Source organism: Apteryx rowi, unplaced genomic scaffold, assembly GCF_003343035.1.
Source record: "Apteryx rowi isolate R43461 unplaced genomic scaffold, aptRow1 scaffold_503, whole genome shotgun sequence".
In the NCBI taxonomy this organism is placed as follows: Eukaryota; Metazoa; Chordata; class Aves; order Apterygiformes; family Apterygidae; genus Apteryx; species Apteryx rowi.
In genome coordinates, this window is record NW_020450765.1 from 4,198 (window position 1) to 75,012 (window position 70,815).

General features: G+C 49.0%; 1 protein-coding gene across 1 annotated transcript; it reads left to right on the top strand.

The window, feature by feature from the left end:
• The first annotated feature begins 2,057 nt into the window (after positions 1–2,057).
• On the top strand, positions 2,058–24,548 carry PLPP3 (phospholipid phosphatase 3). Its single transcript, XM_026079912.1, has 6 exons — positions 2,058–2,104; positions 3,170–3,368; positions 10,273–10,556; positions 11,384–11,441; positions 18,858–19,034; positions 24,373–24,548. Exons 1-6 carry the CDS (start codon positions 2,058–2,060, stop codon positions 24,496–24,498), a joined length of 891 nt encoding a protein of 296 aa, XP_025935697.1. The 3' UTR covers positions 24,499–24,548.
• The last annotated feature ends 46,267 nt before the right edge of the window (positions 24,549–70,815 follow it).

Consider the following 70,815-nt stretch of genomic DNA (forward strand, 5'->3'; position numbering starts at 1 on the left):
GTACAGCGCGGCGGCGTCCTGCGGTGCCTCGCCGAGTTCATTAGTCCCCACACCTGCTCCGTGCACGGGCTCGAGCCACCCTCCGCGCGCGACYGATGGCCAAGCTCCTGGGGGTTGGATGGGACAGCATTGGCCCCCGGCGGGCTGCCATCGCGCTCACGCTTTGGAGCCCCGTTTGATCTCCTACAGCATATTTAGATGAAAACACGTGGTTGAGATTGCCTGGTTCTGTTATTATAGCAAAAAATCCCCCTTTATGGAGGGGGGAAAAACCCATCCTTCACAAGGTGAAGGATGTTGCACTGAGAAAGGTGCTGTCAGCTCCATTTACCTTCTTGAAAGGCAAATCGCTTTGTTGTCCTCTGCTTTGGTTTCCCCCATCTGTGAAATGGGTATAATAGCGGGTTCGCTAGTTAGAGGAGTCGCGTGTTAATAAGCTAGTGTGTTAGGGTATGGGCCATAGGCTGCAGCGTAACATCTCAGCATGGAAATATCAGTGTTAAGGAGGATTAAAACAAATCACTGCAGCCAGGGGTGCATAACCTGACTTGCCTATTAAAGGACCATGTTGGAGGGTTAGACTGTGGCACAAAAAGTGATGAGGGCAAATTTTATCCTCGTGGTGCAACCCTAYGCTGCTCACCCTCTCTTTGCAAGGGTGTGTAGGCTATAGCCCCACTTTGGGATGCCTTTGCCTCTGGCAAATATACCAGTGTAAATAACGTCTCCGCGGTGTTTTGCCAAAGGATCCCAAAGGCATGTCTCTCCGCATTTAATTTTCCGTGTTCCTCCAGACTTCCCTCTGAAGCGTTTTCTGCAAAACCCATTCTCCGGATGCCTTTTGGCACCAACGCAGCCTTCTCTGTGCTGGAGCCCCGTTGCCAAAAAAATGTGGGTGGTGACCTAGTCACTTAGACAACCTGTGCTCCAAGAAATAATCCCTTGGAAGAAGAGGCATCTCTAGCACAATTTACGGTTCGGTGTGGACCGGGGCCCTCTGTCGCGTGGGTAATTGCAGCTGGAAGAGCAGCCTCTCACCCAGGCCTCGGAATCGGGGGCATGTTATGTCTTCTAAGTAATATCCGTTCAGCTATGGAGAGTATGTTTATGTTTCTCATGTTTAAAAAAGGGAGAGGGAAGGAAAAAAAAAAAAAAAAGGGAATCTGAGGTTACTGTTTTGCTGGAAAAATGTCAAGACTCGATTGGCAATATCCCACTAAACCACAAGTTTGTAGGAGAGAAAACAAAACCATTGGATTTTCTAAACGATGCCTATGTGCACTTTAAGAAAAAATGCCATATAGGTCAGTCGCACTCTTATTATAGCTGTGGCAATCGTACATATAATTGAAACGCGGAAATACTACCCCATGCTGTTCAATGAACGAAGGGAAAACAAATCTTTATTATTCCTGCGTTCGCATAATATATAGGAACACTATTGTCTTTTTTTCTTTTTTTCTTTTTCAAGCCAGTTTTAGCTTTCAGATGTATTTTATTGTCTGTGGGAACATGTGTTTTACAGACCTGTCATGTGAAAGCTATTAACAAGAGGAACTGGAGAAATAACAATAAGCCACGTAACCGTGGCATGTCTACTCCCCAAGTTCAACCGTTACGCTGCCGCTTCAAGTGGATGTGAAATTGGATCGCACCGAGCAGCGTTAGCTTTTCTACTGCAATTTTTCACTGGGAAGCTAAGGATTTTTTAAGTGGCCTATTAATATCATATTGCTGGCATAAGAGGTACTTTTCAGGGCCAAACTGGCTACGTATCAAAACGGTTAAATAGTGGAACGAAGATCAACTGGATTCACAYGAGATGTCTGATTTTGTTTGCAAAATCTGAGCGGAGCAGGCAGCTCTGCAACCTTTATTCGGCTTCGCGCGTGCGTTGTGAACCGAACCGCCCCTCCGAGCAGCGCAGGCTTCAGTGCTTGTAATTAACCCGTTGCCAGAGTCGTTACASAAATATCTCCAGCAGATCAGGTACCAACCGAGGGGAGAGTTCACATCTGCGTGGGATATGTCTGCTCGTGTGGAGGGGGAGATGGATAATGGGGACTGTCCTTTTTGTAAAGACCGACAACAACGAAAAACCCTAGTAATCCTGGATTAGAGAATCCTATTAGAAGTGCAACAAAAGGTGCCAAAATGGTTTGCACGAAGTAAAATGCAAAACCTTGTTTGCATGCAGACGGGGAATATTGTTTTGATGACACTCAGGTTTTTAACTCTCGGGATGATACCTTTGCTAATTACCTATAGCTGATCATGATCACTAAAAATACACCGTGGCAAGTTCACAAAACCTAACAGCGYTTCCCTTGTAATTTTAAAAGAGAAAAGCTCTGATCTCGTAGCGCTTCAGGTGTGTAAACAAAACCACCAATGCTTAAGCAAGTCAGCAGCCAACAAATATTCCCTAGCGCTTTTTGTAAAATCTGGGTGTGAGACCTGTTGTTTTGGCCAAATGACAGCATGAACCGCTCTGCTTTGCCTGCCTAAATGAGATGCATCTTCCAGCCAACGTGGCTTATGTTTTTTGTGTTTCGTTTGGTGTGCTTATTTCCCCTTATGTGGGTTTCCTTGCGTGAGTGGGAGGAGAGTTTCCTCTAAGTCGTGGCTTGTGAGTGGGTTTCAGAGAGTTTTTTGGGATTGTTTTGGTGGGGACATACTGCTCCTCTTGGTGATGAGCCTGGCAGCAAAGATGGATGGGGAAACTGAGGCACAGAGCATGCGTGTGCTCAGCCCAAGGGAACATCGGGCAGGAAAATACTCCAGTGCTGCTCTTCTAAGCTGGAGGCAATGCTGTATTTCTCCAAAATAAAGAGTCCGCTGGACTCGGAGCATCAAGCCCTCTGTGGAGAAAAGTGCCACATTCGTTTTCATGGCTTTTTGCAGAGGGACTGCTTTTGGTGTCCGTTCCTGTAAGTTAATATTTGCAACGCACAAGGCTTAACTCAAACGAGGCAGTGCAGGCATATGATAACCATAACAGAAGAGATCCTTTTTCTCCTGCAAGAGAAACTTGGAAAAACAAATCCCAAAGCTGTTCGCTTTGGAAAGATATCAATATGAAAAGAAAAGCATGAGGAATGGTGCTGCCTTGTTTGCGAGGGTTTTTCTAGTTAGTTTTTTTTTTCCGCTGGAGAGTGTTCGTATTTAGCTGTGTCACTGATCTGTTTTGTTCTTGTCTCCCCTTCTTTCTAGCCGGATTGCCCTTCCTGATCATTGAAACAAGCACAATCCAACCCTATCAGCGGGGCTTTTACTGCGACGATGACAGTATCAAGTACCCTCTGAAAATGGAGACGATCAACGATGCAGTGCTGTGTGCTGCGGGCATCCTCATCACCATCCTCGCCGTAAGTACTGCCTCCGAATCCACCTCTCTTGGGCACCCCCAATGTCTTTTTGTCAGCTCCATAAGCCGCTAGCACCAACGTGGGCTTTCCCAGATCACCGAAACGCAGACAGCTTGGCGACCCGTACCAAAGCACTGCATTTGAAATGTTCTTCTCCAACGTGCATTTGTAAGGATCTGTTAGGACTATGCTTCGAACAACTGAAAAACCCCGTATCAACCCCAGGAAGGGATGACTTAGGGGTCAATCCTAAGACACAAAGCTTTCCGCCTTTAGCTTAGTTGATCAGGTCACCAGCCAGAGGTGATCCCAAAGCCCTTTGATCCCTGTGAGATGAACTGATGATGAGAAACTCATTGCAGTGCAGGGTGGCCGAGATCGCTGCGGGAGACTTCCCTAGCTTGGAGGCCACAGTAGAGCTGGGTACGGTCCCATACCTGGGTAGTCAAAAGAGAAATGCTAAAAGGCCTGCATGGCATTAAGCTCCTCTTCAAGTCAAGGTTTTCACTGGCCTTAATGCAAAGTAGAGTGGGACGGTGGAGCGATCTGCTCTCCATCCAAGTGTTGGCATTGGGAGTTTAACCGTCTTGCTGATGTGTCCGCCCGGTCTTCGGAGGTGTACGTCCGCTGTGCCATTATCTGACTTCCGCCTAAGCCCAAAGCTGTAAACATTTGCCGATGAAAGCTTGTGATGGGAGGAATGAGATTACTGTTGCAGCGCACAAACAGGCCCAAAGCTGTTTGGGCAAGTCTGGGAGCTCCACAATACGGGAGCCTTTTCACCCTCCAGTAGTAACTCAGCACAGAAGCAGAAAGGCTTGAGCGTCAGTAAGGACTTGGCATGGTTTGTCCCTATTCAAATAACTCCTGGTATTTGCCTATTTTATAAGACTTAAAAAAAAAAGATGCATCTTTTCAGCTAACCAATGCCTGGAAAAGTTTCACGGGTTGGTATTAGATTTTCAGACATAGTATATCACAGCTATATTTATAAAGGCAGTTCAAAGCTACTGGGGGGAGCTTATTCCCATGGCCCTAACCGTAAAAAGAAGTAGTTAATATGCCACCTTCCCAGTGTCTTCTCATTTCTTTTCTCCTGCCAGGACTCCCAGAGCTGTGCTGGGAAATGATTGCATGGTGAGAGCTTTATATTTCAGCCAAAAAGATGAATTCAGTCAGTGGCCCTGCGAAGCCATTTCCTAATGTTCTCTCTTTATGAAAACGCGCAGACGGACAGCCACAGCACCCACTGGTCGGGTACCTGAGCGTGGGTGGAGATAGCTGGATAGGGCTCTGTGCCACTGTCAGCAAATGCTGAAATGAAATCAGGAGGTGAAGCTCAGTCTGCTGTTGAGAAATAAGTCCAATAACCCTCCTGAACGTGGCAGACCCATCACTGCCCGGGTACTGAGAGTGCAGCAGCCCTTCTGGGGACACCCGTGGGGAGGCCGGTCTCGGACGATACGTCCCTGGCTCTGCGCCGCCGCTTGAGTCCTCTGCACAGCTGTAGACTTTTGCACGCCGCTGCTGGCCGGCCTGACTTAACTGATGGGTGCTCTGATCTGTGGTGGGTGAAAGACCCAGACCCTCCGCCCCGCTTGGGTTTTAAAAAGGTGGCTTTGCGCTAGCATGCGTCCCGTTCTCAGGCAGCGTGAAAGACCTGTCTTTTGAGCGTTGTTGAAACACTTCCATTGAAACGTGAAATTCCCCAGGATTGCTTCATGAAAAGTACCTACATTCCCTTCCCGCCTGCTGCCAGCGCAGCTCAGGTGTTTTCCGAAAGACGCTGTCCAAGCTGCCTTCCTCTTGTTCCTTCTGGAAACGTGGCAGTCAGAAGCACTTCTTTTCCCCTCTTGGCTTTCATCCTTTCTTGCAGGAGCAATGCCATGGCCAGTAGCTACCTTAGCACGACACGGTGTCTGCGCTGGCAATACCCTCTACACCCGCGTTGCTGACTCGAGCCATAAATATCCCAGGTGCCTTCCCCTCGCTGCGCCTTCGGGCCCGTGCAGCAGCCACGTCTCCGCTTGCTGCGCGGTTTCGGGTGCCGTGGGCAGACGTCGCCCTGCCCGTGGGAAGCCCGAGCGCTGGGGTGGCGCAGGATGCAGGTGGCCGGCGTGCGTGGGAGCGTGGACGGAGGCTGACGGTGTTTTCCGGGGAGCCCAGCGCGTCTCTGCAGTGTGTGAGCGCTTTGGTCTACCGAACCCAGGTGCTGATCCCTGCTCTGCCTTTTTGGGCTTTGTCCTTTTTATTTCCGTGGAAATGGTCTGTGGGTTTGCAGTTGTCACCTTGCATCGATCTCCACGCCGTTTCCTTGCCCGATATATCCACTTAGCAAAAGCGGTCCCCGACACCGCGTTGTTCTTATTCCCCTCCCTCCTCCGAACAAACCCCGACAGGCGACAAAACCCCCAAATCTATAAACAGAAGAATTTTTACCCTGCAGGTGAATTACCCCTGCGTGTGGAAAAGCCATAAAAGTAAAATGAAAAAGCCTCTCATTTTCGCATTACTGCCTGACCTGTCGTCATTGCGGCTCCATGCAGAGKGGGCTTCTGATCAGTAACGAGGCAGTGGCAAATACAGGAGTTGGAACCGAAGCTGGAAACATAATCAGCTGCCTCTTGGATCCATCAGCTTTCTACCATGAAATAGCAGGTCAATTAAAAGGAAAAGAAAATCCCCCAAAGAATTAGATGTTTCTGCACTGGTTTCGCTGTGCCCACAACAAATGTAACTTAATAAGATAAATTCAAAAGCTCAGTTATTTGCTGTTGAGTGATACAAATAGCTAACGAGGAATTGAAGGAACAGATTTCTTTGCTATGGCAGGATATATGGAAAATTCAAGTCAGTCTGACCTCTTTTTCAGATGTAACCCTGATACCAGAATTATTGTAGCATAATAGGAATTCCTTCCAAATCCACAAAGTACTGATTCCTCTCCTTTCACTCAAAACATTTGCCTTTCAAAGCCAAGACAGCAGTATGAGGACTTTCAGGGAGATGGGATTTTGGTCAGTGAAGCCAAAATTTCACACTCGTGCTTTAAATGGCGTCATTGGCAGTCTAGGCCAGAGCAAAAGGTCCAGGTCATGTTTTAAATGGCTCGAAGACACCCAGAGTTCTTGTTAAGTAAACATCAGAGGCTAAGACCTTTGCTTCTACCAGGGCATAAGAGGATATGCATTTGTTTTTAAAACCTACATATTTACTGATTTAAGGCAAACTTCCCTCTTTGCAATTATGCATGCAGATGACCCTTGAGAGGCTCCTGCCCCTGGGCTTTGTGCTCTCCGATCTCTCCTAAATGCTTTTGCTGTTGGGAGATGTTTAATGTGACCGTCTGGGGCACGGAGGAGTGTTGACTGTCCCCAGGATGGCCATGCTGTGGACCATTGGCTTTTGCACGCTCGCCAACTCGTAAGCTTGTGGTGGAGAGCCAACGGGCCAGTTGCTGGCCTGGCTGTGCAGAGGGGCGGTCGTTGCCTCCAATGCACCCTCCGTGGAGGACCACAGCTTAGCCTCCGTGCAGATCCCTGAAGAGCTTTCTGCCATCCTGCTGCCTTGCACCCTCTGATCTGAAGCCCCCGCAGATATATTTGCTCACGGGCTGCTGAACAGCCTTGAGATGGTGATGACTGCCCGGGTTTTCCAGCTAGGACTTGGGTCTGGACCCGTGACCTCAGGGCAGAAGGTGCTCTTCTCCACTTTGTGAGCCTCTTCATCCATATTGCTGCTGCTCAGCCCCAGGTCTGTGTCTTTGACAGATCGTGAAAGCGTACAGAAAAATACCCAAGAAAATTAATTTCCTGGACGATCAAAGTTACATAACTGGATTAGCTGAATGTTTTACAGTTAAAGGCGATACGCTTCWATGTGATTAGACACACCGAACAATACACCAGAGACCTAACTGATTAGAAAGATTCAAAAAGCAATTACAGGCTAATTGGATCACTGATGATGACTTAGGACAATGATGGAATAGGCCTGAGAAGCACAAATCTGCAAAAGGCATTCGTCAACAGAGAAAAGTTTGGTGTTGGCTTCCCACTAATGACCATCTTTAAGTGTTTCTGACAATTCCCTCTGGGAATTACGCACTTCATATAGGCACTACATACATCCCAGGCAAATGACTTGCCAGAGACACAAGGCAGAAGAAGAGCTTAATGTCTCTTAAGACTTGCTTTTTCAGGATGCATTTTTAGTTTGTGCCCATCTGTGCTGCATTAGTTTTTCCCTGCCATGTTTTATCAGGGACAGCATTGCCAAAAACCAAATTCACCCAATTTTAGCTTCTCATTAAGGTTGAGCCATGGTTATAACTAAGTGGGGAGGGCTCATGGTTGCCCAGCGTCGTGTTAGTGAGGGAATGAAGTCTCCGATTTACAATCTGCTACATGTGTGCAATTACCAAGACCACCAACGGGGAGAGAAGAATATTAATCCCCAGACTTTTGTCGGTCCCTGTTTAAAATGGTCACGTCTTTCACCAGCCAAGAGCCTTGGGTTTAAGAGCATCTGTTTGGGAACTCTGAATAACATGGGCAGGTTTCAGATGCCATCCTCGATTCAGTTCATTTTTTCCCTCTGCAAAAGCCACACATTTTGAGCCGTGCAGCTCTTCTCCATGTGAATTTAGGCGCCCGAGCTCTTGGGAGGCTGTGGTGGGCGACCATGCACCTTTCTTGGTGCACGTGGTGGCAGCCCACAGGGATGCTCGAGCTGTGCCGGATACACCAGCCAGCCCCACGAGACACGGGAACGGCAGCCAGGCGGGAGGACCGGCCTCTCTCCTGCAAATATATTTCCTGGCTGCCAGCTTGTATTTGAAGATAGTCCAAAATGGAGATGAACCATCATCTACACAGTCTTTGGCACTTGCAAGGGTTAAAAAGACTCTGGATCAGGATAGCTGCAGGTCCCTGGACAACGCTTGGTCCGGACCAGACTCCCAAGAGCAGATCTTAGCTGTGACTTGCAAACCTGGGGTGGCAGCGCAGCCACCCAGCACATTTCTGTGCAAAACATGCTAGTGGAAGCTCTGACCTGGTCTTTATTTTTTATTATCATAGTTGTGTCTCCCTCTGATAAAGCCTGCCTCGCTGTAATTGCAGCTGCTTTGGGTCAACCTTTGTTTTCCAAGCCGCGGTACTAGAGAGTTCAAACAATGATACGGTTTCATCTCCTCTTAGGCTAATTGCCGTGCTTTTCCAGTTTATGGCTTTCCAAATGTTGTGCCAAGCTTTTAAAAAGGTAGGCAGGGGAGCCGTGTCTCCTGCCTGCAGCTGGCGGGCTGCCACGCGGGGAGGGATAGTGCTGGCTGTTTCAGCAAGGGCTGAACGTGAAGGCTTTTTTCCTGACAGTTAAATTTCGTATCGCAGTCCTTTCGACTGGAGCAGCCAAGGGGGCAGGGGGCGGCAGGAAAAAAAAAAAAAACACGCCTTCTTTTACTGCTCAGGTATAAAAACATTTAAAGTAATGAATGAAATCCTAAAGCTGTAAATCGGGAGCTCAAAAAGTAGGTGTGTAACGCGACCGAGAACAATTTAAGCCTTTGCCTCTTTCGGAGAGGTGAGACATTTGGACTTCATTTCACAGCCTGATTTTCATTAAACGGCCTTTTAAGAGTTAGGATTACAAGAAGCCGGGCCCTCTGGTTCATAACGGAGATTTATGGCACCGTTGTCAGGACCCAACACCCCCGTAAGGGGCACGAGAAATACATAATTCGCTGCTGAGCAACTGCGAGACCCCTTGGAATTCCCAGAAATACCTGGTGTTTATGAAGGCTTTGCACTGTTCAAATTGGGCCTGGTGGCTGCAAATTTGGGGCCAGAATCTGAAAACCTTGGGGGTTTCTGAGCCTTCGCCTGTTGTCGTTTTCAGAGAGGAAGATAATAAGGCTCTGAAGTCATTTGATTTTTTTTTCCCCCAAAAACAATTTGCCTCAATGGCTCTGGCCCCTCCTGCCCAAACAAACACCGATTCTTTATCTGTTTTAGGGTAAATTTGTGTTTCCATTACACCCCCATAGATCTGGGGCACCGCTGCAGTTCTTTTGTGCAAAATAGGACATTGCTGGGGGTCCTGTTGCTTCCCCTGCTGCTGGGAACGGGCAGCTGGCTTCATGCAGCGACCGGTTGGGAAAGGAGAGTGTTCTTCTGTCCCACCATCGTGCATGCACGCARAAAGGATGCTTGGACGCGGCGGTGGTTTAGTGCTAGGAAGAGCAGCGGTGTCCGAGGTCTCTCGCAGGCCGACCTTGCTGGGAGCACTTCTTCGATGGTCTTCTCCATCTGAAGAGGTCAGCTGAGGTGCAGCGTCCATGTGGCAGCCATCCAGTTGCAGGGATGCCCGTTTTTCTGTGCCCTGGTGAGGTGGTTCACGTGGGCTGCATTGACTCTGCGGACAGAAAGCGTGAAGGTGGTTTCTCTAGGCACCTGTTTGGGAAAGCAGGGCAGGGGCACGGGCAGAGAGGTGCCTGGGGAAGACCTGCTGGTGCAGAGCTCCCTGCTCGTGCAGAAGCATGTTTGTCTGTTTTAGCCAGGGTTGCGCCTGAGATGCTATCGCCAGCCTGAGGGCTGATGACATCTCGTAGCTCCTTTACAGGCAAATCGTACTTACTTCGTCTGAGCTGGCTTTCAGGAAGGGATTTATGGATAAATATGTATTGTTCAGAAAGTTACTTGCCTTCTGCATGAGACACGATTCTGGCTTTCGGCCGACAAGTCGTTAACCAGCCTGTTTAAGCCTGAGTTCGGGATCTCGCCGCTTGCTTAGTGGCAGATGTTTGTCTCGCTGCCTCAGCTGGGCACGTGTCCCCCGTGAGCGGCTGCGCGCAGCATCTTTCCTGCTTTCTAACCGTATGCCCCTCTCTCCGGTGTTTCCCCGCCAGATTATAACGGGAGAGCTCTACCGGATCCACTACCTGAAGGAGAAGTCGCGATCCTTCATCCAGAACCCGTACGTGGCGGCGCTGTACAAGCAAGTGGGCTGCTTCGTTTTCGGCTGTGCCATCAGCCAGTCCTTCACAGACATTGCCAAAGTGTCCGTCGGGCGCTTGCGACCCCATTTCCTGGACGTTTGCGATCTCGATTTCTCGACGATCAACTGCGCTAAGGGAGTTTACATTCAGAACTACACGTGTCGGGGAAACGACAGCAAGGTCCAGGAAGCCAGGTGAGAGCCCTTGGTGGTTGGTGGGGGGTTTTTTTGCCCTAAGAAGCAAATAAATAAATAAATAAATAAATAAATAAAAGATTTGCTGCTGCTGCCAAAATGGCGTATCGCACAAAATATTTCTCAGGGCTTCTCCGCCAGCAGTAGATCGCTTGAATGCTTCTTTCTCTGGGAAGGCCGTAACTTCATCCACCAGCACCAGGCAGCCTCCCTCCGGAGCTGCCGAGCTCTGCTGAATAATCCTCCTTTTCCTCTCTGTTTACTCCTACGCTATTGTTCCACAAGCTGTTGCTCAATGCGGGAATTCACCGGGAGAGCTGAGCTAACGGCGAGCGGCTTGGACTTCCGCACGGAGCAGCGCGGCGAGGGTTTCTTGCGCGCGGAGCGCCGCCGAGGAGGAGCCGCCAGCCCGATGCCCCCGAGCCCTTTAGCCGCTTCGTCGGATGCTTCATTCCGACGTTTCCAGGGGGCCGCTTCGCGGGCTGCGGGCAAGCGACCGCAGGAGGGCTGCCTTTTGGATTTCTTTACGATTTCCTGGTTGTTTGAGGCTGGCCGATGAGTTATCGGGCTGTGCTGGAAGCAGCGGCGCTGTCCCACGGCTGCGCCAGGAAGGCAGGAACAATGCACACATCCTGCCCGTCCGCTCCCGTTCTGCCCCCGGGAGCGAGCAGGGCGAGCAACAGGGGTTGCCCGGCTCCGGCRGCCGGGGGGTTGCGGTGGCCCCCGTCCCCTTGCCTTCGGCCCCCTCTCCGTAGCAGCAGGCGAGCAGCTGCSTCGCGTCTAGCGTTGCAGCGTTGTAATATAGCGGCGGCTTCTTTGTTTTGCAGGAAGTCCTTCTTCTCGGGGCACGCGTCGTTCTCCCTCTACACCATGCTTTATTTGGTGGTAAGTAACCTCAGCCTTATTTGAGACCCAGCTGCTTCTCCCTCCCTCCGACGCATCCCCCGCATCCTTAGCAAAGAGGGGGAAAAAAGCCAGAAGCTGGCCGGCTCGGGCGAGCAGGTGAAGCAGCCCGCCGGCTGGATGCGAGAGCGCCCGGGGCCGGGCCTCGCTTCCCTCCGTCGGTGACGAGAAAGGGCTCTGCCCTTCCTGCGCTCGGGCCGCGGAYAGCGCGGCGTGCCAAGGTGCTTCCTGCGCCGAGCTGCTGCAGCCGCGCCGCGCCGCGCCGGCCGCGCTTCTCCGGGCGCCTCCGGCAAGCTCTTCTGCAGAGGCGATTTGGGTGGCGATTCGTGCAAAAAAAAAAAAGAAAGAAAAATGAGAAAAAAGGTTTCGGGTTCTTTTAAAGATTCGTGGCCCCCCCCGTATCTCCCGCAACCTCAGCCTGGAAAGCAAAGAAACGGCACTGCACTTAGAAAAACATTAAATGTGAACTTCTATTTATCTACGCCCAGGACTGCCCCCCCCCCACGCCTTTACTTTGCCCTCTGGAAAGATAAATTACCGCTGCTCCCTCCTGCTTGTTAATCCCTGGATTTCTCCCGCCCTGGGCGGGAAGCAGTTTCTGTAATTTAATTACAAAGCTTTGCAGGCTGTTTCRGGGTGGAGGGGGGGTTGTTTTTTCTCCACCAACAAAAATCACTGCTTCCACCAAATCGCCTTCTGGCCCGAGCCCTGCTCGCCCGCCCGCGTGCGCACACGCAGCGGCCGCGCCGGCAGCCGGGGGCGAGAGGTCCCCTCGCAGCCGGGAGACGCGCCGGCCGCCGTGCCAAAGCCGCCGCCGCCGTGGTGCTTCGCAGAAGTCGCAGCCGCGGGGTTTTGCGAAACTTTCCGAGCCGAGTTTGGTTGTGGGGGGATCGTTCATTTATTTCCAGGGAGCTCTGCAGCCCGGCGGCAGAGGCAGCCCTGCTTCCTGGGCTGCTTTTGAGCCTGCCGTCGGGAAGCAGCAAGGGCTGCCGGTGACATTCGGGTTATCCTTTGGGGCGCGATGTCCCCGGGGTGTCTTTTAAGCGATGCTGCTCCCGGCCCTTTTTGGGAAGCCGAGCGGGATGCCTGGCTGTGCGCGGGGACCTGCTCTGCTGGCTCCTTCGGGGCGGGGGACAAATCTTCCGGGCTTCCTTGAGGGAAAACCCTCCGGGGCTGTGCCGGCGCTGAGCAATGGAAAAAAAATTAGCGTATTGTTTTCTGACGCTGGTTTGCACCGATGCCTGCTGCCAGGCTTCCTCTTAGGTTTGCACCATGCTTYGAAAGTGGCTTTTCGCCGCTGCCTGGGGCTGGGGGTTGTCGCCCCAGGCTCGTCATCCGCCCGCTCGAGCCCTCGGATGGGCGACCCCTCGCCTGGCTCCGCGCCTTAAAAAGTGRCGGAAAAGTTACGCTAGCTGTTGGGTCGTAAATCGGAGGGGAGGAAATGAGCCCTTCGGCTTGTCCCGCGGCGCCCTGCTCTCCRTCACTCCGGGGCGTCCCAGCTCTCGGCGCCGGAGCTGACCCCGGCCCCGGCCCCGCTGCTGTCCTGCCGCCGGAGATGGGCCGAGACCTTGCGTGGCAAGAACAAGCTTTTCCGCTGGACAGGCTGGTGATAGCAAAAAAAAAAAAAGAGGCTCCGTTAGCCTGGCGGGTTTTCTTTCCCCTTGCCCAGCCGGTCGCATGAGCAGATTTTTTTGGCGACTTGCTTGAAACAGCAAAGTTGCAGCGCTGTCCTGTTCCGCCAGGCAGATGCCGCGAGGAGATCRCGTCCGTCGGCTTAATCGGGGGGATCAGCTCAATCTGAACAAAGCGTTTGCTCCCCGGTGCCCGAGAAGCTGCTGCAGGCTGCCGCCGTGCCCGAGGAGCTGGCGGGGACCGCTGGAAAAGGGGAGCCGCCGCGTTTCCCGGGAGTCTCTTGCAGGCTGGGGGCATTGGCCGTGACGACCGTCGCGCCCCCAAAGAAAGGACTTTCGGGGGCATTTGCGGGACCGCGTGATTACTGCAGAAATGTAACGGGTTAGTAAGTGCAGTGTCTTCCTAAACTCCGTATTAAACAATACCTCATTTTTAGAGGCGAAGTCACTTCCTCGTTTTCCTGGTGTTCCCTAGCATTAATCTTACAGCACATTTGGGATTATGACTCTTTTAAAGCTTGCAGGCCCACCTGACCAAAGGTCGCGTGGGCCAGAAAGCTTCGGTTTGTCGAGGGAAAGCCGCCACCTCTCCCCGCGCTTCAAGTCGAGCCCCATTTCGAACGCCGAGTGTCAGGACAGGGGCAGGAGGAGGTTTTTCTTGGGAGTGCGCTTGCGTGCGCTCTCGTAGGCGTCAGCGCGGTGTGCAAAACCTTCTGTGCAGCCACGCGTTTAGGTTGCCTCCGCTGCGCGCTGCAGCGGTGGAGCGGCCGGTAGGGAGAAGTGGTTTAGCCACCGGCTCCCGTTGGGGAAATGCGAATGCACGCCAAGCGCCAGAGGGCTTTAGGGGAAAAGTTGCACAGAAAGGCACTTACAACCCGGTAAAAAACTCCTGGGATTTACTTATAAACACTGAGCCTTCAGGACTGCAATTTTTCTGCAGTCTTCTTGTCACCAGCAATGCCYAATTAACATCAGGCCTTTTGTATAAAAATTTAAAAGGGGAAATTACACTTGGGTAATCCTCTTGGTCTTAAATTTCCTTGCTTTGTTGCTCCTTGGCTGAGCGAACCCGTAAYGCATATTTATAGCAGGCTGTGGAAGGAGGAGGCAGGCAAGCGCGCCCGCCTTGCGCGCAGCCCTCTGGACCTGGCCCACACCGCACAGTTTTGTTTCGCAGCATCGCCTGCCTGTAAACGGGGAGTCTTCAGCATGCCCTGGTGGGTGTCCTTCACTCCAGCCAAGCCCACGAAACCCTAATACTGATTTTTTTACAGCACTCAGTTCCCTGAAATCATAGATAACTGCACAGAGGATGCATCGTCCTGAAAGGCTCATCCATGCCCTTACCAACGTTGGTGAATTCGGGATAAAATGGGAGTGAAGCAGGGCAGCTTCTGGATTTAGTGTGGGTTGCTGGGTGAAGTTGAAGACTTCAGATCAGACTAGGTTTTAGTGTGTTCTTCTGGTTTATATAAAAAATGACAGATGTTGCTGGGTTTTGTGTCTTCTGGTGAACGTGAGGTTTTGTGTCGGGGTTTCCTACTGAAGTCAAGGTATAGGGGTGAACTTCTGAAGAGCAGGTAAGGTCCTAATAATGTTGAATTATGCCTGCTCAAAGGAAACTCTTTGGTGTTCGTGGACTGGGATGACCTCAGTTAGTGAATAAAATGGAATTACATCGGGGCCGGGGCAGAGCTGTGCTGCCAAGTTGGTCATAATATTCCCACGGCAGGTGGGAGGATGCTGCTGCAGCTGCTACCTGGGAGCCATGGGTTTAGCTGGGGGTGTTGATGCTCCTTGTGTCTGGTTCACAGAGTGGGTTTTGCTTTCTGTGCCTTGTGTGCCAAGTGAGCTGAGATTTCCCCAAACGTCCTTACCCTGTCCCACCCATGGCCCCGCGCTGGCCCCACGTGTGAGCAGCCATCATGAGTGCTTCTTCGTGGGGCAGGTTCAAGCCGGGCTCCACTGAGAAGGCTGGGATTTAGGTGGGACGCAGGCTGAACTGCTGGCCCCTGGTTAAACACTAGTCRTTCGGTTTGAGATGATCCGGTCAGCAAAGGGAAGGGATGGGCAAACAGTGTATCCTTGCGTCGCGAGGAGGTCTTTGCTCTTCTCTTGTCCTTGCCAGCCCACCGCCACGATGCTGAAAGCATCTTGCTGATTTTGCCCAGCCAAGCCAGGGTCTTGCACCAGGGGTGAGTTTGGGTTGGAGGGATTTTGCCCTGGTAGTGCTCCTGGGTACCACTCCACTTGCAAATGGGGGTGGAGAAGGAGGAAACTTCAGGTCAAGTCCAAATATTACAGTCAGAGAAACACGCTAAGGCCAACCATTTCCGAGAAGCAGATCTTAGCAGTGAGTAAAGGACGTGGTTGTGGGAGGTCAGCCTTGTGGTGGGCAGGGTGTGAAGTAGGGTGGGATCTGCGGGCGGCAGAAAACCCCTTGGAGACTAACGGTGATCTGAGGCCATGGAAGTCCCCTGGCAGAGGAAGGGCCATGTAATGTCCCTCAAGCCATCTGTTGTGTGGTAGCACACTCCTGCCAGAAGCCGGCCAGAGGATGGGAGCTCCAGACGGCTCCTCCTGCACATTGTCGCAATTCGTTTCATCCACGTGTTCAGCAGGCTTGTGCCGTCCAGCGTTCCTGACTTTTTGTGGCTGTGTGTTGTTCTGCAGTGGGAACAACGCGGGTTGTGGTCGTGCTCGTCCTGCCGCCCYGGGGGAGGACTCTGTCCATCCCATGTTCCCGTGAAAACCTGGCAGTGCTTTGCAGGGATCACTTGAAATTTTCTCACAGCCTGTTTCAAAAGCAGRTTTTCGGATAAACTGCCAGGAACTTCCCATGTCACAGTAATAGTGCTAATTACTGTTCCAGGAAAATCCTGGCCTTTTCAGACTCCCTGTCTTTTTTTGCTTTTTGATCTTTTCTTATTAGCTAGGTTTTTTCTTTCATACCAAGGGCAAAAGCAAAGTTTCGAGCACCCTGAGTCAAGCCTTTAAATTACTTATGGGATCCTCAGCACCCTGGAGCACGGTCTCCTATATAGGATGTACTTTATCCTCACAACGCACTTGCGGAATATGAAAGTGCTGTTATCCTTTTGTTGTTGTTGTTGTTCCTTATGAATGGAGAGCTAAAGAGCAACTTTTGCGAGACTCTCTTATTGTGGCAATAAAAAGGAATTCAGTGGTGGCTCCTCACATCTGTAGCGCAGTGCCTGAGACAAGCCCTGTTTGTAGGGGTTTTACGTCTCCCGAGATGCGCGGCGTGTCGCCTAACACGAGCAATGCAGCGCGCTCTGCCTTCGTGCCCCTTTTAGGAGGCGAAGCAGAAGTGCGTGCAGGAGACGCGCCATTCGGAGCGGTGTTTTGGAAAGAGCGGGTCGGAAAGCGAACCAGCCCTGGCACTGTTTAGTCCGCTTTCCTTATGGAAACCATCCCCGCGTGTTTGTCAGTCTGCCAGTATGCAACTCGCAATAACTTTTGAACTTGGCTGATTTCAGCCAGGGCTCGGGAGTCGTAAAGCGCCTGCGAGGCTGGTGGACGGAGGGGAAGGGGGCATCGCGATGCAAACGTGCGCAAGGTTTGCCCCAAGTGAGTTCTGACCCTTTCGGCCAGCTGCCGGAGCGGGACGGCGTGACCTGTGTGTCAGAGCCAGAGTACTCTGAGGCAAAGGCTGGTCGAGGAAAAGGATGGCAGTTTTGTAAGTGYTTGTAAAGAAAAGATAAAATCTGAGCATAATTTAGTTAATAAGCCGATTTGCCCAGAGCACAAACCTGAAGCAAGTCGGGCATCAGTCTTTCTCCTGCTGATGGAACTGTTTTTTAATCACGTCACCCCCTAATATGTCTGCTTTATTGCATGTTTGAATTCAGTGTTAGTGTTTTATTGCTGATTTTTACTTAATACTCTGCTCTCTCACCTCTGACTTGCCTRTTTAGTCCTAGCTTGTGGGATGTAAGGGTTTGAGGGGACCTACTGAATCAAGAGGGGACAAATGTCAGATTGGCCAGCAGCAAACTTGGGAAATTTCTCTTTCTCAAGGGATTTCACGGGACACAACCTGAACCCTGAATTCTCAAATCTTCCTGATAGAACTGAGGAGAACAGTTTACAAGCTCTAATACTCAGCTGATTTTGCTCTGCAGCAACATAGTGGAACTTGATTTTTGCATTTTTCCAAGCCCATCAGGGCCCTCTGCCCTCCCTCCCCGTCGCCACCTTCCCCGAATACTTCCCAGCACTATCCTGGCTGCGTGCTTCATCCTCACTGGCAGATCGCTGGCTGAATAAATCCCCTGGCAATGAARTTTCGGGAAGCCTAAGCATTGCAAAGTAAAGATACAGTTCCTTGCTAACGCATCCCATTGCTGTTTGCTGGCAGAATAAAGTGCGTGCTGTTAAATCACTTCACGTGACCGTGCAGGAGGGGGTTTGTCTTGCAGCTAAAGCATTCGAGCTCAGAAGTGGCTGAGGAAGGGAAAGCACCTTCTCGGCAGTGGCACTTTTTAAATCATTTTCAGATCCTTCTGGGCACCGCGGGGACAGGTTTGCACAGCATGGGGCCGCGGTGCCGATCCCAGAGCCTGGCTGCCTGTGCGGATGTATCCCCCCGGATCACAGCGTGCACGAGCCAGCACCGAGCTGGTTGGGTCCTGCTCTCTTCAATCCTAATGGGCGAACAATTCTGAATGATTGGAAGCATCTGCTTGATTCAAATGACACGATGCATCGTTTCCTCTAAAGAGCCTTGTGCATATTCTTTGCAAAAGGGGTAAATAAATGTTAATGCAACAAGATGGGCACGCTCAATCGGCCAACATAGCGGTTCCCCCTTATCAGCTTTCTCATTATTTCTGCTTTTATAGGTAGACAGTGTTATCAGGCTACTTGTGGCTTCAGGCAAGCGGGCGAGAGCTTGATTCTCGTTTATATTTGAGGGACGCCGGCAGGTCCTGGCCTCCCTGACCCGCGGCCTTCCTCGCCCCCGCCCCGGCTCCGCTTCCTCGCTCTGCGGCAGGGCACGGGCTCCACGCGGCTTTGATTTGCGGGCAGGAGGTTCCCGTTTTCCTGTCCTCTCTTCCCCTTCGGTTTCCCCGGTTCCCACAGGAACCTGGGAAGCAGGTTGCGCCCGCCGCTTGCAGCGGAAACCAGCCCCAGATAACTGCCGGGGGGGACAATATCCATTTGACGTCACAGCGACTTCTTCTTTTTCGGGTCAGGTCGTTTTCTTTTCCCTCGCCGAGTTGCAGCGACTTCCCCCGCGGCCCCGGGATTTTGTGTGCCGGCAGCACTCCGCACCCTGGCAAACGCTGGAAATCRGATAGAGGCCCCATGGGGGGAGTTGAGTAAGAGCCAGGGATTGCTTTTACCCTATGGCCAAGTAGGAGGGAGTATTTCCATGAAGCCTCCCTGCGCTTCCTGGAAATGTTGGAGAACTGCGTTTTTTTTCATCCGTATTATCAGTGGTCTTGGCAATGCCAGGGGAGCTGCAACTGGAAATCCTCAGGGTGGTTCTCTTAGGTTCAGTGCACTGTATTTATTGCTCCTTTGTGTCCTGTGTGGCTGAAGTTACAAACGCATGGGTGACGGTGATCACGTGCATCTGGAGAGGCGCATCCTTTTTATCCAAAAACTACCTTTTCCTTGAGCAACGGGGCCCCGCGTGCGCGCATGTGTTTTGGGAGCTGTTTAGGGCGCTGCTGCTGTTCTGCTGCACTCGCGGCAGAGAGAGCCCGAACTTACTTTTCTTCTTCTCTCTTCCCCACAGTTTTATCTGCAGGCCAGATTCACGTGGAAGGGAGCCCGCCTGCTTCGCCCCCTCCTCCAGTTCACGCTCGTCATGATGGCGTTCTACACGGGACTGTCCCGCGTGTCCGACCACAAGCACCACCCCACCGACGTGCTGGCGGGGTTTGCACAGGGAGCCCTGGTGGCTTACTGCGTGGTGAGTAGCGCTCGCCGGGGCTCGGGGACAAACCTCGGAAGGCAAACGCCGCCGGGGGGAAAGGCGGGCAGGGCTTGCATCGCCGCTGAGCACATCCAGTGCCTCCTGCCAGCCCGCGCTGCTAGGAGCTCGCGTAACCCAGAAGCAGGATGCAGGGGGTTACGTCCTTGCTAAGCCGGGGACGTGCCAGCTAGCATGCAGCGCCCTGCAAGCATGCACCGAGGGCCTCGGGCCTCAGCTGGCCACGGGTAGYGGTGCGATTGCACCTTCGAGACTCGAGAGCAGGGGGCCGTGTCAGCCTGCCGACGCGCGCTGCGCAGGCCAGCTCCCCGGGACGGGTGCGGACGCCGCCGCTGCTGCAGGCAGCCGCCCCCGCGCTCCCCCGTCCCTGCCGCAGCGAGTATCGGAGCGGCCGTGGCCCGCCTGGGCGCCAGGCACTGCCTCTTGGCCCCCACAAGCTTTCCTCGGGGGCTGAGGCGGCTTGCAGGCGAAGGRGAATATTTCCCTTTCGGCCCGTGCCGTTCGCTTCGCCAGCTCGTTTTCCAGCCCTTTGTGGGGACCCAAACGGGGCGTCTCGAGTGGCTGCAAATATGGTTCTTCCCCCCCTCCAGAATCCAGCCCCAAACCGTCCCCGAGGGACCGGGGACCTTGTGTTTGCTATGCTGCAGGGTGGCAGGATGCCTCGCGTTTTGTTGGTTTTTTTGTTTTTTTTTTTAATGTAGCAAAAGGGCTCGTGAGAAAACTGTTAACAAAAGCCGTGCTTGCTTGTCTGCAGCTGCCCGGTTTGTTCTCATGCAATTTGCTTTCAAAAGAGTGACCTGATTGCACAGTCCTTTAACTCGAAGTGACGCATGTACGTGTTTAATGCAGGCAGAGCGGGGGGCGCTGGGTGCGGGGAGCGACGTGGCTGTTCGCAGCGGGGCCGTCTTGCCCTGAAACAAAAGTCTGGGGGCTATGGGAATTTATGTGTCTGTACGAGCTCCCGAAACCAAGGTTTTGAAAGCTTACCGCTTTCTGTCTTTTCTGTGTGTGTGTGTGTGTGTGTGTGTGTGTGTTGTTTTCTTTTTTTCGACTGATCTAAAAGTAAAGTAAACCTGGAGGCAAGGAATTAAGTCCACTAATGATATATTTTGCAAGCAAAGAAAACAGGCTCTTTGGGTACTTCCCCCTCGCTGATAATATTCTAAAGTCAAGTCGAAAATGTCATTGTTAAGAAGTTTTTATATAGTATTATTAACCCTCTGGGCATTAGTAGTTGGGTTTTGCCATTGCCTAGTGCCRGTGTCCCATTAAGGCATACAGGGCCAGCACATTCCAAGTGAGGGAAAYSTAMAGAAATATGTGTRTGTGTGTGTACGTATAGATGTGGGTTTTTCTTCTTAACCTTGCTGCTTTAGTGCCTATAGGAGCGACACCATYGCGGTTCCTCTGTCTTTTATCCAAATAGCGTCAGGGCGTTTCTTGGAGTCCCGGATGCCTTTTGCTATCCCGGCAGTCAGGTAAAGCAGCAAGAGGTCAGTGCTGAGAGCGCTGGGGAGCAACGGCCTCGGGCAGCTTGCAGAACAGTGCAGCGCTTTTTCCTCGGGTCAGGTGCCCGGGTTTGTGTCACGTGGGCTTGTCTAGACACCGAGTGCGGGTAGTCAGACAGCTTTATAAGCACGTATTTGCCGCTCCGGGTGCCGTTCTGCTTGGAGAGCAGGACAAGGGCAGTATGTCGGGAGCATGGACCGGGCTGTCGATCTCTGGATCAAAGCAGCAGCTTCTGAAGGACAGCAGGGCTCCGGACGCTCGGACAGACGTTCGGATGCTTCCTGGCCAGTGACAAGCTGCGACTCTGGCGGTCTCCTCCCTGGCCCGCTGACGGATGGCAAATGGTGCAGGGTCGGGGCAGGGGACACTGTGGCTGCTGTAGGGTGGTTTTCCTGCGACGAGGTGAACCAGCATAGGAAGCAGCTGCCTGGGAGCAGTACGAACACACAGGGTCCTTCCCCACTAGCCGCAGGCATCCCGGCTCCACTCACTGCTCTTTCGTGTGTCTTCTTTCCTTGCCAGCTTGCGGAGCGGGCAGTTGCCCCTYGATGCCCTATTCAGGCATGGTTTAATGGCTGGAAAAGTCTTGGGCAACAGCGGAAGGTGGTAGCTTGGGCCTAGGGACCAGCTTTAAACCCAAACCTTGTCCCRTTTTATCAGCTTGCAAAGAACGGGCAAGATGGTCTTGTTCTCCTGAACCTTGCTTTGCTGGCATGGGAGAGGCTGGTAGATTTTCTTTCCTTTTGGGAGGTGGCAGCAAGAGATCGCTGGGCAATTGCTAGTGCGGGCAGAGAGTTGGACTGCCTGGGGTTAGAATAAGATGCTSAGGTGTAGGGCTTAAACATGAGCTTGGGGCTGCTTGCACAACCCCAGGCTCAGGATCGGGCTCTGCRTCCACTGCTGAGGTGCGATCGACTGTTGGGTGGTTTTTTTTCATGTCAGCAGTGGGGACTCGCAAGCATGGCGCTGGAGGGGCATCAGATGCTGCTACGGGGTGAGCTGTAGCTCGCTCTCTTTCAGGCCCCATCACAACATTGTCACCGTCTGCAACATGAGTTGCAGGAGTGATGCTGCGTCGTGGCGCAGAAGCCTTTGAGATCTGACTCTCGTGATGGTCAAGGGCCGTTAAAATGCAGTAGTTATCAGGCTGTAATTTTTGGTGGAAACCCACTGTAGGATTCATCTCCAAGGGCTGCCAGAGCTCAAATCCAAATTCTGTTGTAGCAGGCATGTTTGTCCTTCCCTGCCTGAAATAACAAGCATAAGACGTTAATGTCAAGCACTTCCAGCTGATGAAACATTTCTACTTGGTTCCAAGGTGAAATACGATGAGAATTTCTTAAATGGAAATAGTTTTTATGTGCGTGGTAGGCAGCCTACTATGTGTCATGTAGTTTATGTCTCTTCTGATGGAGAGGAAAATGGGGGCACGTTAAGGAGGCATATTCCTTTTGGTGTTGCTCTTGTTAACTCAGATTAGTTTTTTTAACCTTTCTGTATGTGATTAGGGATTTCTTCAATATAGTGAAGAGGAACTGTTAAGTGGAAATGTAAGATATTGCCTTCCTTTGTGTAGCACATTCTCAGTCTTCTGCTGTCAAGTTTGCTTTATGGGTGGAGAGCACCTTCTACAGGAAATGGAGCTAATCCAAGTGAAAAACTTTGCACGTTTATTAGTCCTTTTTTGTGTTAAACAGCTCAAGCATTAAGAGGATTTAACACAGTTTTAACCCTAAAAGATCATGTTTCATGATTCCTATAAGTGTTTATATAACCTCAAGCCACGTTAAAGTGAAATACAGTTTAAAGAGAAATTAAGACTCGTACCCGGTCTCTGAATTAAAGCCTGAAAAGCAGTCAACAGCACAGCAGAGGCTAAAATACCCGGGATGACACTCCACCGTAACTTATTTGTGTCCAAAATTAGGGCCAGGCTCAGCGCAGTCCCCATATGCTTCTTGTGCTGAGCAATCTCCTCCCACAAATTGATTTGTCATGGCTATCTCGGTGCAGAAATTGGACATCTTTTTGATTGAATCCAGCTTTCCGAGGTGGGCAAGTAAGAGAGAGGGCATCGGAATTACTCAAAGCCAGCTAAATGGGGCTTTTACAGTTATTAGCAACTGAGAAGAGAAGTATTACCAGAGCAGTTAAACATGCTTTTACACTGAGATGCCGTAGCCCTTATTTCAAGAGGCCGGGTTCAAGCTTGTGACTTGCTGTGGGTTCAGCTGGATTCTGTTATTTCCCCGCCGGCACAGGCCCTGCCGCTTGGATGCCCTGCGCGCTGCGTTGCCAGCTCCTTGGGCACCCAGCCATGCAGATAGCAGCGTATACACCAAGAGATGTGTTTTGTATGACAGGTCCCGCCACGCTTTTCCACTGAGCAATAAAAGCTGAAGCATAACAAGTCCGCTTCCTGCATCCCCAGTCRCAAGCGTGGAAATAAATTGCCATTTATAGCAGGTTAGCTGGCTGCGCGGCTCAGCTCCTTATCTGCCCGGCTCTGATAGGAACTCATGAAAGTTGCTTCCAAGGACGACTAGACCTGCTGCGTAAGGCTCTGCATAGCTAGAAAACACAGAGTAGCGAGAAGTGAAAAGCTTTTTGCTCCCTTGTTACCCAATGTGAAAACCCTAGTCTGCTATTACTCAGTTGTGCAGCTTGGCCCTTTCCCCAATTTATTTTGGTGCTTGGATGTTGCACCCAAGGACTGCGGGAGAAGAAAATGCAAACGTGCTGCTGATTCCTACAACTTCTAAATATGGCCTGCTGCTCTTCCCATCGCCACGGCTCAAGCGAAACACCGCAGGGGCTCACGCCTGAGCTACCCGGTCTTAACCAAATCTGAGCTGAGCCGGCCAATTTGGGCCAGCGGAGCCAGTTGGTGGAGACACACCACGGCACGACCGAAGCTGCGGGTTTTTGGTATCACCTAACTACAGAGGAGTCCTCGCTGCTTTTTTTGCCGCCTCCAGCGGATCGGCGCTGTCTGAGTCTTTTCCCTTCTGGCTCGGGGCTGAGGTTTGGCAAGGGAGAAAGCGCACCGGTGCGGGAGCCCTGATRAGCGCCGCGCGGCGCCCGCCGAGGGAGGATGTGGAAGTTTCCTCCCAGCACTTTGTTTCTCATTGTGTTCCCGCCTCCCTAAATTGTCGAGCGCCGGCTTTTTCACATCCGGGAGAAGCTTACGTCACGGGATATTTCGGAAAAAGTAGTCAGGAATAGCTCCTCCCCTCCGTAGACTTGGGCTTGTAGGCGGGCGTCCAGGCCAACCCCTGGCTTCATGGTGATGCTTCGGTGAGAAAAGCGGAAAGAGTATCACTCACCTTTGACTCGCTGCTGATAATTCCCTTTTTCTTACCCAGCTCTGTTTTTTAAGGCTTTTAATTGCCTACCTGATGTCTGGCTGGATGAATTATTCTGCACCGATTAAATCCCTAACACTCTTTGCGTGAGTCAGAGCAGCGGTTTGGAAAACTTTGTCACTGTGTCTGAACACGGCCCAGGTAGCCGTTTCCTGGCTTTTCAACCRCTTTGGTGGAGATTTGTGCATTACATGCGGTGGTAAATGAAATTGTTTCGTAGTGGAGTTGGCCCTGTGTTTTGTGAGGTCGGAGCCCTGCTCCGTGTCGCACGGCGAGGTGGTAGCAGGCGCCCGCGATTTCACAGCATTGCGCGTTTTATGCAGGGGTTTGATAGCACAAAAAGCGTGTTGGCACTTTAAAAATTCATATATATTCTGTAAACCAAATTTGGAGCAAAGCACCTCCCAGTGTGGCTAAAYTGCATTTTCCGATTGTTTCTACAGGTGTTTTACGTCTCAGATCTCTTCAAACCCAAGACAAAGACTTGCCTGCCTCCACCCCCCATCCGGAAGGAGATCCTTTCGCCTGTGGACATCATTGAACGGAATAACCATCACAACATGGTGTAGACCTCTGAGAAAATCCGATTTGTTTTTTTATTTTATTTTTTATTTTTTTGCAAAAATGACTGCTGACAGCAACTACCTGCTGCTCTCAAATCTCATCAGACAGTAGAATGTAGGGAGAGACTTTTTTGCCCGACCAGTAAAGTCTTACTCTGTGGTCTTTTCAACTTGCGACATTTGGATGAAAAGGGGGGTTGTTCAACTAAGTCGAAAGCAACAGTGAGAAGCAACAAAACAAAACAAAACAAAAAAGCYGAACAAACCAAGAGAGGTGCCGGAGTTCTGGATGTGCAATTGGTTTGAGTGTTCATGTTGTAGTGAACGCCAAATTGTTCATAGCCTAATGAACACTAAACGGTTTTGTAAAGCTGGCCGTCTTAGGTTTTTCTACTATGAAGATTTCCAATGCCTGTGCGAAAAAAAACAGAAACAAAAAAAACCCAACTCACAGCTAAATTATAGAGCACTATATACGAGAAACAGCACTGAGTCAAGATTTGGGATTGGTTTATAAGAGTTGCTTTTTTTTTTTAATATTAGTTTWTTTTTTTTTTCCTCCTCCATTCCATACTGTGACTTAGTTTAGAAGAAGCTTGCCCAGTCCAAGATCTCCAGAGGGTCCCTGTTCACACTACACGAGTCTGACAAGCAGCCGCGGGACACTCGGAGCGGGGGAATAAATCCGCCGCCCGCTTCGCCGCCGCCTCTCCTCGTGCCGGCTCCTTCCCGGCGACGGTTTGTCCCGCCTGAGACGTCGGGTGGGCACAGCGGCTCCGAAGGGCCGTAGAGGACCGGAGCATCCCTGCGCTTCCCGGCCGCCCCCCGCCCCCCCAGCTCGCAGCAGGTTTCCGGAGCCCCCGCGGCCACCCGTGGCGGCGCGCAGCGGTTGCTCCGGCRCGGATGCGTTCGCACGATGAACTCGGGACTGAGTCCCGGGGAAACTTGGACCCGGCGGTTTCGGGACGGGCTGCTGGGCGGCACGTCCCAGCCGGGCGCAGTCGGCGCGTGCATCCCCTCCTCTCCGCGGTCGGGGCCCCGGCGTGCCCCGGCTCCAGCGCTCCGCTAGTCACGCCGGTGGGAAACCAGTCGTGCATGTAGCAAAGGGCGTTTTTTTTTCTCTTTTTTTTTGGCCCAGCAGCCAGAGGTGGTTGGCTTCCTGCTGGAAAAGCCACGGCAGAGGTCTGCAGGCCAACGGCAGGCCCCGCGCAAAGCTCCTTCCGAAAGGGATCACGCAAATCATGCAGAACGGCCATTTGCACATCCTTCGTACAGAATCCGTCCTATCATTTCAACTATAGCAAGCTATGATTTTTATATATAAATATTATATAAATAATGTATAAAACCTTAAAAATTAACTATGTAAAATATTATTTCTGAAACAATTTTAGATATATCCACTATGACTATAAACTGTGTCCTGACCTGTGTTATTTACATTTTGCTGCTTAAAAAAGCATTGAATTAATTTTTTTATAGTCGACTAAAATATTGTAGTTCTGTGGTAGTAATATTTTAATGAAAATAACTACAATTAGAGACATTTGTATAAAAAAAACATATTAAATTGTCTGTATTTTTGTAATGTTCCATTTTGTAAAGAGAAGAATATTCAAAGACTTTTGTAGAATACAAAATTAAAGTTTGTATCTGCGAAATTATTGCTGTATAAATGTGCTTTTTAAATAAAAGCTCATAACACAACTAAATAACTTGTAACTTGTGTCGTGCGTGGTGGCGGGTCTCCGCGGTGCAGCTGCCCAGCTTCTCCTCTCCCTTGGGACAAGAAACGTGGCTCTTGCTCAGCAGTATGAGTCGGGGCAACTACTTGGGGTTTGATGGCGCGTGAAGGCAGCGTTATTYGGACCGGCTCTGGATTAAAAAGGTAACGGTGTTGGTGGGAGACCCAACACCACTTTAGATGGTCGGGTGAGAAGGCACCTGCCAAGGTCTGCCCGGCTGGTGATGGGTGTGAGGAACACGCTCACGGATTTGGATTGAATTGCTCTTAGGTATGCCTAGTTTGGATCACATCCCTTTTTATTTATCGGTATTATAAGCTTAAAATGTATCTATAAAAAAAGGTTAAAGATACRGATATATTTTAATTTGGTATTCATTTCAGCCAGGCTGCTGCGTGCGAGCTGTCTCTCACAGATGATATGGGCAGTCCCTGCCTAGGAGGGCTTACARTTTATACAGAGAAATTTATATAGGCAATTTATATCATATGGACAGTTATACAGACGATTTATTTAGCCAAAGCAGGTAACGTCAGCCAAGGCAGCGCCAGAAGCTGGTTTCTTCGGCCCCGCGTACCCCCTGCACCGTGAGGGCCCTTCGGCAGCGGCAGCGGTAGGCTTGGCTGGAGCACGCCTCGCGCGATGTTCAGCAGACCATGACCCTTCTCCACCCAGCACCTCCCTCGCCCCGTTCCCCCCCCCACCGCCTTTCGGTGTGCTCGAACGCCTTTTCCTTGCAGAACAGAAACGCTGCAGCTGCATGCAAAGTTTGTAGCCTGATGGGTTGCAAAGACGTGGGTGGAAGCGGAAAAAAAAAACCCCAATGGCCTATGCTTGCACACACACACGTGCACGGGTTACAGTTAAAAGTGGGGCTTGATTTTTTATTTATTTTTTATTCCCTCCTACGGTAGCTGAGAAGAAAGTTAACTTCTCGGCGGTGACATACTAGGTCAGGACCGCATTTCGGCCGCTCCTCGGGTGAACCACGTTGGCAAGATAACACGGCGCAGAAAAAATGTGCAAGAACACACGACCGGAAGGGGATACCACATCAAACTTCAAATAAACAGCAGGTGGAAGCTAAGCAGGCAGAACTCAGCTAGCACTCGCTATTATTATCGTAATTATTATTGTCTTATGCATGGAAAAACCTTGGTAAAGCTACACCTGTCTTACATGCAAGGGCGTTTTGTACAGTTGTACCTGATCAGGTCTCTCACCTGAAAGCTATGGGGCTCGTCCAAGTGGCAGAAGGTAGCCCTCAGCGTGGCGGAAAGCTCTGGGATACCTGTTTTGGAGCGCTGGCTGGAAAGTCAGTCACTTTTGGCCCATATCTTATCTCCGAAACCTGCTTCCTCTATCTCCCCAACCTGGGTGTTGAAGAAAAGCCGGCCGTGTCGGCATCCGTCTAGCAGGAACTGACCCCGCGTGAACTGTTGCACATGCAGAAATTCCTAAGGCGTGATGAAGCCAAATTTAAGAAAGCGTCGGGCTGAGCGAAGTGTTTCCTTGCGCCGTCGCGCCCAGCGCCTTGCAAGAAAACAGGAATACAGATGTACGGGTGAAAGAGTAGGACTTGGAGAGGTGTCAGAGGGGAAGCGGCACGGGCGGCGATAAGGGCAGCGAAGAGCCCGGAGMCTGACCGCGGCGGGGAAGCGCGAACCGACGGCGCGCGATGCGTGCCCTCCTCAGGATGYGCGGGTCACGCCGGGGAGAGGCGGAAAAGGCTGCGGAGGCATTCGCAGGAGAAAATACGCCGCAACGTTACAGCACGGAGCCGAGCACCGGCGGCGCCAGCTCCTGTTTCTGGCTGTGCCGCGGAGCTGGGGATGGTTTTAGCAGAGTCATTTCCTCCTCGGCTTCCTCTCCACCGCCGTGTCCGCYGCGTCCTCCGCGCGCTGCGGGGTTGGCAGGCTCAGGACTGCTTTGCACGTGGCCGGGCCGGGCTCAGCAGGACCGCGCTTTGCCAGGGCTTAGCAACCCGCCGGCTGGCTGGCAGCTAACGGGCAGTGGAAGCGCTGAAGGAGCGGATGGAGAAGGTGCTGTGGGGACCAGGTCCCATGTGCACGGCCGCGGCACCCTGCCCGATCTGCAGAGACCTGTCGGGGCGAGCAGAGCGTGCGGCGCTAGATGCTGGCGGACGGGTGGGCTTTGAGGACACGGCGCGTGGGGCAGCCCGAGCGAGGGGCCGATGCAGGACAACGAGCACGGGACTTATCCCGGAGCAGGAGGAAGAGGCAGAGGAGGCTCCGCTGGCGCCTGACAGCGCTCCAGGAGGAGCCAAAGGAAGGAGTCTGCCACACCAGGAAGGGGACAACAGCGATCAAACAAGCGTTTCAGAGGAACCCAGCAGCCCGTGGAGAGAAGCGAAAGCACCGGCAGGCCAGCGGAGCGGAGCCTGCTTGAGCGAGCGAACAACAGCCAGCGCGGGCTGGGTGGAGGCGGCCGCGCTGCGGCGGCAGGGAACAGCCACGCGGTGCCCAGCCGGAGCAGAGCAACGGAGGAGCGCGGCGATGGGGCAGAGCAATCGCGGTCGTTTCCGGAGAGGCAGGAAGGAAGCGAAAGAGAAATCGGAAAAATGGAAAAAAAAACGCGCGCGCGCTGGCAGCCAAAGGCAACTGCTTCTGGTGCAAAGGCCGGCGGGCGCCGAGCAGCACCCGCGCCGAGGGCTCTCGCCGGGCAGCCGGGAGCTGGGGGTGCCCCGTGCTGCCCGCTCTGCCCTCCGCTTTGCTCAGCCCCCCCCCCGGTGAGCTCCCTATTGCAAATGCACGTGCACGGCGACGTCGAATAGTCGCAGGACTTTGGGGCTGGCTAGGTCAGGCACCGAGGCAGTTTTCATGCCACTCTGCAGGTATCTGCAGCTATCACGATGAGGAGGGAGTTGGATTAAAAAAAAAAATCAGATCTATTTATGCAAACAAGGAGCTTTGCTGGTGCCTGAGGCTGGGTGCCAGTTGTGGCCTTCAGTGCTGCAAAATCAGGGCTCTGTTCGTGCAGAGGTGAATCGCTGCCGGTGGAGCGCAGCCATCTGCCTTTGATGCTCAGGTCGTTTCTGCGCAAGGAGCCGTTCCAGTCAAACCCGTCTTCTCTTGCACCCCAACCGGTTGAGCGTGTTTTCGCACGCGGGGATTCATGCGTGCACCTGACTGTCATGGGAGCAGATCTTTTGTTCCAGGGTAAGAAGGGTTGAGGCAAGCCCTGGATCCGGCAGTGTTTCGGTGTGCGGAAATAGCTTCTCTCAGCAAGAATGCTTGGCCCAGCCTTCAGATGTGAAAGCTGCTCTAGTTCAGCTCAACGGTTTTTGGATATGAAGTTTTCGATCAAAGGAGGGGGAGGGAGGAGATCAGCCCCGCAAGCAGAGACCTGCTTTCTCATGCTCCAAGCTTGGCCTTTTTTGGACATCCAAAGTTTTCATCCAGCTGTCTGCAAAGATAAAACCAGCAGCGAACCATGGAGCTGGATAACATTTCAAGCCCTCCTACAGCCCAGATATGGAGGGCTGATTTCGACCCCCGTGTCCACAGCGGGTGGGTAGCCTGGATTCAGGCACAGCAGAGCCGCTTCCGAAGGCAGCACGTCGCATGGGCTGCATCTCCCATCGCCATCACCCCTCTCCTGGCACACCCTCTGCCCTAACCCCGCCGCTCTCCTCCCAGCAGGCAGACGGTTCCTAACTGATGCTTATCTCTGGTTTCTAGATACCATGCCTCTACCCCCAGATACCAGATCAGAGCTTCAGATTTTGTGAATGGTGTGAATCACTTGGCTCATTTCGCGTGGCTTCTGTAAACAGGGGCCGGCGACCTGCTCGCAGGCACGGGCTGCTGCACGTCCCATCCACACGTACCCACCTGGGTTCCCCAGGGCCACGCCAGGGTCCTGGCACCACGCTCACGCCTAAGTGCCCTTCTCAGGAACTGGCATCAAGGCTGAACCAAAGCTGTCACCTCCACTGAAGGAAGCAAAGGGAGAAAACAACTGTCTCCTGATGTCGTGAGCAAAAACAAACCAGCCAACCCCAAACCCCAGCAACTTTCAATTATCACCTCCGCACGCCACCCCCGCTGGCACCGGCTGGAGTGGGAGTGCCTGCGTTGGCTTGCCTAAGCTGTAATTTCCTAGGGGCACAGACTACACCTCGGGTGTGTGTTTGGATAGCAGCAATCAGACTGGTTGCCCCATCCTATCTGTAGCTCCAAGGGAGTGAAGTCACCGGGAAGGGCGGCTGGCGCCCTTTTCCTTCGAAAGTCTCGTTCTGCGAGTTCCTGCCCTGCTCAGAGCCTCCTGGGACGGCCACGGCAGGAGCTGGTAGGCACTTCTGCATTTAATGCGTAGTGGGGCTGCCTCACGTAACATTTGGGTTGTCTTTAATGCAGAAAACAACCATCTTTTGTTTTTTCTCTAAGTAGGTGACTCTCCRTGCAGTGTTTTGGGACGTGACAAGTGCAAGTCTCCCAGCAAATTCACTGCTGGTAGCAAAGACATGGGCATGTGGAGTTTTTAAAGGCATGAACTTTGCAGGGTTTGATCTCACTTCATGTTAAGGGTTCATAACCAGCAGAAACAAGAACCACCAAAACACCAAGATAAGTTATGCATGTACACACACACACACACACACACACACACACACACACACTCTCATGGAGATACATGACATTTTTGTATAGATGGGAAATCAGCCTGCACCTGATTGGAAACCTTTGAAGTAATTCAAATTATGCCAAAACCTGAAATAATGGTGTGACTTCTCTTGCCACCTGAATGAGCAAAACGAGACAAAGCCATCACTTAGTTTATACAGGGACGGGTGTGAAAAGCTCAGCTTGCCACCTGAGCTTGGCCACCTCCATTTGCAGTTGTGTAGCTGTGAGTGCATGCCAGGTAAGGTCATTCTGAGATAAAATTAAATGAGGGATTGTTCAATTTGGGTTATGCTGATCTTTTCCCTAAAGAAACAACGCAAATGGAACAGGAAGAACTGGGCTGTTTTAATAAAGAACACAGCAATAAAATAAAATTTAAAAAAAGAAAAGAGACCCCCTCATCCAAAGGAGGAAGGGAGCCAGATCTCCAGGGAGCACAAGTCTTGGAGCACCATTATTTCAAAAGGACCTGCCTTCTGCACAAGTGCGTAATTTGCTTCTTTTCAAGGAAATTTTGGTACTGTGGAAGGCAAATGAGTAACGATGCTCCAGCCTCTTAGGGGCTTGTCTGAACAAGAAGGGTTGTTAAGGTTTAATATGAGGCAAAATTTTAATCCATTTCATTAAACTCTGTAGATATTCTCAGTACAGTTTTCAGCAGGATTATTCCTGTTTACCTCAAGTCAAGTAAGCACAAGTATGACTTCAACTGATAGAAGCCTTGCTTAAATTAAAGCAATAAGGGCTTCCAAGGCTTGGGGGAAAATTTCCACTGAAACTCTTCTTTTCTTTTAAATAAAAAATGGATTTTGCTTTGACTTTTTTTTTTCTTTACAAGGTATTTCTTTCCATGGGGAAATAATAAAAACTACAAATAGTCTACAAAAGTTTTACTCGTAAATGATGAGACAATTGGAGCTAAAACAGCACTACTTAATTCAAAAGAGTCAATTCTTTTTAGCAGACATACTCTAATTGTCCTCTTTACTACTGAATGGATGCAGTACAAGCCCAGGCCAGTTAGACAGGGGACTTTCAACTCACCGATTTCTAAAAGTCGGCCAAACAACAGTAAACAAATTAATCAGTGTCGAGGCCAGCAGGACACTGAAGCTTGATCCTTGCTCAGAAGTCATACAGCAGTTCTTGCACCTAGCCTTATAACCTATGGCTAAGTTAGGGCATATCCTTCAGAAAGACATCCAAGCCTGATGTAAAAGTGCCAGATTATGTAGGATTTACCACATCGCTTGGCCTGCTGTCCCACCGGTTCTTTGCCCTCACTGTTAAAAATGTGTTGTTGTTAATAATTTCCTTATTTTTCATTATTAACAAGTCTCCATATTCCCATGCCCCATATCTCTTTGCTTTTATTTTTCAAAATAGCTTATTCTTATTAAATTATCCCATTTTTCCATAACCTAGTCCCATGGTAAGCCTTTCCTGGGATTTGATCATAAACAATTCTTCTGTTTGAAGTGTGATGACTTTTTAAGTCAGCTTTTTGCTCCTTCTACAAGAATTTCAGAGAGRCTGCAAGTTAACACAAAATCAGTGGTGAAGTGACCAGGCGGGGACCAATTTTTCTTTGTACAAGCCGTATGCTTGTAGGTCAGATTTAATCTAATGCTCTCAGGGAGGAGAGGCTCCTTATCAGGTCTCAATCCCTCCGCCTGCCAGTCCCCAGGAGACTAGCGGCTTGATAACGTTCTCCCTTCCTGATGCCTTCTTTAATCAGGCACCTTATCTACAAGATCTCAGAGTACGTCTGACAAAAAGGACGATCCTCTCCTCTAGGATTGTCCATAGCTGCGGAAGAGGCTTCTTTTCAAGACAAACATTAATGACTTGCATGCCTCCCTGTAAGACACAATTCTTCAAGCAGGGTTAATGGGCAGGCAGCATTTCCAAGCTCGGAGTGGGCCTTCATCATGTCTCACTCACTCTGGTATAAATCAGGCATGACTCTGTTAGTCATGTTAGTAGGGCCACTGTGAGCTAAGGTGCACAAGATAAAAGACTTACTTAGAGGATTGGAGACCACTCCTTGGGTGTGATGTGAAGTCAGAGAGCGAAGATGTCTTGGAAAGGTGGTTTTGTCAAGGATTGATGTGTACCTCAAAATTCACAGCAGAAATACCTGTAATCATTTCAGCTTTCCAAAGGAGCTGCAAAGAAACCAGAGGTTATCTCTGCGCTGAATTCCTGTAGTGCAGCTGACTTGCCACCACAATCAGAGCAAAGCTGAATGTAGATTTGACCTTGCTAGAAGCAAACAGGAGCACGCGGAGTTGATAACAGATAACTGCACAGACACCAGCTAACATGAGCTGAACAAAAGACTTCATAAGACTTTCCACCCACTGTGTGCTAAGAGGCCGGAGGGGCTAAGGGGAGCGATGCCAGGCAGAAGGTTGTATTTTCAGTCTTATTTATTAAGGACAAAGTATTCAAATCACTTGCATGCCTGCTCCTTGTCTGAACTGGCACTGAAAATAGGAACGCAATTGTATTTCTAAGTTCTTGTAGGAAGATTTGAATAAAGAAGGCAATGTTACTTGAAGTATTCAGCCATGCATGTCTTATCCTGCAATAAACGGAGCAGTTCCCTGTGGAAGTGGGCCAGGCTAGGCACCAAGCAGGTGGATTAACTGTTCAGAGGAAAGAGCATGGAAAGTACTTTTCTTGCAGAGCAGGTCTCCATGTAAAGAAGTGCGACATAGCATGGACTAGTGCTTAAGCTAATGAACCACCCACCAGACTTCTCCAGGAGAAGGTATTAGCACAGAGYGGCATGGCCTTTGCCAAGCTGGCACCTCTGCAAGGAGCCAGAGGGTTCACCTCRCAGCGTGCTGCCTATAGCCAACCTACCAATATTATACTTTATTGGCAACATAACACAAACATTTCCAGCACGGGACCCGTAACAAACTTCGAGTTTGCCTCAAGATGTTTTTCTCCCTAATTGCTTATATTTATGAGCAGCTATTTCTGTTTAAGTATAGAGAGGAAACACTGAATGGCCCTACCTCAGCTTGCTCTACCATGTCACTGCCAACCCATGGGATGTCAGCCTGCGCATGGGGAGACCTTTTGGGGCCTTTCATGTTCCTACATTGGCTGCTGTGCTTTGTCTTTCTTCATAGAGGGAAAACATATATCATTTGCTGATAAGAGGTTGGCAGTCAAGAGGTTTATTAACCAGACAATGAGCTGAAGAACGCAGGGCAGGCACAACCGGTCTCCATGTCCATGTGGCACGGTGCTGAGAGAGGAAGCCGGGAGAGACAGGGATGGGGAGCCGTGTCCAGCTATAGCATGTGGTCACCCGGTCAGCCCATGGGAATGCATCYGTACTCTAGGGATTCCAGGAAACTGAGGTGGTTGTAAGGCATCAGAAAGGAAGTCCATCCTCAAGGGACGGCTGTAGGGTATTATTTCCCCCTGTCTACACTATCCTCTGAGGTGTGCAACCTTATACGAAGGAAGCAGGTTTGCTGCTATTTCTAGTTACAAAAAATGTTGGGGATTTCTCCGAGCCATTCCTCTCTTTATTAAGACAGCTTAGAATTTGGAATTTCTATCCCATGGGAAATTCTGTTATTTTACTGTGTATTTTCATTCTGAATTGAGACTGAAAAATCAAAATATGAACATTTTGTCATGGAATGGGAAATTCCAAACAATTCCCATTAGGAAATATCAAACATTTCTGTGCAGATATTCATATTTTCCTAACTAGGGTGCAGAACCCATCTAGCTGTGGGCATGAAACACAGAAGAAGCCTCCTGGACCACAAAATGACTTACAATCTGAAAGTGTTTCATGTTTAAAGAGTAATTTTTCTTTCCTTTAGTGGCTCACAGGAAGCAAAAGTTAAATCCATGTTTGCTAAGGCGGTTTCTGTGCAAGTACGTTTGCTTAGCAGCCTTTGCCTCTGCAGCAAGATGCTGCCTGGAGCCTCACTACTGAGTTCAGTGAAACAAGGGCCTCCCGGCATGCCTGCCGGGTTCGTTAGCCAAGAGGTGCCCGGCTCTTCCCCCCGAGCTCTGCAGTTGCCCCGAGCTAATGGTCCCTGAGCACATAGTGGAAGTTAGCAATGATGCGCCAGCACAGGGCTAAGACCTCTAGGGAGGGCGATATTCGTCCCATTTCCTCTCCCTAGAGCAATGCAGGGAGCTAAAGTAGGTGTTAATTTGCCAAGGATAGTGAACTGATGGAGATTAAAACTACTCTGGCAATACARGCAGCCTGGATGTGGTTCCCCGTCCAGCTTGCTGTGCACCATGCACCACCCCAGCCAGTGAAAGGCAGCGAAGGACGGGGTGGGCGGGTGGCCGGAGCCTCAGGGCAGCAATGTTTCCTAAGGTCAGTGCTGAGCACTCGTGAAAACCGTGGCCTTGAGCACCTGACAAGCACCGAAATGTCTCTGTGACTCTCACTGTTGCCCTGCAAGATTGCTTAGGTGTCCTGTTCCCATGGATTTTAATGGGAGCTGGTGCTAAGTGGGAGCAAGGGTACTAAATAAATAACCTTTGCCATAAGGGCCCCGGGTCCCGCGAGTGAGCTCTGCTTGCTGCACCCACCCGTGCTCTGCCAGTGGTGCACTGTGCCTGCCTTAAGCAGCATAATTCATATAGTGCTTAATCTGGATAAGCCAATAATAATTAGATAAAAGTCAAATGAAACATCCTTTGTCTTCTGTAAATAACTCAAGTCAGAGTCAAAATAAATGCCGGCAGAGAGAGTGCAGACAGAGTGTGTTCCTACATAAATGAGATTTCCAGGAATGTTGCTTTCCTTACTGAAAAATCTCTGTTGTCCAATGGTGCTTGGTGTTTGAACAAACACAGGCGAAGTCAAAGTGAGAACTAACTGCCGGGGCTCGGCAGCATATGTTTTGCATTAAGAAACTGTTTGAGGGGCCTGTGTGGCTTAGAGGATAAATCATCAGGTTTGTCCCCTTGCAGCTCACAAGTGCAGAATAGCCTGTGGTCCTCGAGGAAAAGCAATCAGCCTGAACTCGGCTTTCTCCATAGTTCCTGCCGCAGAGCTCGTGCTTCAGCGTGAAAAGGCATGACGTGGGCTGGGGCTGGGGACTCGAGCCCTGGGCAGCCCCGGGCTGACATTTCGTGGGATGCAAGACACGACTCTGCTGGACTTGCCAGCCTGAGCTTCCCCACAGCCATGGGAGCAAGCACTGTCTATGGCTGAAACAAGGGAAAAGCGATGAAAACAGTGGTGGAATACAAGACCAAGCATCTAGCACACAAATAGCAAAGGAAAGGAAGATAAATGCTAAGATATTCTTTAAATATCTGCGGAGGAAACCAGCAAGGAGCCAGTTCAGCTATGGGCAGACGGGCTGGAAGCTAATGACAGATGATCCTGATATTACTAAGAGGCTAAGCAGGCTGCTGACCACCATTTTCGCAAAAGAAGCTGAATGTCACATCCTAGGAGTTCATTTTCTTGGGAGGAAAAGGACTGCTAAAAGCTTTTAATAGCTTCTTTTGAGGCAATGATGATGATGATTAGGAGGTTGTGAGGAAGCAGGGCCTGATGTATTACATGCCAGAGACTTGAACGCAGTAAACATGGGTGGAAGGATATTTGTTTTGACAGCATGCTTGGTACACAGGAAACATAAAGCAATAGGAGGATAGCTGTGCACAGAAGTTCCCAGTCCTATATTTAAGAGCAAATAAAACCAAGGGAGGACCCTGCAAACTCTAGACGTCTACAAGTAGTCACAGACCTTTTGTCTCAGCTGTGGGAAGATCCTGAGGACACTGATAACAGCTTGAATTGCACAACTTGGGGAAACATGGGGACTCTTGGTGTGTCCACTTCGCCAAAGATCTTGGCTCTAACACTGGCTACATGCTGGAGGGGAAGGCGGAGAAAGCCCAAAAGAGGATAATTATGGAATAACCTGTCGATGGAGGAAGTGGCTTCCTAACCTCTCTTTACTTAGGGCTTGAGTTATGCTTGCAAGCAGGAAGATTTATAGCCCTCCCAAGGTTGTGCTGTTTTCCCCTTCTAGCCAGATTAATTTAATGAATGAAAGGCAGGAAAAACCGATGAATAACAAAGCCCCTTCAGTGATGCTGTGTTACATCATTAAATGAGGGGGCTTTTTTACTCAAAAGGAGATGTCTGGCTTATAATCATAGCTAAACTCCCATTTGGAAAATGGCTTTCAGTCTATAGAGAGCTCTCCTGTAAATTCAGCAGAATTCAAATCCTTACCCTATTATAATTATATAATACTAAATAGCAGCTCTTTTTCAGTCCAAAAGGGCTCTTCATTGCTATATGATTCTGCTATACACAAAAGGTCTTTCTGCAATCAAATACTCTGTGTAAATGTCAAATATGATTTGGTTCCAAGTCCTGAAGTCTGCACACAATCAGTCGCAGCAAGACATAGGCTGAAAGCTAAGCTGCAGAAGCGCCTGGGAATTTCCACATCCCAGCACCACCCGAGTGGCTGGAGCGCAGGGTATTATTAAGGGCGAAGACGTTGCAGGATCCTGAAACATGGCTTAACCACCCTTGCAGTGTTTACTGTCCCCCAAGGTGGGACGGTGTATATCGAGAACACGATGGCATGTCTAAACATGCTGCCTCATCGCCATTTAGATCTAAACCAATTACGAAGCTATAAACCAGCTTCGAGGTTGCAAGACAGCTTGTTTAGCGATAATAATAATTAAGTTCTTTGCATTTACACTGCATTTTTCATTTGTAGATCATAGGATGCTTCATCAAAGCAGGCAGTGATCATTACTTCCCATTATTACCAGCAGAGAAAATGAGGTGCAGGGAAGTTAAACATCTTGTTTGTCCAAAGCTGGAGATCAGGTTATGGGGATGGCAGGAAGCGGGAGCCCCATCGTCCTTGTGCAAAGGATGAACCAGAGCTGCTGGACTCATCTCCCAGATGGATTAGCATGCGACTGTCCAAAAACTAATGGCAAGGAGATGGTTGGGAAGTTATTGATTAAATACATCTGTTTTGGTTTTTATTTTTAAAAACGCTTTCTTCAAAAATAAACTTTGCATGGGAATAAGCTCTCTTTAACAATGCTTTCCTGAAGATCCTTGACAACGTAATGTAGTTCGTGGTCAGCAGATGTGTGTATTTAGTCATAAAGGTGCTCAGCTGGGATGTAGGAAGCCTAGGCATAAGTCCTGGCTGTGTTTGAGTCAGGCTTTTATGGCCAAGTCTCCCACATCCCTGACGAGCTTTCTGGTGGCCATCATCTCATCAGCTAGGTGCAGCAGGTCCATGTTGTTCATTGGGCTAAATAGCATAGAACTAACCATCTTCTGCACGGGGAGACTCCTTTAGTCCAGGAAATTTAGCTCCAGGAAAAATATCAGTTAGGTTTTTTTGACAAGAAATGCTGCCATCTTGAAAAAAACAAACAAACTCCTTTTGATGCTTTCTGAACAGTTCTTCTAGTATTTGAGCTGCAATGGTTTGTAATGCATAAAGCCATTTGTGTTTTGCATTCTGCAGTGCTTTTGGCTTTTGTCTGTGGTTGTGCAAAGTTTCATCAAAAATAAACTGGTGAGAATTATTTCAGTTCTTGATTCACATTGTGGTGTTAGAAAGAAACAGATCTCAAAGATGGAAAGGAATTATTTCTCATAATTTTGTAAGTCTGCATTTTCATTTTATAGTCATCTAAATGATGTCTTTGAAAGCCCTTGTTGCAATTATTGTCTTGGCTTCTTATTCCTATCTCTTCACTAGAACAGGCATACTCCCTGAAATGAATAGCTTGTAAACTGGGGACAAAAGAAATGCTGGCATTCCAGGCTCTTTTAAGTAAGAGAGTACATTTTGCAACTTTAATTTTTTTTAGGTTGGTTTCTTTTCATTCAGTTTTGCATTTGGGGAGAGCCAGGTTCACTTCAATCCTGCACAGCAAAAGCCAAATCAACAGTCCTGTTGAGCTCTGAGCTTTGCACTGTTTTGCGAGAAGGCGGGATGGCTATCTTTTTTTTCAAATCAGTTGGCCGACTGTGGGGCAAAGGGCTGCAGACTCACAAACTCAAAGCAAAACCTCGAAATGGAGGCTGAAAACCCTCRTTTCCTGCAGAAGCAGCAGTGCATTTTACTGCAAAGAGTAAAAGTGATTATTTTGAGGRGGCTGTGTTTGCTGGAAGCTTTGAGAACAGATTTGTGTCTCCATAAAGTTTTGCATAAGCCTTGCCAGGTTTCACGTCTCCGACAAACCTGAAACGTGYGTTGTCTTCTGTTTTACACAGCTCCCAAGGGCAGAGGGAGAAATTAAATCAGATACCAGTGAGGCTGCTTGCACGTATCATGCACGTAGGTGCTAATGTCCATGATAAAACCATCCTGATGGGGAAGTGTCAGGAGTCTCTTTCCTGCTGGAGACCATCTCAATGTCAGTCCTCCACGGCAGAACCATCTCAACCCCAGCCCTCCATGGCAGGACCATCTCAACCCTGGTCCTCTGTGGGAGCATGCTTGGACTATACAGACTAGCAAAGCAAAGGATCTTCCCGTGCCTCCCACATTCATCTCCTCAGGGATGGGCTCAGGGGCCAGGGTGGGACRTTCGTCCTGCTGCCCCAGGGAGCCCTAAAGGGAGCCAGGCACGGACAACGTGATGCAAATCAACTGCCAGTCCCATCTGGAGATGTACAATGGAAGAGGAGCCTGATTTCCGTGGGAGATGGGGGAGCAGGGACAGAGCGGAGCGGCAGGGCAAGGAGGGTACCACCGGCACAGCACGGGGCCCGTGCTGCGAAGCTCGGGGAGCCGATCACCGCCCAGCAGCACTGTAAACGCTCCGCAAATTCCAGGGAGATAAAGCAAAGCTGAGGACATTGTACATTTAAGCTGATTTAGATAGCGCTTGCGTGCTGGGAGTTAAAGGTAATTTATTTCTCTTGGCTAACGACCCATTCTCTTCGAGGGCTGTATTTTCTGCCCGGCCGCAACCTTTCTACCTCTGGCAGTTGTTGTTATTTTAATATTAGGCTAAGAGCTAATATATTAGACTAATACRTTAGGCTAGCAACCTGTAGACTCTTTAGAGAGTCTGTTTTGGTGACACATGGAGGAGATTTTTATAGATAGGCTGCTCAAACCCAGATCAACCCTAGTCTGGCATTTAACTGCGGCTTACAGAATATAATGGCTGAACGCATTTGGCCTATGCCCACAATAACTCTCTTTGACTGTAAAAGAAGTTCCAATAAACATGTCATTCAAATGTGAATGTATTCCAGTAAAAATTAGTGATCTGATGCTATGAATAACCTGCAGAGCAATAGTATATTTTCAATTGCCCCCCCATCAGACAGGCCCGAGATGATTAACACCAGATCGGCCATGATATTTATATTGTTCGGATCATGGTGTGTCATAAGCAAATGCAAAATTGCATACTGTATTGTAACAGCAGGGATGGGAAGAGCCACGTAATGAGCTGGTTTTATAGCGAAAAACAAATGGGGTTGTAATACAACCCTGGAAACAAGGGACTGCTTCCAAGAGGGGTGAGGGAAGAGGACTGCAGAGTGTGAGAGCAGCACCAAGAATGACTCTGGTTAAATGAAGTAATTTATATAAACAGATTTTTATTTTTTTTTCTTGCAGCAGCCCAGAATGATATAACACGGATTTGAATAAATGCTGTGAACAAGACATTCCCAAACCTGGTGAGTTTGGGAAAACATTTGAAAAAATTAACTATTTTTGTTTGTTCTGGCTAAAACTAACCACTGCAAATTTAAGAGTGTTTCCATTTTCTTGCTGCCCATATTCTCTCCTTCTCCCCTCTTTTATTAATAAGCTGGGGGACCTTCTGTGAATCTTCCCCTATGAAGAGAGACACCCTCCCCCACCTGTGGCCCCTCTCCCCGAAGCACGAGTTTGTAAGATCTCTTGTCACCAGGGCTCGGCGAAGACTTGTGCGTGTAATGCGAAACATGTGTCTCTCCCCGGCGCTTGCAATCTTACCCCGAAGAGCTCCAGCGAGGGCTGAAACGGGAGCGCTCTCGGCGGAGCCAGGGAGCCGACGGGGGAAGCTCCAAGCCAGAGACGACAACTTGGGCATTTTTGTGTGTTCCAGAAGAGCAGGAGCTCGCCCAATGAGGACATCAGCAAAGGCCACTTCGGTGGTGGGGCGGGGGGATGTTGGGCAATAGGACTTGTCTCTCGTGACAATAAGCCCAGACAAAAGGAAGATAAATGGCTTTTTAGAAGATGGCAAAAGCAAAATGATGGGAAAACAGCCTCCTGATTGAAGTCACTACCCTCCACACTTTTGCCCCCTTTCCTGAGCTAGAGGGGAAAGAGGAAGAAGCTGGAGAAGATGCAGAGATGTCTGGGGACCATTATTTTTTTCTCAATTTTTGATGGATCGTCACCATTAAAAAAAGAAGTGGGTATCAAAATAATATAGGTACGATATATAGTACTGTAATTAATATATATACAATATAACAAGCCTCATTCTCTTTTGCTTTTCTTTCTGGATATTTTAAGCTGCAGCCTTCTGCTCAGAGGAGATCCCATAAAGTAATCAGTGCACCTCACAAGGATGCCGGGCCCAGTCCTTGGGCGAGGTTTACCCCTCCTTCAAGCTTCCCGGGCACTGGGACACGCCAGGGTGGACAGAGCTTCTTGAGCTGCAGCCCTGGCCGCTGGGAGGCCCCGAAGCACGAGTCTGGGGTATCCACGCGGCTCAGGCATCCTTGTTTGCCCTAACGACAGCATCCATGGGAAAACACGTAACTCGTGAAAGCGCTGTCTCCCAAATCTTCATACGAGTGGGAGGCATACTCAGGAGAGGGACAAGAGCAGAAAGATGTTGACTGCAATAGTGTGTGATAGCAGAGAACTGCCAGCCCCATTGTTGAGGGTTTTCTTCTATATCTTGAAGCCAGAAATACAGCACAGGGTAGTGAGACAATTGCCATGTCTAAAATCCGAGTGTAAGTTGGCCTCATCTGGGATTAGACGCTGAAATAACATAGCACCCTGGATCTGGCCAGCGTCTAACAGCGGTGCTTCTGGGTTTCCAACAGCCAACTTCATTTCAAGAAAAAAAGAAAAAAAAAAAAAGATCAGGCTTAGGCTGAGGCATGTTGTTGCCTCGCGAGTTCACTTGCAAAGGTCACTGCTCCTCTCCCCCCAGCCGGTGACTCTCTCCCCGCAGCTCCGTTGTTTGTGCAAGGCGTCAGGAATTAAAACCTCATTTCGAGGGCTCTGGGCAGACCCCGGCAGCACTACGTCGCACTGATTGCCAGCGGCGGGCGAGCTTTTCCCTGTCGGCCCTTTAGCCACGGTGGTGCGCAAGCTCCGAATGGCTTGCAGTGATTCTTCTTGCCGGTGAATTTTTTTTCCTCTAGCTAACAGGAACTCTGTTGCGTTAGCAGAACAGCTTTATCATGATAAATTGCGTAGGATTATATTGTTACAGGGAATTGCCATCACCTCAGCAATAAGGGGGGGGGGGAAAAAGCTTGAAAAATAGATAAATAACTGCAGGAGAGCTGGGAGTGCAGTGAGAGCAAAAATGGCCTCCTTAGGGAAGCAGATAGATGTCTTCCTCAGTTTTAAAGATCCTGTTACAGAGCCAGCACTCTGGGAAATGTTTGCACGAATGAGTCAAGCCAAAGAAAAGTAGCTGCCTTTGGGGAAAAGGTGGATATTGCACAGTGCTCTCGGGATTTAAGGTTTCTAGAACAGGAGTTCACGTGTCCTTGCAGTGATGAGCACATCATTTGCAGAAGTGAATAGTGATTTTTGGTATCCTAATTTCTGAGCAGACCCATGGAGAAACCATGAAAGATGCTGGCAACTGCGCGTACCCCCCCCCCCCCGGCATTTGGAAAGTCAGGCCTCTCGCAAGTGCCTCCAGTCCAACCCCTGCGTGCCGAGGGAGCCCCAAATCACTCGGTGCTTTTGAAAACATGCACATTGTGGATTAGAGGAATGTTATCTCACCTGGCCTCTTGCATCATGGAGGCAAGAGAGTTAAATTTTATAATCTTCGCATCAAGCCTGCAATTCCCTGATTACATTAGAGAATGTCTTTGAGAAAAAGCCCTGACCCGAGCGCTCGGAGAAGTGTCTCAGCATCCCTCTCCTCCCTCGCCCGTTGAAAAGGGCCATGGCTGAGATCGGTTTAACACCTCCATTTGGTCTGCTCTTACCTGAATTCAGCCTCCTGGATGGCGTCTTTTGGCTAGGTTACAGAACGATTTGCCATCAGAGACCCTTTCCCTCCCGTCAGGACGGCAGGCTGTGATTACGCCACCCCTCGACCTTCTCCTTGGGAGCCGAGCGGATCCAGCTCCTTCGGTGCTCACCCCACGGCCAGCTTCCCAAGCTTCAGTCCGCGGTCAGGAGCGCTCTCCTGAAGCCTTGCTCATTCCTCAGCCTCCCTCCCAAAGCCCGGCCTCCAGCGCGAGCCCAAGCCCGGCGCTTTCCCAGCAGCCCTATATACGGCAGCAACAACGCTCGCTTGCTTCTAACGTCTGCCCCGGCCTTTCTTTGATTTTGCTCTATCATTATGTCGATGCAATRAATATGCAGAGGAACTCTAGGCACCGGTCGTTCCCTTTGCTTGAAATGCTCCACCGCGGTCTCCCAAGTGGACATTATCATATGATTATACACATGCCAGAGGAACAACTGCCCATGTCGGTGTTACTTATATCCTGCAGCTCGCTCTCTGTGCCTGCCCCTTTGCATTCCCCATCCCGCGTTCACACGCTCGCCTTACAGGGCTAGCCTATATTTTGCTCTCCCCGTTCCAGCAGCAGCTCCTCTCGGTAAGGGAAGTCTTGATTATATGTTGTGGCCTGCAGACTGAAATCACAGCAAAATGAACACAGAGCTGCATTGCCTTGAGGTCAAGATGAAGTCAGAGCTCTCTGCTGCCGGCCACCTCCTTTCGCTCTGCCTGACCCTACGCATGCCCACAAGGGCCAGAGCAACCCCCCAGCTTCCTTCGGGGGAAGCTGCCCATCCCAGGTAAACGGGGTGTAAATCACAGTTTTGTAAAAGGGCTGCAACCTTCAGGCCCCGTGAAGATCCCTGCCTCTTTCCAACACTGGGAAAATGTATGAGCGGGGAAGTAATATTTATATAAGTCAAGGAAAACACTGTTTCCTTCTTCAGCAGGAAACAGAAGTTATTCTCAGAGCTTCAGCAAAAGAACAAGAAATTAAATAAAGCCTTGGCAGCCTAAACTTGTTTTATTCCTGCGGTTTTACAATCTCTGAGTCAAAATAAACACATTTTTCATCTCAAGAGAATTATTAGGGTAATAATGGAGGGGGGGGAGTTATTTACAGGCTCCAATGGAATGATTCAATGAATCATATGAACTGAAACAACAGATTCAGGGTAACAAAAATTCACATTTATGCAGTTGTCTGGCGTGATTCTGATGGGTGCTCTGGGGCAGCAATAAACGACCGGGCAAACGCCTAGGTGACTGCAGAGGGAGTTTTGCTRGAGAGAATTGCAATGACCAAAACTACAACACCCAGTTTCCTTCGGTTAAACATTTCAGTTGATTGTAATGGTGTTGTCTCTCCTTACGCCTGGGGTGGGCTCTCGTGTACGGGTGCCAAAGCAGAGCCCCTGGATGAGGAGCTGGACGCTGTCGGGGGCTAATCTATGTCACCTTGTGACACCAATGGGGCAGATGATTAAATTCAAATGGGAACTTTGAATCCTTGTGTTATGCGTTTACCAGTTCAACTTTTAACAAAAAACCCACAATTTTGCATTTAATTTCCTCAGTGCAAGAGGGAAGATTTTTTCCTAAGCTGAGACTGGATGCAGGGACTACACAGTGCAGTGGGAGCAGTGGCTGGGGTGAAACTGGTGTCCCRCTGCAGCGGGCCCAGGCGCTCGCACCAACTTGTTCCCACCCAAAACGACCGAGTGTGCTGCTGTTCATTGAGTCAGCCAACATCTTCCAGGCCGTTGTAAAAAAAACCCCAGCCTTTGCATCAAGTTTTCACTGTGAAATTCAACGCCGTTKTAAAGGCAGCTCTTTTCTAGTTGAATTCCTGTCTACCGCTTCTTATTTCTGCATGCCAAAACCACCCAGTGTAAATCAGTGGAAGGGCTTGGTGTTTTTTTTCCATTTGTTATTTTACGGTTGTAATATACAGAAAGTTAAATCAGGATCATGATGCCATCTCTAAGCATTGTAGTAAAAACCAGTTGTGCCATGAAGGTCCTTCTATCTGAGGTCTGAGTCTGGCAAGTATCTAAAGCAGCCAGCAACTTCCCTTACAAAGGTTGACTCATTTACTTCTAGGAAGCTATTTATATAAATAAACCTTCCCATGTGCATATTTTACGGGACAGAGCAGCAGTCATTCTTGCCAGCTTTGGAGAGGATACCAACGTTCTTCAGAGCCTCAAACTTCACAGTTTGAGTTAAAGATCCAGGTTGTCCASCTGAGACCTGCGAGAAACTCATTGCCTTTGTTTCCTGGGGGTGCTGGAAAGGGCAACAACTGGGAACACAAAGCACGCACTGATTTTATGCATTTGTTAATTATTATGAATGATATAAYTGAAGCAACATGAAATGAATGAGAGGTCAATACCTCCCGTGGATTGATGTCTTTTAGATATTTATTGGAGGCAGATTATTGCTCTAGGGAGCCAACAAGAGCAGGTAGCTACAAGRCTCCTGGTGCTGTGAGCGTATAGGGTGCAGGAGGAGGAGCTGGTACATGGGTGCCAAGGCAGATGGGAATGATACCGTGAGAACAAGCTTTGAGGCTCTTTGCAAAGTGCTTCCCTTTCGCTAGGATCCTGGGAGACAAAAGCAGATAGCAGAAGGGTGAGAAAATCTTGAATTGCGTATTCCCTTCAAAGCCAAAGCGCGCCAGGAGAACATTGTGCCTTGTGCAAAGCTATTCCTAGAGGTAGGCTGGTGTTTAAAGGGTAGAGGTTAAACTCTGAAGCAAGCATGTAATTTTTATAAACAAGGCTCATGTTTCCCTTCTGGAAATATATATATGGAAACCCACGTACGCATGAAGTCTAAGCCATGCACGAGAAGATCATTGAAGTCTTGTTATCTTTGCTTTTGTTCTGCTTTCCTGATGCTTTTTTAATACTCTTACCGGTACTGACTTGGAATTTACTCCCTTTTCCAGCGGAGACTTTTCACAGGGCCGAAGGAGTCTTTGTTCTCCCCCTCGCCGCCCCGGCGYGTTGTTGTTGTGCTGTCCCTGGGGTGTGCTTCTGCTCTTCCAGGGGGCCCGCGGTGGGGAGGAAGAGGCAGAGGATGTGAACTCCCATGTCTGAACACAAAGAGAGGGAAAGAGGGTGAGAGGAGGACCTGTCTGCTCCTGCACRAAATGCTCCCCAGCAAACAGAGAGCTCTCCCGGTTGTTAAATAAAACGGTAAAAAAAGGGRTAGGTGAGAGGGGATGCCTCGGCACTTGGGTTTTGCATTGCCGGATGGCAGGGTGGCAGCATTTGCAGAACTTGCCGTAGCTGTTGTTGTGCCAATACTTGGGCGTGTGGGAGTCGCAATTTCCAGGTAAAAAACCTGCTGGCTCCAGTGAACCTGCTTCACATACCAAGGTAAGGAATGTAAACACATCAATGCTGACGGCGCTTTGGGAGCAAGCCATGGCCATTCCCAGGCACGTAGGACTGGAAGGGACCACCTACGTCACCAAGTGCAGTTGCTAGCTCCTCACAAACACCTTGCACAAGCTGGTCAAGCACCATCTACTGGGTTATTTCYGGGTGATTCTTGCAGCTGCTACCCCTCGCTTGTTAAAAAGTTGGCATAGGTACTGAACTAATTCAGTTTGCCTTATTTTTTTCCAACTAAAGGCTCATTGGGCCCAAGAAACACAGGGYTGGTGGTTAGCAAGACCAGCCCAGAGCTCTTAGCTGCTGCTCCCTCCCTGGCAGGTTATTGCAATGTGAATGATTCATTGCGATACAAGATCAGCTTAAACAATTTCTGTATCTTCACAATGGTGTTGCCCCCTTGTCTCACTCCCCCAAATTACGCAGCCACTCTGTAGGCCAGATCTTTGCCATGATCTGTGTTACAAACAATATTCACGGGGRGAGAGAGAGAGATTTTTAGTCTGGGTCATTCCTCCACAGCCCAACATGCAGTTGTGAACATCGGGCAAGGGCTAGGAGCTGGGAAAGGGCAGGAAGGAACTTCCTAATTTGCCTTTTACAGCAGAACCTCCATACAACAAAAACCATAGCCAGAATTCAGTGATGGCCTAAGAACAGAGAAGTATTTCAGAGGCATTTTTTGAAGCTAATGTAGTCGCAGCTGGAGGAAGCATTGAGTTTGAGGGTCTCTCTAGAGTGGCAGCCCTTTCCCAGTGACTGTCCTAGGGCAATGGCAGTGGGATSTGAAGATCCTCATGGCTCAATGAAGCTGGAGCAAAACTTGCTTTTACTGTAGATTAGGCACAATCACTGCAGAACAGCTGCTGCACGAGGACTGAGCCCCATCTCACACCTTGTGGGAACCTGCTTGCGTGGCCGTACCCGCAGTGAGGGTGGACAGTAGCTATCTCAAGGTCASTCATGCAGGAAGCGAGCAGGCTGCYGCAMATACCGTGTGAACRGAGGCTGGCTAGCAGGGCTATCAGCGCTTTCCAGGTCAGGGCGGACACACAGGGAGGTGCCTGACTGCAGGAAGAAGTGAAGATGGTGCCTAAAATCCTGGCAAGAAGGTTCAAAGTCCGGTGAGAGAGCCTGACCCTTGCTGGCACAGAGGCCTGGGTTCATTCTCAAGCTCAGCCTCCTACAAACCTTCAGTCCCCACTGCCGTCTCTTAAAAYGACACACAGGCTCAGCCCACCTGCCCTTACGCCACTCCTATGCCTTCGGCTGTCCAGGTTTGAATTACGTTTGTAATGCTTTGGKTTTCATATGAGAGAGCCTAAGGACAGACAGGTAATTATAATGGTCTACAGATATTTTTTTGCCAACATTTTGCATGGGTGTCCTTACCATGTAGGATTTGCCCCGTTCAGGCTGAAATGATAAAAGCCTTTGTGGTCTTTTGGCTTCACGTTTATGCATTTCATCGTACAAGAGCATCCTGGTCCAYAGAAGAGCTTGTAGCAAATAAATGACAGCAGCTGAAATAAAATAACCACCAGCATCTGGATCCTCTTGAGGGTGAAAATTAATGATGATGTGACTGCACAGCCGTAAAATTAACAGCAGCTTTCCAGCAAGAGCCAGAGGACAACAACTTTGAGCACCAGCCATTGTGAATATCTTTAAGGGTTAAAGTAGCAAGCTGACAAAAGCTCTGTTTTTACAGCACACAGACATGTAACATACAATACAGGACAGTTTGTTCTATTGATGTCTAAAAATGCTTAATGGAGAAACAGGCTGTTTAAATACAGGATACTTTATAGGTTAGCTCTTCTCCATACTTCATCATCAGGCATTTGCCAAGTTAGAAAAGCATCAGCCTTWAAGTCAGATTTAGGCTTCTTGAGAGCAGTTTTTCCACTAAAAACTTAGCTAAAAGACATACATATTAATGAAAAGGAGTCATTCATTCTTGTCACACAATTTGTCCTCAGAACAGTTGCAAATCCTGCATATCATTTTTTCTAATCAGGGGGAAATAAAACAGCTTTTATATAGTTACACAATTGTCCACAGTCTTTCCCAAGAATGGAAAATAATACACTAAAAATGGAAAGCAGGTGGGTTGTCTCCACAAAGTTGCTTCTTCTGCACATGAACAAATAAGCTACATCCTTGTTTTCTATTCAGAAAAGCTGTAATCAGTGTGCTCTTCTGCTCACTTCTTCTGAAAGGGTGCTGTGAGCTAGAAATCTGTTGGAAATGTTCTTGGTGCCCATACTAAACTTACGTGTCTACAGTTTCTTCCTGCTGGATTGAAAAACTTCCCTACTTTCCTGTGGTACAGCAGCAACCTTGGCATCCCACTCTTCCTTTCCRTTGCTCCTCACTTGCAAAGTTCTGCACATTTCTTTCATGTTGCTGTTTTGGCTTGGGAGTGCCGAAGAAGCAGCAGAAAACAGAGAGGAAGTCTCAAGAAATACTGATGAGGATGGGGGGTGGGGAGAAGAGGGGTTTGTCCCCTCTTAGGTGGCCCACTCTTCTTAGGTGGCTCTTCTGAGACACCTAAGAAGTGCAGAACTAAGAGGACAGAAGAAAATTTCAAAAAAAACAATCCCTACTCTGGGACTCTGGTCTGAAACTCCCTGACTTTCCCTGGGTTTTGCTTTGGTACTTCTGTATTTCTTTATTGACTCAGAAGCCTCCTCAGTCAGAGTATAGTTGGCAAAACATGCTGCAAAATGGACAATTCTGGCAGGTGCTTTTCAGTGCTGGTGGATCCCAGCCAGGCACATAGTCACACCATCATTTTAGACAGGGGTTATCAGTAACGTATACAAAGCTGCTGGGTTATGGCAGCAGCTTTCAGAAGAAATGATGCTTATAAACCTGGAAATACTCTTGGACCTCCTGTGGCATAGAAACAGCAAGGAATAGTTAAGCTAGTGCCAAAGCAAAACCCTTGACCTGAACAACTGCAAACTTCAGAGACATTTAAAACAAAATTTCAGACTGAACTCAGAGGCTCAGTCCCGTGCAAGAAAACAGGATAGCAAGTTAGGGTGACATTAATGAGGCACCAGACAGGGCTGAGTTTGGTTCAAGGTCAAATATGGGGGCCCTCCTGAGTTTCCAGATGTCTTTTGGAAGTGCTCTCTCTACCTCCATGAGAAGCGCTCCGTGGACACCTTCAGCCCGCTTTCCACTCTGCAGCGTGGCATCGCTCCCAGATAAAGCAGTCCACGCCACCCTTATTTATTGTGTCAGCTAATGGAGGAACAAAAGCAGATGGGACAGTTCCATTTTGCTGTTTTTCCTTCCACCTTTATTACTTGTCACTGGCTCCCTTTCTCTCCCTACTCCCTTTTAAAGCAAAACATCTGCCCCAGTTTTAAGCCGCTGCAGGGTTTTGTAGACCATTGCCAACAAAGACACAATTTGGCAGGGAGGGTAGCTGCGTGAGAGCCACAGCAGGTGAACGGTTTTAATTCCCCGGGTGCTGCAATCAGCTGACACAACTATTGAGCCATCCACAGGAGGTGGCAGTAATGATTTCCAAACCTAAAAGCCTGGAGAACTCCAAGCACTCGCAGAAGGAGAGCGCTCTGGCAGGCTGGACTTCGGTTTGGCACCCGATCCACCCTAGCTGTACAGGGCTCAGCTGGTGACTAGTCRCTGCATCACTCCCTTCTGATTAAATTCCCATTAAGTTTAAAATAATATGTCTTTAGTGGAATGAGAAATTTTGGAAGAAAAAATTCTTCACGGGATTTTTTTGGCTAGTGGTGAACTACAGGCCATCTCTGAAGCACATGGGAACAATGGCTCTGTGACCATGCTTTTCTTCTGTTGTAATGCAGGGCTTATCCTTGCATTTGCTATGACCACAAAAAACAGATTCACAGTTTAACCGAGACCCTTTATACAACTGTGGCAATGAAAAAAGGCTGGACAATAAACATAAATTATTATGTGTGAACTATCACATACAGAAGCATCCAAATCTTTCAGCAGACAATTTCTCAAGAGAGGTTGATCAGAACAACCTGTACATTCGCGTCCGAGATCTGTGGTCTAACATTTTTTTCTCTCAGCTATATCTGACCCTTTTTTCATTATCTGTCTGCTTGCAGTCTGCACAAAAGCCAAATAAACAGCAGAAGGGGCCACCAGGCATTTTTGCATCCCTGTCAAACCAACCTTGAGGGAGGAAAAGGCAGAGATAGGTCCATGACATTGGGCCCCAAGCCATGGAGATATGAATCCGTCTTTATGACCAAGACCTGCCCCCACACCCATGCACCAGTACATACTATCACATCAGTAAGAACAGATATACTAATAACACATCTTATAGGCTTATGTGTCTTCTCTTTTAGATCCTACAGTCCATTGAACATCAGGGAAAGAATACCAATTTGCATCAAGCCCGATGATCATTTCTTGCTAGTTTTAGCAGCGAAATGGAAGAGAAAACCCTAGAAACTTTCACTTGTGGATCAACTTGAAACTTTTTGCTAAATKCGAAGTATGATGCTTTACTTCTTTGTACAATTCTTTTGGTTAGCCTTTTCCTTTGGTTCAAGCCAATTTTGAAACCAAAGCACTAGGAAAAACAAATCTGAAAAATGTGAACATTCAGAAAACAACAAAAGGAAACATTTTGGTATTTCCACAGCCAATCTTTTAATTTATGCCGATAGAAAAGCAGGGGATATTTTCAAGGGCCAACATTCCCTTTTTTAGCAGAAACTATTGACCAGATTTGAAACCTTTCATAGTCTTTCTCTTTCTAAAGGCCCATTTTGAGGGGCAAGTTTTGATCAAAACTTGCCCCCACCTCTGAACTGTTATGATCTGCCCCAGGCAGGGAGCAGATGTGGCTGAGCCATGCAGGTCAGCCCTATGACCTCTCCAGATCACGCTATGGTAGCCAAAAACCTCCTTGATCCCGGGACAAAAACAACTTCAGCAGCTGCCCCGAATCCCTCTCATCCCGCACAGCCCAGGGAGGAGAGAGAGGGGCTAAGGTCTCCTTTWTGCCTGAAAGCGGGCTGTGTCAGGCCACAGGGACACCTCCATGCTTGTCTGTGGTATCAACTAAATGCAGAAAGCATGARCAGACCTGTCCCTTTCCCCACTCTCTCTCTTCCTAGCTAGCATCTGACACAGCACTTCTTGCTTTACCTTTTCTAAATTATGAGCCTGTGGAGTGACGTCCCATCTGGACTCCCTGAACGTCACCCGGCAAGCCGCTGCATACAGTCATCGTGGTCCCGGGGAAAGCAGATGAGCTGCCAACATTACAGGTGCCATCCATTGGGAACAAGACGCCCGGCTAATAACACCAGCCTACGCAGTACTTGGATCTCCATGTGGTACACCAGCGAAGCAATGAATAGGCAGTAGAAGTATCAGGGGTTTGGCAAATGCCCACTTTTGTTTGTGGTTGTCCAGGGACGGGATATGGCATTCTTCCTCAAAGCTAATTCACATCAAAGTCAAGTTACCTGGGAAAAGATTAGAAAAAAAARAAAAAGCCAAAAACCAAAGAAGCAGCCATAAATCAGTGCAAGACTTGTACAGATCAGGTTGAATTGCTAAAAAGCCCAGGACAGGGGCCAAACTCAGGAATGCAGCGTGTAATGTCCTTGCTTATCACCCTGGCATTGGATCCTAGAGTTATTAATGGCCTCTGCTGTGTAACGATGGTAACACTAACTTGAGGAGCAGCCTAACAGAAAGAGGCTCCCTGCTCCAGCCAGCACAGCTGGGTCACTCATAGACATCCCAGCCTCAACATCGCCTCCCAAAGACGAGATGCTGGTTGTCCACGGTTTTCACTGCATGTTTCCTCCATCTCCGTGCCTAGCAAGGATGCTAATAGGTCCTGTGACAATTGGRCTCAGATTATTAAGGTATTAGAGAATAAAAGAAAGCTTCCCGAAGTCCTGGGAAACTCTACCTGAAACACAACGAGGGGCTGATAACACTGCAACACGCAGGCAGGCGGTAGGAGGAACCGAACTATTAATCTTTCGTAATCTAGCTGGAATTAAGTGACAGTGATTAAGTACTTTGTAATGGACTTCCTGAATCTTCATACAAATGGAGGAAGTGACCACCCTCTACCAGATTTCTGCTCATTTTGCTCGTTTCCCTGCCTGCATTACATATTTTTCCCCTTTTGCAATCAGCTTCGACCCGGTTTCGGCAGGACTAATGAATTAATATATCGCCAGCCTGTGAGAACTGCAGTTTTGAGGAGATGGGGTGTGCCCTGGGGAGGAGTTCACAGGATATCATCAAGCAGAAATCCTCAGAGCAGAAAGGCCTTTGATGCACAGGAAAGGCAGCTCCGGGACAGCCCAGCACCGTAAACGCTGGATGGATGGTGGCCTTTGGCCAGTGCCTTCAATGTGGCGAGTGTCTGGTCCTCTCAGTGACTCCAAGTCCTCCCTCACCAGCAGGGACATTATTTTTAAGAGTTAGCCACCGCACAGGAGGAGCTGGCACCTTTCAAGTCTAGCATCCTTCAGGCCTTGCTCAGGAGAGGGTGCTTTATTTTTGGAAGGCATCAGCTGAGCTCTATTGTCCCTGCGTATCCATGTTACAAAAACATTTTGGGGACCCGTCCCTGCCTTGTGACAGGCTTACATAACCCTCCAGAAGCATTTGTGTTGAAAAGGGAACATGAGCTTTCCTTTGTGGAGCAGCATTGCGTTGCCACAGCTGGGAGCTCTGGCAGGCAAGCCCCTGCAAGCTTCTGAACTCGCTGTCTCCCACCCAATGAGCTGGCCATGAACATACCCCGAAGGCTGGCATTGAAGAGTCAGCGGAGAACAAAAGAGAGACCACAGATTATGGCCCGTGGGAAATTCAAACCACGCCAAAGGCAAGCGCCAATGGACACTATAGCCATAGAAGGGCATATTCAGCATCGGTTCCCAGCATCCTGACCTTAGTCTCAAATGCTGGCTCCAGAGACGCCGTCTGGCAGTCTGTGTGGCCTGTGCCTCTGGCATCGGGCTTGGCAGGAGGAGGTAACTGCAAGAGAAACAGGGCTCCCAGAAGTCCCACTGCAAGTCTGGCGCGGGGAGCCTCACAAGCACAGCGACGGTGGCCAGAGCCCCGGCTGCAACGCAATCGCTGCAGAGAGAGAGCAAAGGGACCCCCCCCCCCCATGGGAACATCAAGCAGCATAAGGGGAGCGAGCCAAGGTGGTCAGCTAGGCTACCGAGATCTACCTGGCTCCAACGTGGCCAAACTCCCCGCTCACTGGTGTCGCTTCCAGCACGGAGCCCACTGGCTCCCACTGCAGATGTTCTCAAACACTAGTTTGAGAATATCTGCGTGATACTGGGGTCTGCAGAGCCTCCTGCAGCTGAGYTAGCCTGTGGCCCTGACAGCCGGTGGTCCTGTGATGACCAAAAGGCCATTCACCAGCTAAACGCTGCAGATCCTAATCCCACCTTCTCCTGCAGAAAGCCCAAGGCTGTCTCACAGCTCAGCCCTCATTAATCTCATTAGCAAGAGCAAGGATTGGCCAGTCAGATTCAGCCCGAGTGTTGGCTTTGATCATTTAGCCTTTACTTGAATTACATCCCCAGGCACACCAAGCAGAGGTGGGGATTTGAGAGAGATGCACCCATTGACACCACCTGGATTTGGCCACTTGGTCCTGGCATTTTTTAAAACAAAAATCACATTAATGTTTGTCTTTTGTCTCTCTCCATCCCAGCTCCTGGTCTTCTGGTGCCTGCCATTCAGTGAGGAGTTRTCTCTGGTCTTTGCAAATGCAGATTCATGCACCTCACTGGGGAGGGTCAAACCCAGGCGCTCCAGTTCATGTTACCTGGTYGTCCTTTAATATAGATGTATTTTTAATTCATCTCATTTTGGTCTTCAGCCTGTTAAACTCCCACTTGGTTACACCTGAACCAGGAAGGCCAAAAGACTTAGTAGGGAGTTCAGGCTGCAGTTCAGTGTTTTCTGTCACTTAGTTGGCTAAATACTACATGCAGCACTCCCGCGTTGCAGCCCAGGCCGTCTATGAAACGTGTAGAACAGGAGATGTGCGAAGGGAAGCCTTGGTGGCATTAGGTGTTGTTTTTCTAAACATTCCCCATCAGCAAGCAGGCAGTCTTGCAGCGCTGCACGGTCCCACAGAGCTCTTTAAATCGTATTTCTAGGATTTCTCTAAAGCAGGGGCCTCAAGCTTTTAAACACAAAGGGAGCTGGGGAACGGTTTCTTTAGCAAGAGATTTGAGCAAATCAGTGTTTTTCGTCTCACTCTTTTTTTTTTTTTAACGGACATCTGCTAGGGTTTGTATTTTTTGAGTCATGGGGGTGAAAGGGGTTGAGGGGGAAAGAGAGGTTTGCAGACRGGGTGAGCACAACATATTCTGGAAAAAATCCCGGATGCTATAAATGGGAGCCCCCTAACAGTGCAGCTCATCTGAAGCAAAATGAAAATATCAGGCATCCAAGAAACATATGTGCAGATGGCTTAGAGCCCAGTCTCCTTACTAGGGCTCTGCATTAAATAAAATGCACTGGGTCATGTTGCTACAGATATAAGAGATTACTAGGTGCAATGTGCACCTCTCTGTGAAACTGCAGGTTTTTAAACAATTGGAAATACAGGCCTTGTTTATGGATCAAGCAAATGGCTTCAGTCAAGCAGAACAGTCTTTTTTTTTTTCTTCTAAGGCTGGGGTCAGGAGGCTCATATTAAGTTTGTGAGACTTTTCTGCAGACTCTCCTCAGAAAGGGAGCAGTCCCAACACCGACCTCAAAAGTGGCATCCGAGAGGGCTATTGACGATGACCTCCATTTCTGAAGGATGATATGAATCAATCCCGAACCTTGGCAAGACCTCGCGGCTGGGGCTTGTGCTTTCAGCCAATGTCAATTATGTCATTACTGAGCCTGCAGAAGCTATTACTAATGTTACTTTTACAGTTCACTGCCGACCAGAGAAAAGAGTTTTTCACACTGTTGTCGTTTTGTTGGAGCAAGACTATACGAATCACAGATGGCTTCCTTGCCAGATGTAGCCTTGCAGGACGGCAGTTTGGGGTTTACAAGAGGTTTAATGAAAACTTGGCACTTTCCCAACTTTTGGCAAATACTCTTGGGCTGTCAACTCACGCAAGCAAGTTAAGATCCTGAAAATGTCTGATGACTTGTTCTCGCTGAACAGGGAGGTGAAAAGTTTTACCTGAGAAACAAAACCCAAGTGAGCAAACCAGTGCTCTATCATGCTGGGCCTGAGCTCACCATCGTCGAAGTTATTGAAAGGCTCTGCCTGAACACTGGGATCTGTTCCCAAGTCTTTGTTATTGCTTTCGAGAGGTCCAATATATTGCAGCTGACAGGGTACATTGAGCATGAGTGTGTGAGGGGGGGGCGACATCCAGGTGTGTTGAAAATCACTTCATCCTTACTTTGATGTCTGCTGCTCTTTTCTTCAGTTATGACTTCCTTGCTTTGTCCTGGACCAAGAGTTCATTTGCTGGCCTTTGTGCCTGTTTTTTTTTCCTTGAGGGTATGAGCAGTTCATTAAAATTGTGCTAGAAGAAATTGTCAAGTGTGTGCCTTCAGGCGGATGACATCTTCTGTACTCAATGACATGTCCAAATGGCACAGAACTAACTGGTGTCTCCAACAGCGAGCTGGAAACTTCATATTATTTGCATTTGCAAGCATATTATTTCCTCTTTCCTGTTCATGGATATCTGTGATCAGCAAGACTCAACATAGCATGATATTATTTTAAACATAACTCTTTTCACTTTAGCAGTCTCACCGTTCTCCATTCACACCGCCCTAGAGAGATATTCATCTTAGTATAAACTCCTAGATGGAGTCAGCTGCAATGATTAGGCCATGAAGCTTCTTTAATTCTGGTTTGGAAGAGAAATAATTTCCTAGGTCCCAATAGCCTCCAAGTGCTGCCTCACATATGCACCGTGTGGGAAGAAAAATGCTAGGAGCTCCCCCAGCAAGACAGAGCACCACTGTGCCTGCGTGTACACGAGAAGCACGCATGCGAGCCATTAGAAAAAGTAGCACCAACAAACAAGCCCCGAAACATTATTTGCACTGAGTATCAAGGTAATGAGCCTGTCTCATTTGTGAGCCTTTAGCAATCTCCCATCACCAGCTGCCTGTGCATTAGCCCGTCTGCCTGTCTTTAAATGTCTTCATCCCAAGCCTAACCTGAAGARTGTATTTTTTTTTTTTTCACCGTTGGTGCACAAACCAGATGAAAGAACCCTCCAGAGGAAGGAGGAAGTAGCACTTTACATCCATGTGGCAAAGGGATTAACTACCCRGCCAGAGAAATGTAAGCATGGAGATGTCATCCTTTTTTCCACAGACTGAGGTCTGGATGCAGGCCTGATGTATAACCCTCCTGCCTTCATTAACGCTCCTGTGGATACAGTCTTCTTTGGGATCACTCTTAAAGAGGGTTATTCTGACTTCTTTCAGGGTGAGGTGCTCAGAGGCTCTACAAGAATGAGGTCCATTAACGAAGATACAGGTTGAATCAACATCCCTAAGACAGAACTCACCAAACGCAGTGGGAGTCCGTCTTTTTGCTTTGCTGATGGTGTGATCGAGTTGCAGATTGCCTTAGGGGAGCTATCGTTGACAGTAAATTCCCCCCTCCCCCAAACTATAAGTAAGTGTCAGTCTTTCTCAAATTAGGTTTTTAGTATTCTTCAGTTTTATGGATGGATCTTGGATAACAGCAGAAGAAATCAGCTGTTTTATGATAACTAGGCTTTCAAAAGTCTCAGGCCTCTTTACATAAAACACCGGCTTGCTGGCCTGACAGGCCTATTGCTAATTAAACTCTTCAGAGCTGCATAATATTCCTTGCTTTAGGCAACAGAAGAGACTTATCTTAGTATAGTAGTAGCCCTAATAATAATCATCCCTGAAATATGTTCAAATTGTAATTGTCTTTTCTTGGACAGCTAGTTTTTTCTCCAGTGCTACCTTGAACACCTTTACTCCTGTGATGCATAACAYCTCAGTCTCTGTTCTGCAAATTTTTCTCTGTAGATGGATCTTGGACCTCGCAGGGAGTCCCATGGCCCAGAGCCCTGGTTCTGATCGAGTTGAAAGCTGCTCCACCTGATAGAGCTGCTATAAGGACTTAGACCTTACAGAGAGGGAAGTGCTCAAATGAGCCAACAAGGAGGTCATGGTAAATACCTGCATTCAAAAGCGCAGGGTAGGTAATGTATAATGTTCCCTAGTAAAATCACTGCGTTATTAATTTTGCTGACTTTTATACCTCTGGAATGGTAAAAGCAAGAGGAGAAATCTGGCCCAGTGATCCATCATCCCAGGCCTTGAAATAGAGCCAACTTCAGGGAAATTTGAGTGAACACAAGGAGGGCTAAAGCAACAAGTGCATTTTACTGAGCTATGATGTCATTCTCCATTTGTTCTGACGAGGGGGGAAACTGTTTACCGGGTGCGCAGGAAAGAAGAAAGACACTGAAAAGCACACAAATATATTTAAATATCCAAAGCTGCCTCAGGAAGCAACTGAAAATCTGAGGTAACTTCCGTGGTGGGTTTAAAAGTTTATTTGTCACCCAGAAGAAAAAGAGAAATAAAAGAAGGACGTGAAATGTCAGTCGCAGCCTTGCCATACTCGATTTGAACGGGAGCTCGTTTAGCTCCGATACGCGGCAGCAAGCTGGCAACGGGCTGCCGCAGCTCCCGAAGGGGCACGGCTAGGTGCATTGCAGGGCGAGCGGGAAGCGATCACGGCACAGCGTGAACGAGAGCCGGGTCGCGCATTGTGCGGGGAAATGGGAGCAAACGGGAGCGGGAGACCGCACGAACGAGCCTGCTGCGATGCCCTTTTGATCTATTTCTGGCTGGCTGCAAACTCCCAAGTGGCAAAATTCATAGAAGGAAAACCAGGAAGCTCGGCAAATGTATGATACCAAGTGTCACCCTTTTGCATTTCCTTTCTGCCGGAGCACAGAGCCGTTTGTCAGAGCCTCGAACCCCGGGGCCTCAGAGGAATTCACTTTTCTCTTCTTTGCCCCATCTAGGCCACGTACGTTTGGAGAGAGGCGTTAAATTCACTCCTGAGATGGAAAAAAAGAGCAAATCAATAGAAACRTACAGGATGCTGCCTAATCAGCTTTCACAGTATATCAGACGATAGCTCATTGGTTTTTATGACTTGATTTAATAGCTTCCCTTGTGGACCAGCACAAAGTGGGTGTAATTAGATGTCATTATGTAGCGTAATTGGGTGGAAAGTGCAGAAAGGGCCCCTGACAATCAGCACCGTCGTTCTGATTGCTGTGCATGGCTCACGAGGGACCCGGCGAGGGACTCCATGAAGAACTCCAGCCCTGGGAGAATTCAGGATGAAGCCGCAGGATGAGCCAGGGCTCAGATCAGTGACCGGTCCACAGGTAGCCAGGGAGCGTTTCATGTGGAGGGGGACCTGAAGGGACCCTCTGGCAGGACGTGTGCTTTAGGCAGCTGGTCAGCACGCCCGAAAGCAGAAGGCTGGATCTTTTGTGAAAGTGCGATCATAGAGATAAGGTAGGAGGGTGGTTCCTGGAAAAGCTGGGGGAAAAGTTTCAAGCAAGGGAAAAAAAAATGGGGGGAAATATTTCATTTGGTAGGTGGTGGCAAAGGGAAAGGCAAAAGGGCAATTTGGGAAATTATACACAGATCAAGAGGAAATGTGTGTATTACAGACAGATGAGCACAGACAGGAGATAATATTCAAAGAGATGGCTTGTGCTAGGCGCCGTGCTCTGGCCCTGTTTCGTTTATTGGTAGCGATGTGCCTGGGGAGGCAGACTGGGGGCAAAGCTGTGGGGCAAGTATCTTCCCACGAGCATCACTGTGTCCTCTCCTTGGAGGCACATTGCTGCCGTTTGAGCCGGCCCTGGACGGCCCTGCGAGAACCCTCTGCAACGGCTCTGCGGTCGGCCCAGAAACAGCAAACTGGCCTTTTGTCGGCAGCTGCTTTTTAGCTTCTGAATTGCACAGTTCCAAACATATAATTGGTTCCCTTTTATCCAGGGCTCCAAACGCACTGATTCAGAGCTCCAGGAAACATTGCCATTCCAGGCTGTGGGAGCCGTGCATTTTTTCCCCCAGCGAATTCTACTTGAGCCACATTAGTCCTGTAAGACGTTAGTCTATCTAAGACAAGACTGCCAACTTTTGCATGTTCGCCTATTTAAAAAGCTGCACTTACAGCATCTTGCATCTCAGCTGAGGGAAGCTTCTTGGGTGTTTCCTTTTTCCACAAAAGAGAAGGATAATAGGCAGCATGTGATGTATTTCTTTTTGCTGAAATTTGGACCAAGGAGCAAAACAAGAGCAGCTGTGCACAAGCGAACGTCGCCGCATTAGTGCCTGTAAGTGGCAGCAAATGACATCCTTCCCCGTCCTTTGCTACGGGAGAGCTCATCGCATGCTGCTGAGTCAATACGCTGGCATTTCGGTTCCCTAGAAGTCAGAGAAGTCCCTCACCAGTGCTCCTTTGAATGAGTAAATCCCAGCTGCTGGGCTGCCAGTTTAATACGGGCAGTGGTACGAACTGGCAGCAGCAAGCCGTAGGGGTGTGAATGCTCCCCGGGTGCTCCCGGAGCTCGTTTCAGCTCGCTGCAGTTTTCTGTAAAACACAGAATAAAATAATGTGATTTTTCAAAAGGCTTTTCAGCCGTTTTAAGGCCAGAAGGTACCGACGTGACCCTCCGGCGCAGCCACCTGCACTACACGGACCGTACGGCTTCGCTCAGCAATATCGGCATCACGCCCATAGCTTCTGGTACAGCAAGCATCTCATTTTTGTCAAATGTGGAAAAGATTGGCTTCGTCCCCTGCTCTAGAAAATCATGCCTAATGCTTTTTTTCTATTATAATTTTAAAATAACAAAGTGGAATTGCTCAGCAGGGCAAACTTCAGGACTAACCGCAAACACAGGCCTGGCTGGAGGAAGCAAACGAACTGGGAGGCATTACCAGGTTGCTAGCGTTAAAAGCCAATAAATTGCAAGGAAAATCCATTCCYCAGTCCCTCCCAATGTGCCGGCCTCTGGTCAGTACTCCCAGGCCGCTCTTTCCACCATCAGCATTAAAATTACCAAGGCCCATCCAGTCATTTAAGTAGAAAGCAGGGAGGAGGGGGGGATTTTCTACAAGACATCCCTGGTCCTAATCACATTGCCATAATCAAAGCCAGCTGAGTTATCTATCATTGTTCAAAGCCAAACAGAGAYGGATTTAGGCAGACGTGACGGGGTCATAAAGTAGACTCATCACAGCAGACTAGCGTATGTTTGTATTGCTAGATGCAATGTTGTCCTTTGCACACCACCTCACTGTCTCCCCAGGAACCACTGGGAAGGTGTTACAGACACCCAGTGTGCAACCTGCCACGGGAAATATCCGCATTGCAGCCCATAACACGTCTAAAGCAAGGCCAGATAAGCTTTATTGTGCCCAGGGTGGCCTCGGGGGCAGGCAGCACAGACACGATGCTTTGCTGCATTAACACCATGCTGAGTGGCGGGAAAGAGATACTCTGAGGATGGCAAATTGCATGCAGTGGTTTACACTTTGCATTTCCAYTTGTCTCCCATGAAAGCAGGAATGGGCCTTTCTTACAGGTGCCGTGCTGTCAGCAATATTTTTCTCACCAGGATATCTGTTTGCTTCTGCAAAACGGAGATGGGCTAAGTCATCTGTCTCTTATCTCAGTATTCTTCTGTTTCAAGCAAGTGACGTTCGCTGCAATGTGTCCCCATCCGGTGCCCTGGAGCCGAGCAGGTTTGTCACAGCCCGCAGGAAGCAATTCTAGCAGCCGTCTTAATTTAAGACTTACGGAGCCTCTGTGTGTTGATAGAGGGAAGGTAGGAGCTGTGCAAGAGCTGCAGCCGCAGGGAAGGAAACGGGCCCTCTGCGAGCCGGAGATCTGGCTTCCGACTTCCCGCATGCTTTTGCACGGGGACTCCCCGCRCAGCGCTGTCCATGCTCCCGTCTGACACTTCCATCTGTAACCTTGCCAGGGTAGCTCTGGCGTTTGTCAGGACAAGGAGGTTTTCTTCATGTGCAGTTTAATCCTCTGCTTGGCCCATCCGTGATTCATTGCAGCCTGACAAAGGATGCACTTCCAGAAAGCAGCATGTCCTAAAATGGAATTAGCGCTTTAAGGACGGCGCGGGTGCAGATGTAACGGGGTCAGGGTGAAACGTGTCAAACGTCGGTTTAAACAGTGAAAACCACAGCTTTGGCTCCACACAGGTTTGGAGCCACACCACCATCATGTGAATTCGGTGTGGCCGAGGATGGAGAACGACACTTTCCTCCAGCTTATCAGCAGGAGAGGTTTTTATGAGTTCTTCTCGGCTGCAGGCAAACCTTTGGCCCAGGCATCGCTCCCAAGAGGAGGCACTCGCAGGGCTATTTCAGCTTTCAGAAAAACACAACAACARCAACGATCGTGCTTCCCACATGCTAATATTTCAGGAACGATAGAGCATTTTTCAAGGCAGAAGACAGCAGCCGAGAGTTCAGTTACACTGTCTGGGTGATTAATGTGTTGTTTAGGGAGCGGACAGGAGCAAGGAGCCTGAGAGAGGTCTGCTCCTCTCCGTGCCTGACTTCTAGCGCTGCAAAAAACAAGCGTAGCCCGTGCGGACACTGTGCGGTTTCTAACTGTCTAAGGAGCATTTGAGGTAGGCTGCATGCACAACGGGAATGACCCGAACAGCAGCTTGTGACTCGATGTTCATGCCTATATRCTGAAGACAAGCGTTTGCATTTAACTGCTTCACGGGCATGGCTTATCAACAGAAAAAGTACAGCGACAAGCAAACAAAAAGCCCAAAGGAAGAAAAGAAGATGAGATCTTCCCGGTTTAACGTTATGTATGTGTAAGGAGCAGAGGATGCAAGGTGGTACAGGTTTGGCACCATAGGCACAGTGTCTCCTTTCCTATCTCCTCCCCTTCGTACCACTGAGGTGGCTGAAAGGAGGCAGGAGTTTCCCACCGGCCCCCAGAATGAGGCCCTCGACGGCAAAGGTTAGCGGAGCTGCTCCTCTTGGGTGTCATGGAGGAAGCTCTACCAAGTGCTTCCTTTAAGGCAGCATGCCTATTTTGCAGAATAATATGTTTTTCATCCCAGTGGTCCCTCTCGCTCCTTCCACYGCCCTCTTCCCCTCGGAGACCGTAGCACAGTGCACACATTCGGCAGGCACTGAAGAGCATAAGTAAACCAACGTTTTGCTGGGTCAGCCCTCTGTTGGCAACCTCCGTGCACTTTGTCACTGGAGGCTACAACCCCGCTTAAAGTGACCATCTTGTCTTGGCAGGAATCGTTCACTTATTCACTCGCTCCTCAGCGCGGCGACTCGGTGCCAAAGCACAAGAAGAGCAGCTCCTCAATTGCTCTTGGCTTTCACTCGGAAAGCRACTGCTGAGCTGCGGGGACAGCCCGTGCCGTAAAAAAGGAAAAGGGGAAAAAATGCTGCTTGCCGGCATCCCAGAAAGGAGAAGACAGAGACTGTGTCAGGTCCTATTCACTCATCGTCCATAGGACGAGTTGCAGGGATCCTTCTGCTCCCAAGCTGGACCCTGCTCTGCAAAGCATCAAAAATCTTGCGTGGCATTGCAGAACGATGCCCAAAACGTCCTTATTTTGTAAACAGGAAGTCACATTGTCTGGAGAGGATATTTTCCTCCTTCAATAGCTGCACGCAGCCTTTTTACATAACCCCTTTTCACAACATTTCAGGACTGAAAAGTTCATTTCCCTCTCCCGAGCAAGCAGGAGAATGCAGCTGCCACCCAGACGTCCTTTAAATGGGACCACATGTAAGCCACTTCGGCTCCAAAAATGAAAGCAAAACACAGCGCTGTCATCACTGCACGGCACCGTCAATCAGAGCTTTTCATAATTCGCTGCACCATGCATATCTCCTYGTACCGTGTTTATTATAGGCTTAGACTAACCCATAATAATAAAGCAGAATGTTGTAAGTGTTAGGAGCTCCAGATTAGTAAATGAGGGCTAAGTGGAAATGAAGTTCAGATCCAGTTGCTTTTMTGGCGAGGAGGGTTAGGGAACAGGAATTCCTCCGCTGCTTGTTTACTGAGGCGTCTTTCCCAGCGTCACCCTGTTCAGCCTCCACTGAACAATCAAAATCAATTTATTTGCCTAAAAGTTCAGCAAAGTGAGTTTCTCAGGGACAGAGGCAATTGAGAGGAATATTCGTTTTGCAGTAAATCTATGAGAATGGTCATTTGAAAAACAAAAGGAAATTACAAAAATATATCTGGTCATTTGCATAAGACCCTATCCCAACGTCAAACCTTAAAGGAAGGGGCAGAGTTCGTTAAGAAATAAGGCTACGGTAAGCAGGGCAGGGGCTCTGCAGCGGGGAGCGCCTGGGTGGGTTGCGTTCTGCGTGGGAAGGCGTTTCCACTCCTTCCAGCGTTCGCTGGGTGGAAAAGCAGTCGGAGCCTTGTACGAACCAGCTGGCACGGGCTCTAAATATTTGTTGTTATTCATATGCATCTAAGTATAAAACAAGGGCTGTGTACGCTGAGTAAATAAACATACACACTAATCTCTGAGCGAGGAGGTCTGTGTCATTTTGTTCACGCTTTTCACCATGCACGCTGGGGTAATGTGCCAGGCTGGGAATAAACGGCATCTGGGACTTTAACACAGGGCTCGAGCTCCCCTTTTCGCAAAGATGTTTCTCTCCTGCCTTCTGGGGTGCAAGAAACAGAATAAGTGAGAGGAAAATCAAGCCGCAAAATGGCTTAAATGCATTTGAACCCCCTGGGCCTGATTCTGACTGTGCTTATTCCCTTTTACTGCCGTCACGAAAGGGCAGAGAATCTGACTGTTTGCATTTGATTTGCATTCAACCGGATTACACCGCAATATTTGCTACAAATTTGTTTAATCTCAGTAGAACCCATCTAAATAAGCCAGCTGCTTTTAAACATACCATACATGTATTATTAAATAGCAAGTACCAGGAGGATTTAATGAGAAGTGATTTTACAGAAGGAAAAATGCCATCTGTGGGAAGAAGAAAAGCACCCATTTCAAAAGTCCATTTGTTCAACACTAACATAGAATTCACACCAGTTTTACACAACTTGACTTCAGTCAAGTTTCTGTGTGTCAATGYCACCGAGAAAGGAGAATTGCGCCTAATGAGCAGCCTTCTCTGAGATACTTGAACTCTATTATTTCAGTAAACACCCATTATTATTTCATTATGGTGTTTTAAACTAAAGAACAATTTGCATCTTGCTGCAGCTGAAGGCCATGAAACGCCCCCCCCATTGCCTCCAGTGGAAGAGGAGAATTGTGAAAACGCATRTTTTTGTTCATTAAGCTAAATGCTGCAAACATTAAAAAACAATGTAAAAAGACCTAAGAGAAGGTGGGAAATTGATATACAAGGGCATCAATTCACTAGCTGTGCAAACACCACTGAGAGTCCATGTCGGTTTGGATTTGGGATCTGGCATGCAGATGCCACCACTCTCGCACGAGCATGCTTGGTGCTCCCTGAAGCCCTGGCCACTGCCCGAAGACACAGCGAGACTCCTCCAAATATGCAGTCGGGATAATTCRGGTTTTGCCGCTGCCAGGTACTACAGAGAGAGTAAAGGAGCGATCACCAAATGCTTCCACTTGGAAGTCCAGGATGACGGTGGTAAAAGTATGGCAGGGTCTGGGCAGGAGAGCGAAATTGTGGGCACATCAACAACCCACACCAAAGCTGAGGCTGCAAAGTTTGGGGTCAGGCTGGTTTCCCAGAGCAGATGGGAGGCACATCACTGGAAAACGTGGCACGCTCGTGGGTCCCTGCAAAGCCCTTCCTGTGTTATTAGTGTTTATTATAACCCTTTATTATAACTTCATTAAATAATAGCTCTCTTAAAATGCTCTTTGAGCATTTTTTTGTGCTCAAGGCTAAGCACTGAGTACATGGCCGTTCTCAGTGGCATTTCAGGTCCAATATTTTTGGCCTCATCTAGCTTCCAGCAGGGSAGAGAGAAGAACGAAACCAGAGACAGAAAAGCTTCAATTCCTCTGCATGTTGAAGGCCAGGTGAAGGTAGATATTTGTGGTCCAATCCTGCTGCTACTGAAATAAATGGCAGGTTTGCCACTGCTGCCTGCGGGAGGAGGAGGAGGAGGCTCAGCCTGCAATGCAGGCATGGAATTAGAGCACTGCCGAACAGCATTAATTACGGGGTGGTTAGTGGAAAAGCGAATCCCCGGCAGTGCGAGAGATTACTCAGCAGTGGAGCAATGTGGGGTTGTGCCTTCTATTATTGGACTGCTCTCATCCAGCGTTCAGTCCTGGCTTCCCAAAAATGCCTTTCTCCGGTGGAAGAAGACAGCACGCGAACACGTTCTTGATGAATGCCTTGTGGCTGGCTTCATACATCAGCGTGAGTGGGGATTTTTCAAGCATGGTGACAGGGGAAAAAAGGCTCATGCACTCAGCAGCTGCATCTTTGAAGACAGAACATGGGTCATGTCTAGGAATTTAGGGACTGTCATATGGGAACAGTTTATGGGGCTTTTAGGGTTTCTTTGCTGCAGTGTTTCKCAGCAAGATAAATTCTCATCTGCTACCTATCACACATACCTAATTGCACAACAGTGTACCGCGGGGAGATATGTTTTCCTTGGTCTTGGCTCTTTGCCTTGCATTTTTCTCCTACCTGATATAATTGCAGGTATAACCCCTATTCTTACACATGCCACACGTGTATCARTTTTTCATGTATAGTACCCGTCGCCCTAAAAGCACCTCACCTTGACAAATCTCAAAACGTAGCCTCCCTCCTAGCATTTGCATTTACCTAGGGTTTCGCATTTCACTTGGGTTCCTGTTGCGCCAAGTGGGGAAGCCGGCCAGGGCTGGGGGAGTGGGKTGCCCAGTCCTCACATGCTCCAGGACGCGGGGTCTCATCGCTCTTCGTTGAACAAGTTCAGCTCTCCCCAGCAGGGACCGCGGGGTCTAACGCCCAGGGAGCCTCGCAGAGGACGCCAAGCACAGAGGGCTGCGCCAGCTGGGGTGGGAGCAGGGTTCGCCGAGTCCCACATCGATTCGTTGCCGAGATGAATGTCCCTTCAGATAGGCACATGGAGTTAATTAATTCAATGAAGCTTTTTTTTTTCCCCCCCCTGGAAACAAACATTGCTTTTAGCTCTGGGATATACTATTACGGCACAAAGGGAGGAAAAATAAAATTGCAAGGCTGAACTTTTTGGGGGTTGTAAAGACTGCAGCTTTCAAAGCGCATTAGTAATAGTGCTGGGTGGTAGGAAACATGAGACTCATCCCAGGTCATGCAGAAGTTCACTTGGCTTTGCAAATCAGGCAAACCTGGGTTACGGCCATGCGTCAAAACCATGGTAAGCTCTCATTAGGCTTGGACCAGCTCCAATACCCAACCAAGAGAAGCAGGGCAGCTTGACGAGGACCTGCTCCGTTTTGRGTTAATAACACACTCGTGACCAGTCCTGAGACATATGTGCTGAGACGCAGTGCTGTGAAACAGAAGACAGTTCTGTGAAACTCAGCTRTAATCCATACCGCTGAGTTTCACCAGCTCTAGGGATTGCTTTGGTTTTTGAAGGGTTTCTTTCTTTCGAATGCAGTATTGCATAATATATGTATTTACTGCTCTGCAGTTATATTTGGGGGGCTTAATGTAGCAGAGTGATTAGCAAGGGCTCTATTACACTATTTACCTTTTCTCTTGTTAAAGTGACACGGTGCGATTAAAAATCAGAAGGTGCTTCAGTGGCTATTTCAGTGGTCTTATTTTGATTTCTGGACACCTACATATTTACTGATGGAGATGCAGATCCCCTTGCAATGGATTGAAGCCTAACAGTGATAGGCTTTTCTTAGTTATGTTTTTCAGACTTCTTGGAAGTAGCCCATGGACCTGCATGGGTCTGTGGGCCACAGGTTGAAAACCACTGGTTTATTTATTTGTGAAACACTACCCTCTGCCGAATGGGATCCCAACTGCTCAGTGGTGTTGCTTGCACCTCCTGCTCGGTCACAGCAGTGAATGGGACTTCATGTTCAGAGTCCAGTCTCCTGCTGCTGCGCGCTGCTGTTTCACGCAAACCCCATTCATGAGCTGGTCAGGCTTTATTTTTAAAGCAGGTTCACAGTTTATTGCCCTTGCCACAAGGCTCTTCCAGGCCTTCGTCCCCTCGCAGCTGAAGGAGAGCTAAGCAAAATTGACCCAGTTCCCCCAGTGGTTTGACATGTTTCCAGCAGGGCTCGTGAGGCATTTGATYAGAAATTCAAAGCTCTTGATATTTTGGCTGGCTTTCACTGCTGTCAGCCAAGGACTGTTGTCCTGCTGTGTATTTGGGGGGGGTCTGCTCCTCTCCAAGGCAGGGTGGGGTAGAGGCACCCCATTGCGTTGTTCAGCAATAGCTCAGGTATCTAACGCTGTACAACCATGAAGTGCAGAGACTAACCTGTGCCAAAACACCTTGCTTCTCATACCTAACCTGCACCTGCTAGTTGAGGTAGCTCCACAAGCAGCAGACACTTACTGTTGGGTCTGACCAACCCCACTCTGTTGTGCTGTTTGTATTAAAATAAAAGATTGCTATGCAAGCGCATCAATTAACTCATTAAGGTGCATCCTGGTTTCCACATTACACCAGTATTAAGTTTAGCTCAGCACAGAACTTATTTTAAATAACAGCAAACAGATAGATTTGGGTAGAATAAAAATGAGGCTGAAGTTGTCTCCAAGATAATGTGTCCAATTCTTTTCAGAGCTGTCTAAAATCTGGGAAAGAAAGTGGAAAAAATGATCTACTATAAATAAAACCAATTCTTCCGTTTTTTTTCATCAAATGCAGCCAAAACCTGGAGGTGCCGGATAAGTCTTGAGAGAACCTACCCTTGTCACTGATATGTCGGCATTCAGCACTTGGGGCGATTTGGAAAGCTTGAAGGTGTTTGTTTGAGGTTTCTCTTTGTTGGCTTTTTAAAAAAACATTTTCCCTTGAGCCTAGAATAATTTCGCGCAACGCTACGAAAGTGATGACAAGGCGAGAGGTGTCGTAAACCCTTTCATGGACAAGATCAGAATCCAAAATGATCTTGACAAAATGAGGCACCAACTGAAATAAATAGGAGGCAGTTCAATGAAGACAGAGGTGAGACATGGCGCTTCRCTAGCACAGGGGCAGAGGTCCACGGGGAGGGGGAAGGAACTGGGAGTCTTCTTCAGGAAAGGGCCTGGGGGCTGAAGTGGGCTGCAGACTGGGGTGACTGTCACAGAAATGGGCCACAGAGAGTCAAATGCACCATATAACTTCTAAAAAAAGGTAGATGGCACACTGGAATGCAGAAACCAAAGCGTCACATCTCATATCCTCACATCTCTGTCATACACACATGCGCAGCCCTTCTGCTCGGCTCAGCACTGGCAAAGCCGCAGCTGCAGGGAACAGGCCAACTTTTGTGATCCGGACTCCAAGGAAGATCTGGAGAGAGTTTAGCCAAGAATGATGAGAGGTCTAGAAAACATGATTTCTGCAGAAAGACTGAAAGAGCTGAGCTTGTTCAGTTCTGAGCGGAGAAGACCAAGGGGGAAGAAACGATGCCATAACTCAAGTGTTTAAGCAGAGAGGGAAGGAATAAACTCTTTTTGCRTCCACTTGGGAGGAAGGCAAGAAATCATGGGCTTAAACTGTAGCAAAAGAGCTTTAGGTTAAAGYTAATGGCGTTCTGGCACGGATTTTTGGGGAAGGCTGAGGAACTGCCATCCCCGCATTGCAAGAAAGCGGCTACGCAGGGCACCTCTCGGGAAAGGYTTTGATAGCGTTTGGCACTCGCTCGCGCCACGTGGCCTGGTGAGCTCGCTTCCAGCTCCGTTTTCTGTGATTCCATAATAATGGCAAAATTACATGCTGACAACATAAGAGCTGGGATTATACGTTTTAGGATTAATATAATTAGGCTGAGTATGAATCAGATGTTTTTAACTACATGTAATTAGAACGGGTAGAGGAACACCTCCTCTTTGCTCTGCACAGCGAATAAAATCAAGGGAGATGTCGTTGCTGTKTTGGGGCCAAACCTGTGACAGCGCAGAAAGCAGATGCTGAGAGACACCTGCCTTTCACCTTCTGATCCAGAAAGTCAGGTAGGCCTGCTCAGGAAGATCAGGACTTGTGACCTTTAAGCCTGCTGTGCAGTGCTATGCTAAGTTTTGTTTGTATAACCGTAGCATTTCTGCAGCCATGCATTCACTGCCTTAATTAGCATCAATAAACATTAACACTCGCTAGATTTATTAGGCAGCTTTGAGTGCYAGCTTAGTTTGACTAACTCTGACATATCAGCACATGAATTCCAAGGTCTGATCATCCCTAGAGCTGTCTATTTTAAGATCACATCTATCTATTTTAAGATTTGTTGTCTAAATCTCCTGCATAACGCAGGAAATCTGCATCATAACTCCGCATTGAGCCCATGTGCTGGAATAGAGCCTTGCTCTTGCATTGACTGGAAATCTTCAAGTGCTGAAGAGTCAACCCCATCCCTCGGGAGAGCCCCAGTGGATAATTACATTCACTGCTCAAAACACGTCTAGTTTCTTGCTGGAGATGTTTTAAATCTGGCTTCCTGTCACTGGGTATACCTGGGTTTCCCTTTATCTGATAGATTACAAAATATCAACTAGCAGTTCAGGAGAAAGCTGCTTATTCCCTACGGGCRCGTGCAGCCTGCAGCTATCAGGCCAGGAAATTTGAGATTGGCAGATATCCGTCAAAGAGCTTATTCCAACTTAAGCTAAAACCGCTTTTAGCACCTGCTTCCAGTTTAGTACAGACAAACAGTGGAGGCTCTTCTGGTTTTCCCCAGTTTTTTTTTCTGGTAGCAAGTTGTTTGCTCATAGACTTCAATGCTGGCACAGGCAAACAGATTGACGATTAACCCTGTCTTGGCTACACCGCCGCACGGTGCAGGCATGATCCAGGAAATAACCTTCGGTTCCAACCGATTTGGTGCTGAGGAGGTTTTTCTTTCTTTTTCTGGTGCTCGCTCGAAGGCAATGTGAGCCGGCAGGCCCACCGAAGCGTGTGAGCAGAGCTGTTGGTGCTCTTTAAGAGCGCTCAGCGTGACAGCTCTGGTGGGACCTCAGGGGGAAATTGCTTAAGCACTAGAAGCGCGTCCTTTGCTGTCCCCTGTTTCGACACCAGCA

What these genes read in the sequence shown, in the direction of transcription:
- PLPP3 (XM_026079912.1), top strand. Translation starts at nt 2,058, where the DNA reads ATGGGGACTGTCCTTTTTGTAAAGACCGACAACAACGAAAAACCCTA. An exon ending in TCCTCATCACCATCCTCGCC is followed by an intron (nt 3,369 to 10,272) that starts GTAAGTACTGCC and finishes TTTCCCCGCCAG; the next exon opens with ATTATAACGGGAGAGCTCTA. An exon ending in AGCAAGGTCCAGGAAGCCAG is followed by an intron (nt 10,557 to 11,383) that starts GTGAGAGCCCTT and finishes TTTGTTTTGCAG; the next exon opens with GAAGTCCTTCTTCTCGGGGC.